Below are 72,089 nucleotides of genomic sequence, written 5' to 3'. Positions count from 1 at the left end.
TGGTAACAGCAGTTAGTGTATTTGGGTTTAAAAAAGGTTTTGACAAGTTCCTGGAAGAAAAGTCCATAGTCTGCTATTGAGACAGACTTAGGGAAGCCACTCTTGCCCTGGGATTGGTAGCATGGAATGTTGCCACGATTTGGGTTTCTGCCAGGTATTTGTGACCTGGATTGGCCACTGTTGGAACCAGGATACTGGGCTAGATGGATTATTGGTGTGACCCACTATGGCTATTTTTATGTTCTTAATGTTGTGGGTACTGTTATGCTTGCAGCAAAAAGAAGAAACAGGCATTAAAATCTCATAGACAGTTCTGTAGAAGATCAGACTAACCTTTCTATGCGTCCTCTGAGGTGGCATTGAAGCTCCTGTCTTAGTCTTCCATGCACCTCTCTGCATTGGAGCCGATTAGCTAATAGTTTCATTCAGGGGTATAGCCAGACTTCGGTGGGAGGGGGGTCCAGAGCCCGAGGCGAGGGGGCACATTTTAGCCCCCCCTCAGTGCCGCTGACCGCCCCCGCCATTGCCGACCCCCCCCATTGCCAATTCGCTGCCACCTTTCACGACCTCCCACCCTCTCGACCCCCCCCCCCCCGCTGCTGCCTACCTTTGCTTTTGCTGGCGGGGGACCCCAATCCCCGCCAGCCGACGTCCTCTTCATCCTGCAGTCAGTGCAAAAAAGTCTTCGTTCTGTTGCATGCCGACGTCCTGCAGGGGGGGGGGGGGTCGGGAGGGTCGTTGGGAGGGGGGTCCAGGACAAAATCTAAGGGGGCTCAGGCCCCCTCAGGCCCCACGTAGCTACGCCACTGGTTTCATTAACATTTACTTTAATATGCTGTGCACTGGTGTCCTATGTGTGGAGTTAAGCAGTTATCAAGCTTTTCTGCACTGTGTAGCCATGAAATTCCATGCAGATGCCATGCTAACTTTGCACTGTCTGTGTACGCTTTCTGCATCGGCCCCAAAATCCTTTAAGGAGCAATTTTGGAAAGTGGCTGAGAAGGCTGGATATCTGCAGGTCGAAACTAGGTCTGTGGGGAGAGTACTTTAAGATTGCCTTATGTATTCCTGAAACCGAAAAGTGGTCCTTGCCTTGTAGATCTAAAAGAGAGAATAAACTAGAACTATGACACACCAACAGAGCTGCGACATCAAGAGTAGAAATATAATGTCGCAGTTGATGGTAAGCTAAGGTGTCAGCCATTTGAGCTAAAGATCCATCCCCCAATACCGAAAGCCATAACAAACCACCAGTCGGATGCAGTACATGCTCCAAATGTGAAATTTCCAAACCTTCCCAACGTCGAAAGGTCCCTTTCTCAATTCCAGGGAGAAAGCTTCCATTCCCTTGAATAGGCAATATCACAGAAGTGTGGGGAGAGACTCCCCAAAGGCCTGCGACATCACGCCACAATTGCCATAAAAGAGTCAGTAAAATGCTGCCCCTCAGGCTAGAGGGGAGGACCCCCCCACCTGCAACAAAATATTAAAATGCCATGGAGCATACAACTCTGCCTCTATGCAAATGGGGTTATAATCTTCTGTTTCTGGAAACCAATCTCCCAAATGCCTGACTAGGCAAGCCTGAATATATTTATAAAGGTCCGGGAGCCCCAAACCCACAGCCTGCCAACTACCCAGAAGCATTTATTTATTTGTTGCATTTGTATCCCACATTTTCCCACCTATTTGCAGGCTCAATGTGGCTTACATAGTACTGTTATGGCGATTGCCAATTCCGGTAAGAGAAATACAGAGTAGTATTGCATGAGTGAAAGAGTAAATTAAGTAGTCAAGGAGAAAGAATTAAGTTTTGTCCAGTTCTGGTATGAGTTTCGCTGTATTGCAAGGTTCAGGTGTTTAGGTTGGATCATTGTGGTATGCCTTTTTGAACAGGTTGGTTTTTAGTGCTTTCCGGAAGTTTATTAGGTCATGCATTGTTTTCATGACGTTTGGTAGTGCGTTCCATAGTTGAGTGCTTATGTAGGAGAAACTGGATGCATATGTTGATTTATATTTTAGTCCTTTGCAGCTAGGGTAGTGAAGATTTAGGTATGTGCGTGCTGACCTTTTTGTGTTCCTGGTTGGTAAGTCTATGAGGTCTGCCATGTAGACTGGGGCCTTGCCGTGGATAATTTTATGAACCAGGGTGCAGATTTTGAACGCAATTTGTTCTTTGATTGGGAGCCAATGTTTTCCAAATATGAGTCTGGCTGCGGTGTTTTGGGCAGTTTGGAGTTGCTTAATGATTTGTTCTTTGCATCCGGCATAGATTGCATTGCAGTAGTCTAGGTGACTTAGCACCATTGATTGTACTTTTAGCATTTTATCACCCTAACAAAAATAGGAAATATGTCTATGAAATTTGCAAATATCCTTCTTCAGAATCTTTAGGGGAAGCATTTGCAGAATGGTAAAGCCATCTAGGGAACGCCATCTTCTTAAATAGGTGAATCCTCCCATGGAGCCCAAGAGGCAAACATTGTCAACTCGATAGATGTTCCACGGTAGCATCCAGTAATTCAATGGTATTGCAGAGCAGAGGTAAAGCCCTAGAAGTCTGAATTCGCAGATCCCCTCTCGGGTGTGATCTGTCTAGGTTGGGGTCACAGACTACGTTAAAATCACCCCTATAATAAGGTCCTCATTAGCAAAGGGCAAAAGCATGTTTATCAAGCTAGTAAAAATGTCTATCATAAGTATTTGGGGCATAGACATTACATAAAACCAAAGGGTGTTTATTTATAGATACTTTTACTAAAACATACCTACCCCCCCCCCCCCCAGCCCCCTAAGGACCAAGTGAATTTGAACATATAATAATTTCTTAAACAAAATAAGAACCCCTTGACTTCCTTTCAGAAGTGGGAGAATCCACTAATGAACCCACCCAACATCTCTGAAATTTTTGGTGTTCCCCTGAGGATAGATGAGTCTTCTGTAACATTGCAATATCCACATTAAGGAGCAGAGGATGTATTGGGGCCAGTTCCCAATAGGAGCAGGAGAGAGACAGACCCCCGGGGAATTAAGGCCGATTATAGCCTATTATTGCTTGCTAACACCAAGTATCAGCTCATTATTAAATTATGTACGTACAATTCTTATTCTATAATTTGTGTGCACGTTTGCAAATTTGAGCATACAATTTTCTAGAATCAGAGGGTTTGTGGTTGCGTGTGAGAGGAATCTGTGTTGCGGTATGTGTGTGGTTATGATTGCATGACAAGGGATATCCAGTGGGCTGTCTCTGCAGGGTACCACTTTCATCCCTTCAGCCTCTCCTCACCCTTCCTTCCTCTTTTCAATACTTACCACCTCTAATCTGTGCAAAGCAATAGGTTGTTCGCCTCTGTGGATCACATCTGGATGGAGGATTGAGCCACTGACTGAAATATTCAGCCCTCATGGGTTTCATGGGGGAGGAAGGGTGAGGGGAGGTGCTGGAGGACTGCAATCTCTCACCTCTGTGGATCACATAGGGGATGGGGGAATGTCACACCTATGGTTGCAATCTTTAGCCCCAAAGGAAGGGATCCCCAGAAGCTTAGCCGGCGGTGGGAGGTGGGGATAGTGCTGGGCAGACTTATACGGTCTGTGCCCTGAAAAAGACAAGTACAAATCAAGGTAAGGTATACACAAAAAATGACACGTGAGTTTAACTTGTTGGGCAGACTGGGTGGACCGTGCAGGTCTTTTTCTGCCGTCATCTACTATGTTACAAAGCCAGATCCAGAGGAGCAATGGCCGCCCAATATTTAAAACCAATTAACTGTCCAGGAACAGCTCATAGCCAGTTAAATGGTGGTTAACCAGCTATCCAGCAATATTCAGCTATCTCCTGCTGAATATTGCCGGTTAGCATTTAGTGGATAACCAGTTATATCGTGCAACATAACCAGCTATCCACTAATATTCAGTGCATCGCCGGCTAAGTTTGGCAGCCAAATTAGGCTGCCATAATAGCAGACCTTTCCTGGCTGGTTTCAACTTAACCAGCCAGTGCTGGATAATGACTTGGCCGGTTAAAGTGAAACTGGCCAGAAGTAAACCGGATCTTCAATGCCGGTCACCGGAAACAGCCTGGCAATGACTATCTGGGCTCAGCACCGACTGCAGGAGGCAGCCTGTCTCCCGTGGACTGAATATCAGCCCCAGTGTGTTTCTGTGCTTCTGCTACAATTCCACACACAATTTTTCCTTGACAGGACAATTGGCTAAATATATAAGATGTTTCACATTTGGAAGATTGCATACAAATCAGAAAGAGAGCGTGGATATGAGGCACGTGTGTCTCCCTCTGGTGCCCACAATCTAGAATTACACCTGCAATTATTGATCACTTGGCACTTAATAAACATGAGGAGGACCTAGAACAGTGGCTGGGAAAGGATGCTTCTCATTTGTCCTGTGCCTTGTTTGCATCTTCCAGCCAGATACCTATCACATCCCTCATCGTCCCCTGAGATTTGTATCTCCCACCCTTATCTCTCTCTCTCTCCCCTGCAGGTCCCTCTTTCCCCGACATTGTCCCCTACTGATGGCAGCTAATAATGGGGGGCAGGATAGGTGAAGAGAAACTTACAGACGTGTCTGGCTAAGTTTGAGTTGAGGCTGGGGAGGGTTTAATGGATGCAACTTGGCATGTGTTCGGAAGGGAGCAGCAAATCACAAAAAGATAAAAACAAAGAGACATGCAGAAGATGTTTCAGCTCTGTGTTCCCTCCTCAGATTCCCTAATGAGCAATGTTTTTCATCTTGACTCAAATTTTTAACAGGTTTGATTTAAATTGGAATTCATCGATCTGGATGACATTTTGACTGCCCCTCCAAAACTGAGACAGAAAAATAAATCTCTATATCAGTGGTTCCCAAACTTTTTCGGTTCACGGCACCCTTTGTGTCTCCCCTGGCCACACGTTTCTCCGCCCCACCCCAGTCACTCCCCCCCCCCCCCCCCCCCCCCCGGCCACACAGGTCTCCATCTTTTTCACTGCACAAATATAACAGTGCTAGGGTGTCCCTATAATCAGCCCCTCCAAATGACACACTGATTACAATTTATAACAAATTACTACTCTACCTATGAAAAGTTATTCTGTTATTATACTTCCTCTGTGTACATCTGTATGCTGCGCAAGCCAACATGTTTGAAAATATAAGTGAGATTAAATAAAAAATGCTACCAACAATAAAGAACGACAACGTGGATGCAGGAGCTCATAGGTTTGCTTGCTTTGTTTTGAATGGGAAGGGGAAACAGACTGACCTATTGGCTTCAACTTTTTGACTTCATCCAACCTCCTTGGCAGCAAAAGTGAGTCCCCAAGTTGTCTGCTCTGTGTCCCCAGTGGCCATGACAAAAAAAGCAAGCATGGGGCTGCAACAGCCTTCAGGCATGCGCTGTTGGCTCTGCTGGTCCTCTGCCCCTGCTAACGTCAACTTCCAGTTCTGAAGACAGAGCACCGGCAGATCTGACAGCACATGCTTGAAGTCTGCTGCAGCCCTGCACTTGCTTTTTTGTTGTTGTTTTGCTACTGCTGCTGTCTGCAGTAACGGTTCAGGTGGTGGCAGGAGGTCGGTCGGAATTTGCCACGGTACCCCAAAGAGCTAGCTGCTTGACACACAGTTTAGGAGCCGCTGCTCTATATGGAAAAAAGATGGATCACAGGTGCTGATCTAAATAGGACTCAGGAATTCAGCAAGGCCAAACTGCACCAGGACCAAGTTTGAAGATTTTTGAGTAACAATGAGTGTGTCATGAATCAGTATTAGAGGCCGTGGAGATTGTGTGGTTAACTTAGGATAAAGCCAATTCTTATAGAATCTCCCTCATTTCTTCCCCTTCCATTCATCATCATTTCCAGTAATGAATCTGAATTTAGGTAGTTCTATGACATCTTTTAATCTACCCTCATCAGCAGATATACTACTAGCACTTGATTCCATTTCAAAAACAATTTCACCATCAGATCCTCTCCCCTCACTCTATCGACTCTTTAATTCATCCGTTGAATTCTATGATTCACAAAAGTCTAGAGGCTGGATTAATTCCCACAAATTGGAAGACTGTTTTATTTTTCCCCCAAAAAAAGATCAAAAACTCAATCCCTGTCTATTATCAAAGTATTGCCCAATATCTCGGCTTCCATTTGTTTCTGAAATTACTGATCACTTGGTTCTTCAACAACTAACTGATTTTCTGGAAAAATCTAACGCGTTCTGAGTCCACTCTCATCAAACTGGTTTCCAGAAGACTCATAACATGAAATTGCACCTACTACACTACCTGGATCAGGATAAAATAATTGGTTGGGAGGGGGGAGAACACGTGGAGGGGAATTTTCGAAAGGGACATTGTAATAGAAGATGTAAAGGATTGCTTTTCAAACCTGCTTTGATTGATAAAGATCTCTGAAATCTTCTGTCTTTGACCAAAAGTAACTTTCCTTGTAAATACAAAAACAAGTTGGAAGATAAGAATTAATTTGGTATGCAAAAGGGAGGATGGTTCTTGATTTCAGAAGTTCAGCCTGGCCACCTAGATTTGGAAAGCATGTGACCACATTCCCACAGTATGGCTTGTTTACCTAAACAGAGAAGCATTCTGTAATTTTCCTTAGCTCTGAACATGAGTTCTGAGCCTAATAAAAAGGGGAGTTTCTTTTAGTGAAATCGGGAGCTCATCTGTGAGTAACGTATGTACTGCGCAGAGGACTTGTTCCTGGTCTAAAAAGCTCCTGGCTTTCGCTGTAATGGGCCCCCCAGCTGATGATAAGAGCCTGGATGATGTAAAGACCAATGATGATTGTATGTATAGTGTATTATTGCTTCTTTTCCTGGTCAAAGAACTCTTAGCATTCCTTAGATGTAGAGACCAGTGATGTAATGATTGTTTATATAGCTAATCAGTGTGGGTATATAGCTAACCATTGTATATATCTTAATCATTGTAGATTTTAGCACCTCTAATAAAGGTTTCATTTATCTAATACGAATCCAAAAGAATCCATGGTATTTATTGAGTAGTCTGTGTCAGTGAGACAGCCTGTAAATCTATGGCAGTACAAAAGTCAAAGTTTCGATGAGGACGGCCTCGCAAAACGTCCTCATCCAGGGGCGGGGAAACCTGTATTTTCGAAACAAGATGGACATCCATCTTTTGTTTTGATAATATGGTCAGGGACGCCCAAATCCTGGAATTTGGTTGTCCTTAGAGATGGCCGTCCCTAGACTTGGTCATTTCTGATTTTCAGCGATAATCGAAACCAAGGACGTCCATCTCAGAAACGACCAAATGCAAGCCATTTGGTTGTGGGAGGAGCCAGCATTTGTAGTGCACTGGTCCCTCTGACATGCCAGGACAGCAACTGGGCACCCTAGGGGGCACTGCAGTGGACTTCATAAATTGCTCCCAGGAACATAGCTCCCTTACCTTGTGTGCTGAGCCCCCCAAAACCCACTACCCCCAACTGTACACCACTAAAATAGCCCTTACGGGTGAAGGGGGCACCTAGATGTGGGAACAGTGGGTTTGTGGTGGGTTTTGGAGGGCTCGCTGTTTTCTCCACAAACGTAACAGGTGTGGGAGGGGGGATGGGTCTGGGTCTGCCTGCCTGAAGTGCATTGCACCCACTAAAACTACTCCAGAGATCTGCATACTGCTGTCGTGGACCTGAGTATGACATCTGAAGCTGGCATAGAGGCTGGCACAAAATATTTTGAAAGATGTTTTTGAGGGTGGGAGGGGGTTAGTGACCACTGGGGGAGTAAGGGGAGGTCATCCCCGATTCTGTCCGGTGGTCATCTGGTCATTTCGGGCACCTTTTTGTGCCTTGGTCGTAAGAAAAACACGACCAGGTAAAGTTGTCCAAGTGTTTGTCAGGGACGTCCTTGTTTCTTTCGATTATGGGGTAGAGGATGTCCAAGTATTAGGCATACCCAAGTCCCGCCTTCGCTATGCCTCCGATACGCCCCATTGAACTTTGGTCGTCTCTGCGACGGAAAGCAGTTGGGGACATCCAAAATTGGCTTTTGATTATACCGATTTGGATGACCCTGTGAGAAGGACGTCCATCTTCCGATTTATGTCGAAAGATGGGCGACCTTCTCTTTCGAAAATGAGCCCATTGGTGTTCACACACTTCTTGACTAGGCCCACCCAAAATCTATTGTTTGGCTATGCCCCTGGGATGAACGTTATGCTGCCTTGATGAAAGATAATATTTTGTTACACCGCAAAGTTGAAATTTGGACAGTATTGTAAAATGCAGAACTCTAAGATTTAATAATTTTCCAAAATTTTCCGCTGATGCTCCCTTGGTTACTTTTAAAAAATACCTTGCTGATATATTCAAGATTCCAGAAAATTGCTACCTGCCAATTTCAAGAATATACATGAACATGAGAGTAGCCATACTGGGCCAGACCAACGGTCCATCCAGCCCAGTGTCCTGCTTCCAACAGTGGCCAAGCCAGGTCACAAGTATCTGGCAGAAACCCAAATTGTGGCAACATTCCATTCCATGCTATCAACCCCAGGGCAAGCAGTTGCTTCCCCATATCTGTCCCAATAGCAGACTATGGACTTTTCCTCCAGGAACTTGTCCAAACCTTTTTTAAACCCAAATATGCTCACTGCAGTTACTATATCTTCTGCCGAAGAGTTCCAGAGCTTAACTATTTGTTGAGTGAAAAAATATTTCCTCCTATTTGTTTTAAAAGTATTTCCATGTAACTTCCTTGAGTGTCCCCTAGTCTTTGTACTTTTGGAATGAGTAAAAAATCGATTTTCATCTACTCATTCTACACCATCCAGGATTTTGTAGACCTCAATCATATCTCCCCTCATCTATCTCTTTTCCAAGCTGAAGGCCCCTAACCTCTTTAGCCTTTCCTCATATGAGAGGACTTCCATCCCTTTTATCATTTTGGTCGCTCTTCTTGGAACCTAACTGCACTATATCTTTTTTGAGATATGGCGACCAGAACTGAACACAATACTCAAGGTGAGGTTTCACCTTGGAGTGATACTAAGGCATTATAGTATTTAGTATTTATGGTCTTATTCACCATCCCTTTACTAATAATTCCTAGCATCCTGTTTGCTTTTTTGTCTGCTGCACATTGAGCAGAAGATTTTAGCATATTATCTGCAATGACACCCAGATCTTTTTCTTGGGTGCTAACCCTCAAGTTGGACTCTAGCATCAGGTAACTATGATTTGGATTATTCTTTCCAATGTGCATCTCCTTGCATTTGTCCACATTAAATTTCATCTGGCATTTGGATGCCCAGTCTTCCAATTTCCTAAGGTCTTCCTGCAGTATTTTACAGTCGGCACGTGTTGTGTCAGCTACAAATTTAATCACCTCACTCTTTGTTCCGATTTTCAAATCAAATATATATTTTCTTCTACCATTTGTTAACAAAGTAACAGATCAACCAGTGGAGGGATCAACCAACTTGGATGCTTCTTTTGATTTATTGAACTTAACTCAGGTCATAGAATACGATACTACTAATCTTATACCAGCTACCTTGATTGTGACTTTTCTTTTGGACCGTGACTGGGTTTTGAGGCTTTTCTTCCACTACTGTGACTCACTTTTTTGTGGATATAAAGTGAGGGCTTTTCCTGATGTGGCAAGGGCAACGCAGAAGTGCCGCCAGCAATTTCTGTCTCTGAGACCATGGGTTCAGCAATTGGAAACGCTGTTTTGGCTTAATTATCCATGTAAATGTGTCATCAAACTTAACTCTGCATAGTATATTTTCTTTGATCCAGAGCATTTGAAAAATCTTTTTTGGAATCCATATTTCCTCTTTGTTACTGTTCCTCCTCTAGCCTTGCCTACATTGACTCTGTATATCTATCTATCTATCTATCTATCTGCGTACAAAACCCCAACCTTGGCTGACTTCTAATATCCGCTACCTACGTTCCTGTACCCGCTCCGCCGAACGCCTCTGGCGGAAATCTCGGGCCCTTGCTGATTTCTTACACTTTAAGTTCATGCTGACCTCCTTCCAATCTGCTCTTTTACGTGCCAAACAGGATTATTATATCCAACTGACCAACTCTCTTGGCTCTAATCCTCGACTTCTCTTCACCACATTGAACTCTCTCCTCAAGGTGCCCCCTCCCCCAACTCCCCCTTCATTATCTCCTCAGACCCTTGCTGAATTCTTTCACAACAAGGTTCAAAAGATAAACCTTGCTTTCTCTACCTCACCACCTCTCCCTCCACTAATCCGTTCCCCTCTCTCTCCTTCCCCTCATTCCCTTTCCTCCTTTCCTGAAGTTACTATTGAGGAAACTACACTTCTCCTTTCTTCCTCAAAATGTACCACCTGTTCCTCTGATCCCATTCCCACCCACCTTCTTAATGCCATCTCTCCTGCTCTTATTCCTTTTATCTGTCATATTCTCAACCTCTCACTTTCCACTGCGACTGTCCCTGCTGCCTTTAAACATGCTGTGGTCACACCTCTCCTTAAGAAGCCTTCACTCGACCCTACTTGTCCCTCTAATTACCGACCCATCTCCCTCCTTCCTTTTCTCTCCAAATTACTTGAGCGTGCTGTTCACCGCCGCTGCCTTGATTTTCTCTCCTCACATGCTATTCTTGACCCACTACAATCTGGTTTTCGCCCTCTCCACTCAACCGAAACTGCGCTTACTAAAGTCTCCAATGACCTATTACTGGCTAAATCCAGAGGTCAATATTCCATCCTCATTCTTCTTGATCTTTCCGCTGCTTTTGACACTGTCGATCACAGCATACTTCTCGATACACTGTCCTCACTTGGATTCCAGGGCTCTGTCCTTTCCTGGTTCTCTTCCTACCTCTCCCTCCGCACCTTTAGTGTTCACTCTGGTGGATCCTCTTCTACTTCTATCTCTCTGCCTGTCGGCGTACCTCAGGGTTCTGTTCTTGGTCCCCTCCTCTTTTCTATCTACACTTCTTCCCTTGGTTCATTAATCTCATCCCATGGCTTTTCCTACCATCTCTATGCTGATGACTCCCAAATCTACCTTTCTACCCCTGATATCTCACCTTGCATCCAAACCAAAGTTTCAGCGTGCTTGTCTGACATTGCTGCCTGGATGTCTCAACGCCACCTGAAATTAAATATGACCAAAACCGAGCTTCTCATTTTCCCCCCCAAACCCACCTCCCCGCTCCCCCCGTTTTCTATTTCTGTTGATGGCTCTCTCATTCTCCCTGTCTCCTCAGCTCGAAACCTTGGGGTCATCTTTGACTCTTCTCTCTCCTTCTCTGCTCATATCCAGCAGATTGTCAAGACCTGTCGTTTCTTTCTTTACAACATCCACAAAATCCGCCCCTTTCTTTCCGAGCACTCTACCAAAACCCTCATCCACACCCTTGTAACCTCTCGTTTAGACTACTGCAATCTGCTTCTTGCTGGCCTCCCACTTAGTCACCTCTCCCCTCTCCAGTCGGTTCAAAACTCTGCTGCCCGTCTCATCTTCCGCCAGGGTCGCTTTACTCATACTACCCCTCTCCTCAAGACCCTTCACTGGCTCCCTATCCGTTTTCGCATTCTGTTCAAACTTCTTCTACTAACCTATAAATGTACTCACTCTGCTGCTCCCCAGTATCTCTCCGCACTCGTCCTTCCCTACACCCCTTCCCGTGCACTCCGCTCCATGGATAAATCCTTCTTATCTGTTCCCTTCTCCACTACTGCCAACTCCAGACTTCGCGCCTTCTGTCTCGCTGCACCCTACGCCTGGAATAAACTTCCTGAGCCCCTACGTCTTGCCCCATCCTTGGCCACCTTTAAATCTAGACTGAAAGCCCACCTCTTTAACATTGCTTTTGACTCATAACCACTTGTAACCACTCGCCTCCACCTACCCTCCTCTCTTCCTTCCCGTTCACATTAATTGATTTGATTACTTTATTTATTTTTTGTCTATTAGATTGTAAGCTCTTTGAGCAGGGACTGTCTTTCTTCTATGTTTGTGCAGCGCTGCGTATGCCTTGTAGCGCTATAGAAATGCTAAATAGTAGTAGTAGTAGTAGTACTATCTATCTATCTATTCCAAAATAGGTCCAATATCTTCAATTAGTTGTAATTAGCATACATGCACATTCTAAAACAACCGTTGTTTATTTAATTATAAATCTTTATTCAAATATTGCACTTACACATTTACATTGTTATCCATTAAATCATCATAAAAAACCACTTTATAAACCAATCACTCTTCAAACTCACTCCAGACACTCTAACCCGTCACTCTAACCTACATACATACCCTCTCAAGTGACACAAAATTTCATAATGTTGCTACCTATGTATTATTCCATTACTCACAAATTGCCATCAAGGATAGCAATGGCCATATAACCAGACATAACCATACTATAGAGCGTTATGCTTTTCAGCTACATATATTTAAATGTTTATATCAAAGTTCTTCAAGTTAGTGGCCAAATATTAGCCAAAAATGCGCCCAGAACAGTCTAGGAGCTCATGTCAAACCAAAGTTCCACTCAATATAGTAAAGACTATATCCTCAAGCACCTGTAATAGAACCAAATTGCTTCACTCGATAAACGATACTTTCTCCTTTTGTGTCCTTAAGCAGGAAAACTTCAATCCATATTTACATTGTCCATAAGAAAATCCTCCGCTGTATATGTATTCCAATCGGCAGGCTATATCAACTAAATACCACTGTTCTTCTCAACTGAAGACGTTACTGGTTTGAAGAAAATGCATCGTTACAAAGTTAAAACCAGTAACATCTTCAGTTGAGAAGAACATTGGTATTTAGTTGATATGGCCTGCTGATTAGAATACATATACAGCGGAGGATTTTCTTATGGACAATGTAAATATGGATTGACGTTTTCCTCCTTAAGGACACAAAAGGAGAAAGTATCGTTTATCAAGTGAAGCAATTTGAATCTATTACAGCTGCTTGAGGATATAGTCTTTACTATATTGAGTGGAACATTGGTTTGACATGAGCTCCTAGACTGTTCTGGGCGCATTTTTGGCTAATATTTGGCCACTAACTGGAAGAACTTTGATATAAACATTTAAATACTAGTAAAAAGGGCTCGTTTCTGACACAAATGAAGCGGGCGCTAGCAAGGTTTTCCTCGGAGTGTGTATGTTTGAGAGAGTGTATGTGAGAGTGACTGTGTGTGAGAGAGAGAGTGAATGTGCGAGTGTGTGTGTGTGTGACAGAGAGAGAGTGAGTCTGGGTGCGAGTATGTCTGTGAGAGAGAGAGTGTGTGTGTGAGAATGAGAGTGTGTGCAAGTGCGTATGTGAGACTTGGAGGGACATAATCGAACGCAAACGCCCATCTCCATGGGCGTTTATCTCAGAGAACGGGTCTGTGAAGGGGCGGACCGAACCGTATTTTCGAAAAAAATAGACGTCCATGTTTTATTCGACAATTTGTGAGCTGGGCGTTTTTGTTTTTCAGTGATAATGGAAAATGAAAGCACCCAGCTCAAAAACGAATAAATCCAAGGCATTTGTTCGTGGGAGGGGCCAGGATTCGTAGTGCACTGGTCCCCCTCACATGCCAGGACACCAACCGGGCACCCTAGGGGGCACTTTTACAAAAACAAAAAAAAGGTAAAAGAGCTCCCAGGTGCATAGCACCCTTCCCTTGTGTGTTGAGCCCCCCAAATCCCCCTCAAAACCCACTGCCCACAAGTCTACACCATTACTATAGCCCTAAGGGGTGAAGGGGGGCACCTACATGTGGGTACAGTGGGTTTGGGGGGGTTGGACGACTAAGCATTAAGCAGCACAATTGTAACAGGTAGGGGGGGATGGGCCTGGGTCCACCTGCCTGAAGTCCACTGCACCCCCTAACAACTGCTCCAGGGACCTGCATACTGTTGCCAGGGAGGTGGGTATGACATTTGAGGGTGAAAATAAAAAGTTGTGAAACATCATTTTTTGTGGTGAGAGGGGGTTAGTGACCACTGGGGGAGTCAGGGGAGGTCATCCCCGATTCTCTCTGGTGGTAATCTGGTCATTTAGGGCACTTTTTGGGGCCTTATTCGTGAAAAAACAGGGTCCAGGAAAAGTGCCCTAAATTCTAGCTACAAACGCATACTTTTTTTCAATTATCGGCGAAAAGCGCCCATCTCTGTTCGGGTGATAACCACGCCCCAGTCCCGCCTTCACCACGCCTCCGACATGCCCCCATCAACTTTGTACGCTTACGCGATGGAGTGCAGTTGAAAACGTCCAAGTTCAGCTTTCGATTATACCGCGTTATTCGTTTTTGGGAGATAAACGCCTATCTCCCAATTTAGGTCGCAATATAGGCGTTTTTGTCTTTCGATTATAAGCTGGACAGTGAGTGTGAGAGAGTGTGTTTCACACAGATACAGTGTGTGCGAGAGAGAGAGTGTATGTGAGACACAGACTCTCTGTGAGACCGAGTGTATGAGACCAAGAGAGTGTGTGAGTGACTGTGTGACACATATAGAGTGAATGTGATACAGTGTGAGACATAGTGTGTGAGAGTGAGAGAGAGAAAGACACTGACTGTGAGAGAGAGTGTGTGATAGAGAGAGTTTGTGTGTGTGACAGAGATACCTCCCCCCCCTCTGGTGTCAGGCTCCCCCCTCCCTCTCTGCCCTCTCTCTCTCTGGTGTCAGGCCCCCCCTCTCTCTCTGGTATCAGAACCCCCTCCCTCCCTCCCTCTCTTTCTGGTGTCAGGCCCCCCTCCCTCTCTCCCTCTCTCTCTGGTGTCAGGCCCCCCCTCTCTCTCCCTCCCTCCCTCCCTCCCTTTCTCTCTCTCTCTGGTGTCAGGCCCCCCTAGCTCCCTCCCTCCCTCTCCCTCTCTCTCTGGTGTCATGACCCCCTCCCTCTCTGGTCTCAGGACCCCCCTCCCCCTCTCCCCCCTGAGGTCTCTGGACCCCCTCCACCCCTCTCTCTAGTCTCAGGACCCCCTCCTCCTCTCTGGTATCAGGAACCCCTCTCCCTCTCCCCCCTCTGGTGTCAGGACCCCCTCCCCCCCCCCCCGGGGGGGTACTGTTGAACTGGGAGGAGACTGAGGCTGAAATCTTACCTGATTTGCGGTCGATTCTTTGATGTGGCCCACATGGTGCTGTGTTTGGCGAGATGCAGGCATATCTGAAAGGGGAAAGGGAACCGTGTGAAGCTAATTTGGTGCGAGGGTGTACTTGGCTCCGCGCGTGTGCATTGTTGTGGTGTCTCGTGTGGGCGTGGCGAGAGAATGAGCGCTGGACCCATGAATAGTGGCGCTGGTGGCAGGAAGAGTCTGCCTCAGTGCTGTGTCGATCAGCTGATCAGCGCCGTGGAGAGTGAGTTGCGAGGGTGTACTTGGCTCCGCGCGTGTGCGTTGTTATGGTGTCTCGCATGGGCGTGGCGAGAGAATGAGCGCTGGACCAGTGGAGAGTGGCGCCAGCGGCAGGAAGAGTCTGCCTCAGTGCTGCATCGATCAGCTGATCAGTGCCATGGAGATGGAGTTGCAGGTGGGCAGCGAAAAAGAAGACCCCACGGAGAAGCAGCTGAGCGTTACTGTGCAGGATGCTGAGCTCTGGCTGTGCTTCAAGGAACTGACCAATCCTATTTAATAGAATGCACCTCCAACATTCTGAAGCCGAGAAACCTCGTGTGGTTGGTCACTTCTGCTTGTGACGAACCCGGAAATACGTGATGTCATTTTCAGGAGATGGATACAGAGAGCAGGAATGCCTCAGCCATGCAGTCAGCTTCAGAATGTTGGAGGTGTGTTTTATTATATAGGATATGTAGCTGAAAAGCATAACGCTCTATAGTATGGTTATGTCTGGTTATATGGCCATTGCTATCCTTGATGGCGATTTGTGAGTAATGGAATAATACATAGGTAGCAACATTATGAAATTTTGTGTCACTTGAGAGGGTATGTATGTAGGTTAGAGTGACGGGTTAGAGTGTCTGGAGTGAGTTTGAAGAGTGATTGGTTTATAAAGTGGTTTTTTATGATGATTTAATGGATAACAATGTAAATGTGTAAGTGCAATATTTGAATAAAGATTTATAATTAAATAAACAATGGTTGTTTTAGAATGTATATATATATATATATATATATATATATATATAAGGTGGAATATTTCCTTCTTTTTCCTGTTATTTTAGATTGCTTTGTATATTTATCTTGTCTTCTCTCCCTTTTGTGGACTGGAAATGGTGGATTTAGGGATTATGGGTTTTTTTTCACTCTTTTTTCTTTATGGTTTAATTGTGTAATTCTACTATACTATTACGGCTTATGCATAAACCTGCCTTGTTTCTGTTACAAGATTATATTATCTTGGAAATTATATATAATACTCCTATAAAAGAAATTGTACAGCAGAGAATTTGAGCTCAAATACAGAGCAATGACAGATATGCCAGATGATCGGGTTACTAAAGGTCGGCTAATCGAGGCTGTACTGTATATGCAGATGACATACAGATTGTTGCCACATTAGAGCAGGGTCATTGACAAGAAATTATTTAGCTAAATAGTAGCAAATTGGGTATCTACATCCAAATTAAAACTTAGCCCTGATAAAACATGCGGCCTCTTACTTATTCCATCTCCCCACTGTCCTATTACTATCTCAGGGTCTGCAGTTTGTTCTGAATCAACTCTGAAAATCTTGGGTGTCATTTTCGATTCAAAGTTTACCTTTCCTTCCCACATTTCTAGTACTGTTCAGCACTGTTTTTGTATGTTTTGTACCTCAGTATGTCAATTATTTTCAAAGCAAGCTCTCCGTATCTTCATTCATTTCTTAGTCATTACCAATCTAGACTATTGTAATAGCCTTTTATGGAATAAACTCATATGAATATAAACACAATTAGTCCAAAATACAGCAATAATAACAGGCTCAAAGAAACTTGACCATGTAATCTCCCTTCTCAGAGATGAACATTGGCTCTCATAGCATTACATTCAAAATTCTTACAGGTTTCGGTTCAAAGTGGCTTACAATTTACATACTGGTTGAAAGTTACAGTGATAGTTTGACAGTTTACATTGTGGTTGAATTTACAAAAGATGGTTTTCAAATGCGAAGTGGAGGACATCAATAGTTAAGTTATTTAATTGTAGAATTTTCTAAAGAGATAGGTTTTCATTTTTTTTTAAAAAATCTGTAGATAGTTGGTGATGCTTCTTGTGATCTTTGGTATTGAGTTCCACCATTTTGAACCCAAGAAACTAAATCCAGCCATGAATATAGATTTATAGATTATGTTTCTGCAGTTGGGTAGGTGAAGTAGGTAGCCTCTGGTTTCTGGGCTTGCGTTTCTTGGGGATAGTTCAATCATATCTAGCATACATTCTGGAGACATGCCAAATAGTATTTTGTAGATGATTAGTCTAGCCTTGATTGGCAGTCAATGTAGTGTTTCTGTAGCATGATATGAGTTTAATTGTCAGAGTTATTGAAATATGTAGCATATGTGTTTAATTGTCAAAGTTATTGATTTTGCTGGATCAGATACAAATGTAAAATATAAGGCTGCAAAGACTTTACTTTCCCCTTCCCCCTGGAAACTACTGATAACAAAAACTAGCTGGGTGGATACCTAAGTCCATCAACACATCTCCAAAGAACAAAACTCTGAAGATGGACAGCAATCACAGAGACTGGAGTTAACCAAAGACAGTGAAACTCTACTTATTCTCAGGCAATGACTCAGACTGAAAAGCCCATCTAGCTATCTAATCTGACAAAAGAAGCCCACCTACTCAAGACTCTTTTAATCCTGTCAGATGCCTTATGGATGTATATCTTCCAGCAGATGTCCAGACAGAAAGTCTTATGATGTCATTAAACATGTGACCAGTTACCATGCTCCATCTCAAAATTAGATGAAACCAGTAAACATTAGAACACCCTAAAAAAAACTACCGCATCTTTGTAAAAGACCCCCAGCATTATTAACAAGATGAACTGCAAAAGGCAACTTTTGTCACATGCAAATAGGGAATGTATATGTGAATAAAAACTGAGCCTTAAGTGCATAACTGACTCCTATTAAGAGGAAGAAAGAAGAGCATACTTACAACAATCATGAAGTGGGTGCAATCAATAACTGATCAACTTCAAACCTATTGAGATCCCATTAACCAGGTGGAAGTTGCATCAACGAACAATTCATGGACTTTCTCAAGCTTATTACGGGTAACTAGAGGAGTTTTCACCTCTGTATGCTTGTATACGCAAGCAAATAGCCTTTTACAAAAAGGTGGTACTTGTGGGTGGAGTACAGGTGGAATTGGGATTTACATACATATTTTATACACTAATAGTTACACCTGCTCCCGAGACACATGGAGCAGCATCTTAGAAAGGACATCCAAACCAGAATTTAGAAGTCCAAGTCAGGATGTCTAAAGTTCCATCAGTATCTTAGAATAGGATCTGCTGACAGAGAGCTTGGTCTAAAATACATGGTGAAATGAACATTCATGTGCCAGTTCTGTGTCGCATGAACATCCATTTTAGAAAAATTAGGGGCCCTTTTACAAAGGTGTGTCAAAAAGTGGCCTGCAGTAGTGTGGGTGCGTGTATTGGACACATGCTGGATCATTTCTCCACCGTGTTTGGAAAAAAGGGGTTTTTGGGGGCTGGGAAATGGATGTGTGGTAAAATGAAAACCAGTGTGTGCCTATTTACGGCCTGAGCCCTTAATGCTACCCATTGACTTAGCAATAAGAGCTCACATGTTACCCACACAGCAACCGTCCAGCGCATGCCAACTGCCGATTACTGCTGGGAATGCCCCCGCGGTAGAAAATGGAAATTTATTTTCTACTGTGGGTTTTCGGCGCACGCCAAACTCAGAATTACCACCAGGCACATGCGCTAGCTGAGTGGTAATGCCAATTTGATGCATGCTGCACATGTGTAGGCCCATGCGTGCTTTGTAAAAGGGTCCCTAGATGTCTAAAATATCAGCGGTCAAACCAACAAAACCAACTTCTAATAAAAAAAATTTTTTTTAGAGCTTTAGCACTAAAAGATTGATTATGTTATATCAAAAAGAATTGTTTATGAAATGTATTTGTAAGGTAAGGGAGAAATCAGTATAGGTTGCACCTGCAGCAGAGCTAAGTTATCAATGAACCACGCCATAATACAGCTTACATGACTGCTCTATACATCATATGTCTCCCTGAAAACCAAACCAATTTTTTGGTTTTTTTTTTCAATGAAACCTTTATATAAATACAACTTATAATAGTCTCTGTGTTCTCATTCATCATGAAGATTGTCTCTGCAATAAAAAAAATGCACAGTCGCTTCAAAGCACCACGATCATATAATAAATTTATCAAAAGGTATAGCAAGAGCCATTTATCTTAATCTCTGCTATACACTAGCGTCCAACAGAGATCCCTGTTTCAGAAACTCCTTCTTCAGGGATGTGGGTGCTAAAAGAATATATATAAAAAATAATTTTAGAGAGTTCTCTTGAGGTCTGACTTATTTAAACCAGTTGTTCCTGCAGGAGGAAAAAGCCTCACGAAGCTCAAAGTTGCATTAAGCAGCAAGAGTCGGGCTGCTTCATCATTGGATCAAAAACTGGCATAAAAATCTCCTGTTAAACTTAACCTGTAATCCTCTACAGTGTGGGAGAGTACTTGGCTACAAAACTATCTAAATCCTTTCCACAAAGTTATACTGCACAGTAGTATGAAAAAGTACTTTGGCGTTAAATTATTTTCCTCAGCAGTATGAAATAAGTACTTAGCTTCAAAGCCAGTCTTCCTTGCACTCCTCTGACTCAAAACTGAGAGACCGTGACCTACGATGGCCAGTTTCGTTGCCTGCTTCAGGGTACAGCAGTCTGAATTTCCGTCAAGAAGAAAGAAAAAATATGGAATGAGCACTCAGAAAATCCTTTTAAGATATATTCTCTGATTTCATACAGCTCATTTACATCGAGAGAGAATCCTGTATCTCTTATCAAAGAGGAAGACAGCTGGTATAAAAAATGGCGTCCTTTTAAAGGGTTGACGTCAGATGCTCCTAAAAGCAGCAGCCAATCGCTGTGTGGTTTTAAAGAGTCACAAGTTTTAAATATCCCATCATGATGCAGTGTCAACAAAAGACAGCAAAAAAAACCTCATGTCTCATTTAGAAAAAGGGCACCATTCCACTTTTACATTGAGACCCTCCGGTATCAGTGAGTTTAATCTAAAAATCCACTGCTGTTCTTTTTGGAGAAGACACCGCTTTCTGTCACAGCCCCCTCTGTTTCTGGGGATTTCTACAATTTGTTGTAATAATACATAGCATTTCAGAGACCCAAAAAGTTGTTGCGCTGCATTGCAGTGTTCCGCCAGCGTAGAAGTAGACTTACGGGTTTTAATGGCACTTTTATGTTCGGTTAATCTAGTGAACAGCTGTCGTGAGGTTTGCCCTATGTACAGTTTGTCGCATGGGCACTGGATACAATACACTATAAAGCTTGATTTGCAGTCTGTGTTTACCTGCAACCCATACTCTCTCTGTGTAGAAGGGTGTACAAACGTATCTGTTTCAATCATCAGAAAACACATCGCACAATCATTACATTTTCTGTGTCCGTTGAACGTCACAGCTGCCTGACCCACAGGAGGCAACAGAGATGGACACAGCAATTCCTTTAAGTTCTGGCCACGGCTATAAGCAAATCTTATTCCGGTGTTTGAGATAACTGGAAGGGTTTTCAAAATATTCCAATGATTCCTCATAATCCTGGAGATAGTGTTTGCCTGTGTAGTGAATCTCAGTACACAAGTCAGAACCTCATCTTCTTCTCCTACTGTTGTGTGTGTGTGGGGTTGCAATAACAAATCTGGGTGATTGTATTTCACTCGGTGGTATGCTCTCGAAACCACCCTCTTCGGGTAGCCATGAGATAGCAGCCTCTGACAGAGGTCTCCCGCCTAATCTCGAAAGTCATCTATGGAAAAGCATAGCCTCCGATACCTGAGTAGTTGTGAGAACGGGAGGCTTTCCTTCAAGGCCCTTGGGTGGCGTGGCAACTCGAAAATTCCAATAGTGTGTTCACATTTGTTTGTTTCCGATACACAATAGTGTAAAACGTGTTAGTGCCTTTCAAGGCCTTCACATCTAGATAAGTGATATTAGAGTCACTGCTCTGCATTGTAAATTTAATCTTAGATTGGCAGGAATTCAAATATTCCACAAACCATAACAGCATAACAGAATCTGCTTGCCATAGGAGAAAAATATCATCAATGAAACGTATCCAGATCGTCACGTCTCTCATATTCGCTTCTATAGACAAATTTCTCCTCGAATTGGGTCATGAATAGATTAGCCACAGAGGGCGCCATCGTAGGTGCTAGAAGAATGAAATTTCATGACTGAACATCAGATTTCTTCTCCAAAACTGCAGCCAAAATCCTTAATACGTGTCCAACAGCTGCCCTATAAATATACAAACTTCCATCAAACACCAACAACTTTATTAGCAATGTTTTTGATATAACATTATCAATCTTTTAGTGTCAAATCACTAAAAAAGATTTTTTTTTATTAGGGATTGGTTTTGTTGATTTGATACTTGAACTATTTATCTCCCCAGTGAGGTTCCTTTTGGTTTTTAAAATATCAATGGGGCATCTCAGGAACATAAACGTCATTGTGGCAGCATATGAACTTCTATGTTATAAAATGACAACATAAACGTTTATGTGCTGGATCATGAATGTTTATGTTAGCCATTTTTGAAGCATAAATTTTTATGTTTCTTGAACTGGTACAGAGCTTTGCAACGTTCTCTCTAAGGACTAAGTTGATATGAGCAAATTTTTTATTTGCAAGCATAGAGCTGAGTTGATGTGAACAAAACTTTTCTGTTACATTATCCTGTGAGCACTTCATACAGATACAAACACAGATGTGCACACATGCACATGCACATGCACACACACATATAAATAAATAAACACTCGCAGGGAGGTTGGAAAGAATTCCATGAGCCATGCTCTGCATGCTTACTCCTCTTATTGACCTATAAGTGCATTCACTCTGCGGCTCCTCAGTACATCTCCACTCTCATCTCTCCCTACATTCCTCCCCGGGAACTCCATTCACTGGGTAAATCTCTCTTATCTGCACCCTTCTCCTCCACTGCTAACTCCAGACTCCGTTCCTTTTATCTTGCTGCACCATATGCCTGGAATAGACTTCCTGAGTCGGTACGTCAAGCTCCATCTCTGGCCGTCTTCAAATCTAAGCTAAAAGCCCACCTTTTTGATGCTGCTTTTAACTCCTAACCCTTATTCACTTGTTCAGAACCCTTATTTTATCATCCTCACTTTAATATTCCCTTATCTCTTATTTGTCCTGTTTGTCTGTCCTAATTAGATTGTAAGCTCTGTCGAGCAGGGACTGTCTCTTCATGTTCAAGTGTACAGCGCTGCATATGTCTAGTAGCGCTTTAGAAATGATAAGTAGTAGTAGTAGTACTTGTTCACCTATACTTTAACTATGGTGGCACTTATATGTTTTTGTGGCTAAAATGTATAAGCCAGAATTTTACAAAAAGGCAGGACAATATGTTTAAGCCACAAAAATGTATAGGCCTGGTGGGGGCATATTGAGGGCAGTGTCAAGGGTAATGCCATGTCAGCAATCTCTATCCACATGATTCTGGATAGCATGCCAACATACATCCAATGCCAGTTGAATATTGGGACTTAGACCACCTTTAAATCACGAATAAATGCCAGGACAGCCATGTCCCTCTCTGTGACTACGTTGGTGCTAATAGCAAGAGAGCTGAGAAAGAGTCTGTAAGCCTGATTGCTGTTTCTGTCCACCCAGGTCTGTCATCTGAAAGCCCTCTGTTTCCATGCCTGCTACTTCTCCCACCTTCAAATACCATGCCAAATATGTCTGGCGCCTCACCTGTCTCTTTCCCCTCTCCCTTCTGTTGCGGGGTCCCTTCTGTGATCCTATCTGGTTCTCAGCATGTTCATCATTCTGCCACTTGTACCGTCTGCGGTGAGGTTTCCCACAAGAACTTCTGCTTTGAAGATAGTACAAACCTTCCCATGCAGCCTCTTGCCAGAGATTGTAAAATTGCAAGCCTGACCTTTAAATATAGGTGGGAGGGCTGTAAACATTGCTATTTGGTATATCCAAGTTTCTGAAATTACTGGCAACAATAAATGTTTAGAGCTGCAAAACATCTTTGCCTGCTGTTTTACAAGGCTAGCAGCTTCTTTCTCAATATTGAAACGTGAGCCAGAGTTGTTTGTTAAAGATTTGGGTGGTAAAACATTCTTTTTATTTCAGTTGATTTTTGTGATTTGATGCCCTTTATATTGCATTTGCTAATGGTGTATGTACCTTGTTCCGTTTCTATGCAGTGCTGAGAAATTAAAGGTTAAAAAAAAAAGCCCACTGCTATGCATTACTCTGAGGGGGATTTGAACCCAAGGATATCAAGCTTGGTATTCTAACTACAAAGCTATTTCTCCACTCAACCACAAGCTGGGAAATGTCTTTCCCTATTCCAAGATGCAAAATGTTTTGCCCTGTTCCCGGTTGCAAAACGTTTTTCTCAGCGCCAAGGTCTAATACACATTGCACCTCAGAGCAGGGCTAAACGTTTTGCCTCACAAGATGAGGTGGAAGGAGTAGTTTAGTAGTTAGAGCACAGAGCTTGATGTCTAAGGGTGCTGAATTCAAATCCCAATGCTGCTCCTTGTGATCATGAGTATGTCACGTAGCCCTCCATTGTCTTAGGTACAGAGTTACACTGTCAGCCTGACAGGGGCTCAGCTACTGCTAAAAAAGATGTAATCAAACTAAATAAGCATTTTGCACCCCAGGGAAATGCAAAACATTTTGAACCTGAGAGCAGCGCAAAACATTTTGCCTTTCAGAAGCTTAGTGGTTAGAGCATTGGCCTTGAGGTCCAGGCGTGCCCACTTCAAATCCCATTGCTGCTTCTTGTGACCTTCGGCATGTCACTAAGGTGTGCTAGTATTTTTAGTGCGTGCTAAAATTTAGCATGCGCTAACGCTAGAGACACCCATATATTCCTATGGATGTCTCTAGTATTAGCGAGCACTACAACCTACTAAACCTAGGGCCCTGTTTACTAAGCCATGCTACAGGCACGTTAGCATTTTTAGTGCGCACTAACCATTAGTGTGCGCTAACTGTGTAGGCTTCCATAATAGTGCACCTTATATATATATATATATATATAAACACACATTTTGCACCCCAGGGCAGTGCAGTGTTAGATGTTTTGCATGCATGATATGTTTTGCACCCTCCATCACAGGCAGCAAGATATGTTTTCCCCTGCAGGCACTGAATAAATACCAGGGACATGGCGGAGACCTTGCAGATACTATGTACTTGTCCTATGGGGGCAGGGATTTACCTATTAATGTTCTTGGTAGGTTGCCAAATGGCCACTAGGCTTCAGCTGTGCTAGCCTTTAATTTACTGTTGAGTTAATAAATATTAGATACAGCTAATATTATTTTCCTAATATTTATAAATTATCTGGAAATCAGAAAGACAAGTGAGGTGATTAAATTTGCAGATAACACAAAACTATTCAAAGTTGTCACATGCGGACTGTGAAAACTTGCAGGAAGACCTTAGGAAACTGGAAAACTGGGCATCCAGATGGCAGATGAAATGTAATGTGGTCAAATGCAAAGTGATGCACATTGGGAAGAATAATCTGAATCATAGTTACCTGATGCTACGGTCCACCTTAGGAGTCAGCATCCAAGAAAAAGAACTAGGTGTCATTGTAGAAAATACGCTGAAATCTTCTGCCCAGTGTGGTGCGGCAGCCAAAAAAGCAAACAGGATGCTAGGATTTATTAGGAAAGGGATGGTTAATAAAAACAAGATTATTATAATGCCTCTGTATCGCTCCATGGTGCGGCCTCACCTTGAATATTGCATTCAGTTCTGGTCACCATATCTCATAAAAGAAATAGTGGAATTAGAAAAGGTTTAAAGAGGAGTGACCAAAATGATAAAGGGGACAAAACTTCTCTCATATGAGGAAAGGCTAAAGAAGATAAGGCTCTTCAACTTGGAAAATAGATGGCTGAGGGGGAATATGATTGAGGTCTACAAAATCCTGAGTGGTGTAGAACGGGTAAGAGTGCTTCAATTTTTTCAAAAAGTACAAAGACCAGGAGACACTCAATGAAATTACATGGAAATACTTTTAAAACAAATAGGAGATATTTATTCACTCAATGAATAGTTAAGCTCTGGAACTCATTGCCAGAGGACGTGGTAACAGTAGTTTGTGTATCTGGGTTTAAAAAAGGTTTGAACAAGTTCCTGGAGGAAAAGTCCATAGTCTGCTATTGAGATAGACATAGGGAAAGCCACTGCTTGTCCTGGGATTTGTAGCATGGAATGTTACTACTATTTGGGTTTCTGCCAGGTACTTGTGATCTAGATTGACCACTGTTGGAAACAGGATACTGGGCTAGATGGACCATTGGTGTGACCAGTATGGCTACTCTTATATTCTAATATGTATTATTTGTATTAGCTGTACTTAATGGTAAGAGCAGCAAGCTGAGAATCAGGGAAGCCAGGATTCAAATCCCACAGCTGCTCCTCTAGATCTTGGACAAGTCACTTAGAGGGGCATAATGGAACAGAAACGCCTATCTCCATGGGCGTTTATCTCCGAGAACGGGTCCGTGAAGGGGCGGGGCGGATCGTATTTTTTAAAAGAAAAAGACGCCCATGTTTTATTCGTCAAGGTGTGAGCTGGGCGTTTTTGCTTTTCAGCGATAATGGAATATGAAATCGCCCAGCTCAAAAACGAATAAATCCAAGGCATTTGTTCGTGGGAGGGGCCAGGATTCATAGTGCACTGGTCCCCCTCACATGCCAGGACACCAACCGGGCACCCTAGGGGGCACTTTTACAAAAACCAAATAAAAGGTAAAAGAGCTCCCAGGTGCATAGCACCCTTCCCTTGGGTGTTGAGCCCCCCAAATCCCCCTCAAAACCCACTGCCCACAAGTCTACATCATTACTATAGCCCTAAGAGGTGAAGGGGGGCACCTACATGTGGGTACAGTGGGTTTGGGGGGGTTGGACGACTAGTAGCATTAAGCAGCACAATTGTAACAGGTAGGGGGGGGATGGGCCTGGGTCCACCTGCCTGACGTCCACTGCACCCCCTAACAACTGCTCCAGGGACCTGCATACTGCTGCTTGGGAGGAGGGTATGACATTTGAGGGTGAAAGTAAAAAGTTGTGAAACATCATTTGTTGTGGTGGGAGGGGGTTACTGACCACTGGGGGAGTCAGGGGAGGTCATCCCCGATTCCCTCTGGGGGTCATCTGGTCATTTAGGGCACTTTTGGGGGCCTTATTCGTGAAAAAACAGGGTCCAGGAAAAGTGTCCTAAATTCTAGCTCAAAACTGTTCCATTATCGGCGAAGGGCGCCCATCTCTGTTCGCCCGATAACCACGCCCCAGTTCCGCCTTCGACACGCCTTCGATACGCCCCCGTCAACTTTGTCCGCATCCGCGACGGAGTGCAGTTGAAAGCGTCCAAAGTTCGGCTTTCGATTATACCGCTTTATTTGTTTTTGTGAGAAGAACGCCCATCTCCCGATTTAGGTCGGAACTTGGGCGTTATTCTCGTTCGATTATAAGCTGGATAGTCCTCCACTACTTCAAATACAAAACGTAAATTGTAAGACCTCCAAGGACAGGTAAATAACCACTGTACCTGAATGTACTTTGCCTTGAACTACTATTGAGCAGGGGCGTACCCAGACAACAGATGTTGGGTGGGCCTAGATAAGAAGTGGGTGGGTACCAAATGTTCTACCCCCCCCCCCCAACCAAAAAAATATCTCAGCTGGCAGGAAAATGCTTCTTTCCACCTTGGCAGTCTGCAGCAGGCATGCGCTGAAAACTGAGCATGCGCAGGTGCCAGTATTGTGGAGAGTAGAATTTTGTTACTATCAAGGGAAAGTCTTCAGCTGGTAGAGCTTGGGATCTCCACCAGCTACCACTAAACATGTGCTACTGTTGGGTGGGCCTGAGCCCTAAGTGGGTGGGCCCTGGCTCACCCAGGCCCACCTGTGGCTACGCCACTGCTATTGAGAAAGGCATGATCTAAATCCAAATCCAAAATCCAGTACCTGGCATACTTTGAAGTAATACAAAACACTATGAATTTCACAGAGCAATTCTACCATATCATATTAATAGTAACACAACGAGGGCCTACCTAGGAAAAGGCAGCACCATAAACATTGCAGTGGGCCTAGAATATCAGTATACCTATTGAAAAACTATGCAAGCTAGATTAGTACAGATCAATCCTGCACAGTCAATGGTAACAGAAAACCATGTCTCTTTCACACATGCACAGGACAGAAACCATCAACCAGTATAGAACCACAAATTACAAATAGAAATATGTAGAGAAAAATTAAACTGAACCCCCAAGAAGCCAGATTCTGCATACACCACAACACCAGAGAAAGAGAAACAGTAATGCATTTCTCCTTGTACTGTACAAATTATAAAGATAGCAGACATACATTTCAAAAACTGACATATTCCAATTATTACAATAGAAATTAACAAATACAAATAAAAGAAAACATGGAAAAAAAGATGATACCATTTTATTACACTGAATATATTTTTCAAGTAGCATTTAGAGGCCAAAACCTCCTTCCTCAAGTCAGGACAATAAGCTGCTGTTATGGTATCCTGTCCTGACCTAAGAAGGAAGGAGGTTTTAGTAAAAAATGTATTAAAATTACTCCAATAAAAAATATCACCATATTTCCATTTTCTGTTTGTATTATTAGCATTTATTAATAAAGCTACCACACTACTTTATCCTACACTAAAAATAAACGGGCCAGTCGGCGGTGGTCAGCATTTTTTAAAAATGCTGACCGTCGCCAACTAAATTAAGCCCAGATATTCACTGCCGTGCCATGTGTGGGTAACAGCCAATTGCAATGGTACTAGCTGCCACAGCTTATGCCAGCCCTTGCCAATATACAGCCAGCGCCTGTATAAGAAAGTTATGTGGACCTCAGTTAAATATTGGCCAGGACTGGACCCACATTAAAAAAAAGATTCCCTGTGCTCCTCTTTGAAAGGCTAGCGACCCTGATCCCAACCCCCAACAGCGCCTGACCCCCACCCCCCCATACCCTTCTACTACTCAGGATAGGCTACCCTGGGCCTATCTGAGGTTTCTGGTGGTCCAGTGGAGAGACAGGGGCAGGATTAAAACTTACTTGCTCCTGTCCCTAGTGGTTGTGACTCCAAATTGGCTGCCACTAAAGGCAGGAAAAAGTGGGCTTCACTCCTGCCCCGTCATCCTACTAGATCACCAGGAATTTCAGGTAGGTCTCTGGGGACTGTCCTGAGAAGCAGGAGGATTTGGGGTTCAGGCATTGTGGGGGCTATGCTTGCATAGGGGGTGTCGGGGATGCACAGGGGTATTGGCAGGAGCACATGGCACTTTTTTAAATACAGGTCCCGGCCGATATTCAGCCAGGGCCCACATAGCTAACTGGCCAAATTTAGGACAGCTTTTGAGTTGTCCTAAGTTAATCCACTAGGCCATGCGGGTGCCGGCAGTGACATAACTGCCGGCTCTTCCCCAACATCATTTCCTGAACTGCCCTTGACCTGACCACTTTTTGTTTGCCAGTCAGAGCTGATATTCAATGGCTCTGCCTGGTTAAGTGGTGCTGAATATCAGCAGTTGGGCGGCCCTGAGCCTAAGTGGTCTGGAGCCTTTCCTGCAGGATTAAATCACTTTGAATATCGGTCCGAAAAGTCTTTTTTCTGTCTTTGTTGTCTGGCCATTTATGTTTTCTAATTGTGTTGGTCTCATCTGATTTCTGCTTTCCTCATCTTCTCTTAACTCTCTTGCCAGGATTTCCTGTCCATTTATCATCTATCTCGCTCCTCCTTTTCCTTTCAATTTATTGTTCTGCCTCTTTCCAGATTTAATTCTTTCTTACTATTCAGTCTTCATTTTCCTTCTTTTTACTATGTTTACCTAGAGCTTCCATCTCTTTCCCTCACCCCAGCTCTCCTGTTCAACCTCCTCTTATTCCCTAGTCTCTCACTAACTCTATGCTTTCTCCCCCCCCCCCCCCACACCGAACCATCTGCCCTATTTCTTCCCCCTTCCATACATCTGCCCTGTTTCTTTCCCCCTTCCATCCAGCATCTGCCCTCATTCACTCCCCCTTCCATCCATCATCTGCCCTCTCTCTCTCCACCCTCTGCCCTCTCTCTTCCTTCTTCCTTCTTTCTCTGTCCCCTTCCATTCAGCAACTGTTCTCTCTCTATCTCCCCCTTCCATTCAGCATGTGTCCACTCTCTCTTCCCGTTCCTTCCACCGTCTCCCCCCTCTTCCTCCTTCTAATGGTATCTCCCTGTTCTGTATAGTTCTATGTACTAACATGCATATTTTGCAAAATACATGCAAATGTTGCAACTCTATACCCACTCTTTACAAATTATGATCTTGTTGGCACATGTACTTGTATACAATTATTTGGTCATGTGATTTTAAAAGAATCACTTTTCCTATTGAAAATATGCTTTACAAGCACAAAATGCTTTATAAATTTATTCCAATAAACCTATTGTCATAGGCCTCCAGGCACCAACAGGCCCAAATGCTTACAAGTATGAAGTATGAAAATGGATGAATACAGTTAGTTTCTTTCCTTAAATGTGGACAAGTATTTCAAAGAACAGAAGGAATGATTAAACTACAGAATAAGCAAAACAAGAGAAAAAAAATTCTTTAGAGAAAGAGACCAGCAAATAAGGAAAAACAATTAGCAAAACCACAAATATAGCAGGAACAGAGAGTTACGTTAGTAACCACAAGTAGATTAAAAGCTGAGACAGGAGTAGTTAAGGAGAGCTGAACCTAAACCTAAAGATGAAAGGTTGACAGCACAAGATGGTGGTCTACAGGAAGATGGCTCACAGCCAGCATAGAAAAAATGGTAAAGCAGACAAATGCAGATTCAGTAGAGCAGCACTAGAAATGGTCACATGTCTCATCATTGGATGTGATGCATAGAAAGATATAATCAATAGGGAAAAAGAACCAGAAAATGTGCATTTCTTGTCATTTTGCTCGTCGTTTGGCCACTTTGTTTCAAAGGGGTAAAGCTGTTGAGTGTGCACTCTTTTGAAAGACTGCACATTGCAAAGAGGGCGCACTCTTTTCCTAGTGGTTTGCATATTTGCAGTGGTTCATACATGTGGAATGGTTTGAATGGGCACACTACAAGGAAAAGAGAGCACATACTATTTCAGAACACAGTGTGCACTCTTGAAAGGTGTGTGCTATCATCGGCAAATGAAAAACAAAACACTAACTGCCTGATATTCAAAGTGATTTAAATGGCCTGGAAAGGCTCCCAGCCATTTAAATTGCTTGTCCGGGGCGAATATTCATCAGCACTTAACCGGTTAGCAATGCTAAATATCCACAATTTCCTCCTAAACTGAAAGTGGCTAACTAGTGGACATTCCAGGGGCACAGTCAGCACTATGCAGTTAAGGGCCATGTGAGACCCCAAGCGAGGGTTGGGGAGTAGGCCGGTAAATTGCCACTCTGTGCAAGTTACACTCCATCATGATCCATCTAGTCTGCCCAAAATGGCGGCCAGAGCAACTCCTGCCACTCTGTGCAAGTTACACTCCATCATGATCAAATACTGCATCACCAATAGGGCAGTCATATAGTCATGGAAGAAATAGGAGCCAATGCTGTGGGTGCTTGAGCACCCCCAATATTGAGAAAATTCCTTGTATGTGTCCAGGGAGGGGTTATTTCCATTGGACTTAGCAACCCCAATAATTTTGAAAATTGGTTCCTATGATGGAAGAGTAGTTTTATAAATTTTGATGCAGCATGATCTCATTTATTGTCAATACTTGACTTAACTAGCAATCCTACAATGTTGCAATCTGATAAAATTTTACTTGCTATCAACCTTAAGGTGTTTCCCCTTCCCCTCTGAGATACATTCATAGCATATGAATATGACATAAAACACACAGGCTTGTTCTTTATCTGTTTCTCCTATTCTTAGGTCACAGACTGTAGGAGTCTTTACTGGCATTGGTCCTATTTCCCAATCATTGGAGTTGTCTCCAAAGCTCAAGCCAGCCCATCTAAATCTGATTTTCCATAATTTGGACACAGATCATAAAAATATGCTCTGTTGCTTTCGGCACCTAACCTTTATACCTTTCAGGACATCTAGACTGCCCCTATTTGACTGACTGTACATTTGTCCTTTAGATTGTAAGCTCCTTTGAGCAGGGACTGTCCTTCTATGTTAAATTGTACAGCGCTACGTAACCCTAGTAGCGCTTTGGAAATGTCAAGTAGTAGTAGTAGTTTTGCCATATTTGGGACACAGACAGTGGAAGTCCATCCTGCTGAACCAACAAGTTTTGTTTGATTCCATCCTTTTTCCATTTAAGGATCCTGTGTTTATCCCATGCACGTTTGAATTTTGTCACCATTTTCATCTCCATCACCTTCCCCAGGAGGGCATTTCTAGCATCCACCACCCTCTCTGTGAAAAAAGTACTTTCTGACATTACTCCTAAGTCTATCACCCTGTAATTTCAAAATGTCCTCTAGTTCTACCAGTTCCCCATCTCTGGAAAAGATTTGTATGTATATTCATTCCTTTCAAGTATTTAAACATCTGTATCATATCTCTCCTATTTCTCCTTTCCTCTAGGGCACAGCTTCCCAAACTGTGGGTCAGGATCACAAATGGTCATAAAACCCAAAATTGGGTCACAATCTAGGTGGGTTCTCCATAGGTGCACCACGTTCCTTTTTCATGCATATTATTTTATTTGTTTTTCCTTCTTTTGTTTATATATGATGTTGGTCTTACATTTTCTCCTGTATACATGATGTTGGTTGTATGATTTTTACTTGGTTTTTTATTCAAAGTCTTTTATATTTGCATTTTGAAGACAGGATGTTTTACTTCTGTATGTCTTCCTTGTTTCAACATAAGCTGTGCGCGTATTTGTATGATACTGCTTTTATGATATGCTTTAGTATATATAGGTTTCCATATAATGCCTCATGGATATTTTATCTATTGTCCTTCATATATGCATGTATTTTAAGATAGTATGATCTATTTTTACATGTTTTGAATGTTTAGTCCTTCCTATAATTAGTCCCTCTTACAATTATTTATTTACACGACCATTTTGTGTAATTTTTTGGTGATATTATAACATCCCACATATGCATAATCTGTGCATACGTCACTTAGAGACTTTACGTTCATCATTATTTATTATCATTATTTTTATTGTTGTATTTTATTATATGTTGACCTCTTATTGTACATTTATTACTTATTTGAATGTTTTATTTGATTACTAGTAAAAAAGGCCCGTTTCTGACACAAATGAAACGGGCGCTAGCAAGGTTTTCCTCGGAGTGTGTATGTTTGGGAGAGTGTATGTGAGAGTGACTGTTTGAGAGTCAGAGTGAAAGTGTGAGTGTGTGAGAGAGAGAGTGTGTTTGTGAGAGAGTGTGTGTGTGAGAATGAGAGTGTGTGCAAGTGTGTATGTGAGACACAGTGTGATAGAGAGTGTGTGTGTGTGGCCATCCATGCTCCTCTGTCCCCTGCCCCCTCCATTCATCCCTATCCAGCATTTTCCCTCTCTGCCTGAGGCCTGCCCTGCAATCCATATCCATCCATGCCCATCTGTCCCCTCCATTCATCCCTATCCAGCAATTCCCCTCTCCCTGAGTCCTGCCCTTCCAATCCATGCCCATCCATGCTCATCTGTCACCTGGCCCCTCCATTTTTCCCTATCCAGCATTTCCCCTCTCTGCCTGAGGCCTGCTCTGCAATCCATATCCATCCATGCCCATCTGTCCCCTCCATTCAGCCCTATCCAGCAATTCCCTTCTCCCTGAGTCCTGCCCTTCCAATCCATGCCCATCCATGCTCATCTGTCACCTGGCCCCTCCATTTTTCCGTATCCAGCATTTCCCCTCTCTGCCTGAGGCCTGTCCTGCAATCCATATCCATCCATGGCCATCTGTCTCCTCCATTCATCCCTATCCAGCAATTCCCCTCTCCCTGAGTCCTGCCCTTCCAATCCATGCTCCTCTGTCACCTGGCCCCTCCATTTTTCCCTATCCAGCATTTCCCCTCTCTGCCTGAGGCCTGCTCTGCAATCCATATCCATCCATGCCCATCTGTCCCCTCCATTCAGCCCTATCCAGCAATTCCCTTCTCCCTGAGTCCTGCCCTTCCAATCCATGCCCATCCATGCTCATCTGTCACCTGGCCCCTCCATTTTTCCGTATCCAGCATTTCCCCTCTCTGCCTGAGGCCTGTCCTGCAATCCATATCCATCCATGGCCATCTGTCTCCTCCATTCATCCCTATCCAGCAATTCCCCTCTCCCTGAGTCCTGCCCTTCCAATCCATGCTCCTCTGTCACCTGGCCCCTCCATTCATCCCTATCCAGCAATTCCCCTCTCTGCCTGAGGCCTGCCCTGCAATCCATATGCATCCATGGCCATCTGTGCCCTCCATTCATCCCTATCCAGCAATTCCCCTGTCCCTGAGTCCTGCCCTTCCAATCCATGCCCATCCATGCTCATCTGTCACCTGGCCCCTCCATTTTTCCCTATCCAGCATTTCCCCTCTCTGCCTGAGGCCTGCCCTGCAATCCATATCCATCCATGCCCATCTGTCCCCTCTATTCATCCCTATCCAGCAATTTCCCTCTCTCCCTGAGTCCTGCCCTCCCAATCCATGCCCATCCATGCTCCTCTGTCCCCTGCCCCCTCCATTCATCCCTTTCCAGCAATTTCCCTCTCTCCCTGAGTCCTGCCCTCCCAATCCATGCCCATCCATGCTCCTCTGTCTCCTGCCGCCTCCATTCATCCTTTTGCAGCAAGTCCCCTGTCTCCCTTTCATGACCCCCCTTGCATCCATGCTCCTCTCTCTCCCATGTTCCAGCCTGGGCCGCCCTCTTCTCCCCCCCCCCTTCGCATCCATGCTGTCGTTTCTCCCCTGCCCTGCCGCTCCCATTGTTGTTCTTTAGTGGCCACCCTCTTCTCTCCCCCCAACATGGTTGTTTTTTTTTTTTTTTTCTTGTTTTTAAATTTACCTCCGTGCCGGTTCCGGCAGCGAAGCGTCAGGGAAGGAGGCGGCGCTCCCGACGTCTAGGTTTCCCTTCGCTGTGTTCCGCCTTCTTTTGACGTCATCCTTGACGTCAGAAGAAGGCGGAACACAGCGAAGGGAAGGCTAGACGTCGAGAGCGCCGCCTCCTTCCCTGACGCTTCGCTGCCGAGCGTTGCGATTGGTTGAGTGTCATTGCTCCGCCCTCGACGTCATCACGTTTGACGCGTGGGCGGGGCAGACACAATGCGATCTCACCCCCTTCACTTTAGAATGTTGGCTAACAGAGGCTTCATTAGAACGTTGGAGGTGCGTTTTATATAGAGAGATTTGATTCTGTATATGTATTTGTTTGAAAGATTTATTTGATTTATGTTTTTATAGACTTCTGATGCAGGCCTGTAGGCTGAAATACAACAGTTGTGTCAAGTCTTTTCTTCAATAAAGAAGTTTTTATGATATTGTCTCCAGGATTTGTATTTCCGTGGTCAAACATCCCACTTTTTACCTATTTCTCCATAGGTGCATCATTATTCTGCATGTCTGAGGAGGTCACACAATTTTATTTGTCCACAATTAAGAGGTCACAGCCAAAAAAAAAAAAAAATTGGGAAGCACAGCTCTAAGGTGTACATATTCAGGTCCTCAAGTCTCTTCTTATACGTCTTTTGACACAAACCCCATACCAGTTTTGTCACTTTTCTCTGGACCGCTTCAAGACTTTTTATGTACTCCAAGTAGAGCCTCACCAACAACCTGTGTAGGGCCATTATACCTCTGCTGGTTATACCTCTCTCTCTCTATGCAGCCCAGCATCCTCCTAGCTACAGCTAATGCCTTAAGATCCTCAAACACTATCACCCCAAGATCTCTCTCCTAAACCATGTTTATCAGTCTCTCAACCCCTATCTTGTACTTCTCTTAGTACACCTTGAGGGGCACTTTCAATATGACGTCTAAGTCCGACTTTGGACATTTTGCAAAAAACGTCCAAAAACGAATAGGAAAGAAGGTCATTTTCAAAAAAGAAAAACATCTATCTTTTGTTTTTGAAAATACTGTTCCGAACAATGTTTTGTGATTTGGACGTTTTGTTTTTTGGTCCATTTTCAAAAAAACCCAAACGTCCAAGTGCAAAATGCACAAAATCAAGCCATTGGGATGTAGGAGGAGCCAGCATTTTTAGTAGACTGGTCCCCCTGACATTCCAGGACAGCAATAGGGCACCCTAGGAGGCACTGCAGTGAACTTCATAAACTGCTCCCAGGTACACATCTCACCATTGCTCCCTTTCCTTATGTGCTGAGCCCCCCAAAACCCACTACTCCCGACTGTACACCACTACCATAGCCCTTACAGGTGAAGGGGGCACCTCTATGTGGGTACAGTGGGTTTCTGGTGAGTTTTGGAGGGCTCACAGTTTCCTCCACAAGTGTAACAGGTAGGGGAAGATAGGAGCCTGTGTCCACCTGTCTGCAGTGCACTGCACCCAACACTAGACTACTCCAGGGACCTGCATGCTGTTCTAATTGACCTGAGTATAACATCTGAGGCTGGCAGAGAGGTTGGTAAGTAATGTTTTTCATTACATTTTTGGGGGGTGGAAGGGGGTTAAGTGACTACTAGGGGAATAAGGGGAGGTCATTCCTGATTCCCTCCAGTGGTCATCTGGTTATTTAGGGCACCTTCTTGTGCTTTATTTAGTCCTGGATGGTTTTATTTTGTTCCATTATGGTTGAAAAACGTCTAAGTCTTAGGAACGCCCAAGTTCCACCCTGAACACATCTCTGGCACTCCCCCTTGAGATTTGGTTGCACTTCTGGCAGACTTCAGAGAAAAACATCTAAAAATAGGTTTTGAAAATACTGATGTGTATGTTCTTGTGAGAAAAACGTCGAAATGCAGACTTATGCCACTTTTTGGATGTTTTTCTCTTTTGAAAATGAGCCCGCTTATTACTCAAGAATGCACGCTATTTATTAACAGATGCCTTATTGTGCAATAGTGCAATAGGGTGCAGTATGTGAATAATATCTCACACTATTTATGATATTGACCCCCAAAATAAAATCTTTAAAAAAAAAAAACCCTGTGAAGCGAAAGAGTTTATAAATGATGCTGGAAACAAAACAAAACAAACTTTTTGGGCCTACACCCCTAGTAGGCACCGTATTGAGAGGGTGAATTTCCAGATCTTGCAGACCAAAAATGTTATAATGCTTCTGCATCATTCTATGGTGCGACTTCACCTCGAGTACCGCATTCAGTTCTGATCGCCGTATCTCAGAAAAGATATAGCGGAATTAAAAAAGGTTCAAAGAAGAACAAAGCAAAATGATAAAGGGGACGGAACTCCTCTCATATGAGGAAAGGCTAAAGAGGATAGAGCTCTTCAGCTTACAAAAGAGACGGCTTGAAGGGAGGTATGATTGAGGTCTACAAAATCCTGAGTGGTGTAGAAGTAAATTGATTTTTTACTCATTCCAAAAGTACAAAGCCTAGGGGACACTCAAGGAAGTTACATGGAAATACTTTTAAAACAGATAGGAGGAAATATTTTTTCTGTCAATGGATAGTTAAGCTCTGGAACTCTTTGGCAGAGGATTTAGTAACAGCGGTTAGCATATCTGGGTTTTAAAAAGGTTTGAACAAGTTTCTGGAGGAAAAGTCCATAGTCTGCTATTGAGACAGATATGGGGAAGCAAATGCTTGCCCTGGGATTGGTAGCATGAAATGGAATGTTGTCATGATTTGGGTTTTTGCCAGATGTTTGTGACCTGGCTTGGCCACAGTTGGAAGCAGGATACTGGGCTGGATGGTCCGTTGGTCTGACCCAGTATGGCTACTCTTATGTTCTTATGTATATTCTTGAAATTGGTGGATAGCAATTTTCTGGAATCTTGAATATATCAGCAAGGTATTTTTTAAAAGTAACCAAGGGAGCATCAGCGGAATGTTTTGGAAAATTAATAAATCTTAGAGTTCTTCATCTTATAATATTGTCCAAATTTTCAACTTTGTGATGTAAAAAATATTATCTTTCATCAAGGCAGAATACAGACATGGGGAAGCAAATGCTTGCCCTGGGATTGGTAGCATGGAATGTTGCTACTATATGGGTTTCTGTCAGGTACTTGTGACCTGGCTTGGCCAATGTTGGAAACAGGATACTAGGCTAGATGGACCATTGGCCCATTGGTCTGACCCAGTATGGCTACTCTTTTGTTCTTATGTTCTGAAGAGTTTGAGGGAGCCCGTAGTTACTCAGTTTCTGCTCTCTGCAACACCCACCTGTCCATTTCTCTACACCATCCACCCAAAGGCATGGACTGAGTATCCAATTCTCTGCACCATCCACCTGAAGGTATGGAGTGCGTATCCAATAATCTAGCAACACGAGAATTCAGAGTAAGAAGTAGGTCCACAAATCCTGAGCCCAAAATAAGAAGGTGGATCTCAAACAAGGTAAGAATCCCAGAAAAGGTCCACCCATGAGTCAGATCCATGCTGCTAATCCTTTGCTTGATCTCCAATCTCTTTGATTATTGGCTCATACCTTGGTAATTTCTAGGCTCGATTACTGTAACCCCTTACTCTAGGGCTTACCCCTAAATCAATTGTACAGATAGCAAATAATCCAAAATATGACAGTTAAATTGATCTATGGTGCTAAGAAATATGATAGTGCACCTAGATTTCTGATTTTAGAAAATTAGCTCCCGGATAATGTTCAAACTCCTGATTCTTGTTCATCAGATCCTACATTCTGGGATCCCATCTTTTCTCCATAATTTGCTTATACTATATGCCCCCACTCGAGCCCTTTGTTCTGCATATCAATCCTGCTCACTGTTCCAACTTAAAAATATGTTCTCATCAGGCTAAGACTACTTGTTTCAATAGAATTGCCTCTACATTGTGGATCTCTCTACCTTTGAGTGGAGCTCTCCTTCAAGAAATTTAAAACCTTAGTCAAGACATTATTTTACTTAGGCTTTTCCATCACTTGGACATGGACCCCTATATTCTATAAACTTTCACTTGTGAATTCTATAAATTGCGCCTACAAAATTGACACGGAAAAAACACCGCTTAAGCGCTATTCTATAAACCACGCCTAAAGTTAGGCATAGTTTATAGAACAGTGCTTAAACACAGGGGTCATGGGTAATTTTAGGTGTGTCCATTTACACCAATGAAAACATGGTGCAAATGCCCCCACCTAAATTTACATGCCGAACCCTCTTTTTCTGTAACTGCACATGTAACTTGAATCCACGCCCATGATCCGCCCTGAAATGCCCATGACCCTCCAATTACCACACCCCCTTTTCTGGAACATGCGTAAAATATTTTAGGTGCATATCACACACCTAAATTTACGTGAATAGATATTAATTGATTTCTTGTTAAAAAAACAATTATTTGCACTAATTGGCTTGTTCAGTTAAATTGCATACACAATTTTTGGCAACTTTTACAGAATTTGGGGGCTAATGTGCAAAGTTGCATGCACAAAGTATAGAACAGCTTAAGTTTTGCACGTAACTTAATATAATAATAAGCTGGTAATTGATGATACCTAGCAATAATTGACACTAGGTACTGTTAATTGGTGCTAATTGGTATCTGCACCACCACAGTCCCTGCTGGATGAAGCTGGTGCAGTTTGTTCTAATGATAACTTCATTATCTTCATCAGAGGCATAGCCAGCCCTCCAATTTTGGGGGGCCCAGGGGTGGATGGCGGGGGCAATGCATTCCTTCTCTCTGCCTCCTCCCCTGCAATTGTGTACGTTAAATATACCTTTGCTGGCGGGAATGCTGAAGCCCTGCCAGCCAAAGAAATGCAGTGCCCGAGCTGCTCCCCACCTCCTTGCGCAGCTCCTGTAATGCAGAACTCAGCGACATTAGCAGATATATTCACAATTAACCTTAGCCAGTAGTCTAAAAAATGTGCATCCAGAGTAGAGAGTTGCATGGGGACAGAAATTTTACCCATCCCTTCCCTTCTCCACTGGAATCTCTTCCATCCCTGTCCATCCCCACAAGTAATCTCCATCCCTGCCCACCCCTGTGCTAAAATAATTCAACAGTAGCCCATGTTGATAACTTCTTCTCTCAGTGCTTCTGGGGATTTCAATGCTTTCAAACTGTCATGGTCTTACTGTGACTCCAGGACTGGTGCTGTTCGCTGGTGTCAGATGCCAGGAGAAGCGTGCTCTGTCTGATGCTTTTGGAAGTGGTTCAGGGTCCACACAGGTACATCTTTGGCATGTCCCAACCGTACTCATGTCAGATGCTGAAATTGACGTTGTCTTGGTCAGGCGGGGCATTTAATCTCACTGGACTGAGGCTTTGGTGCTTTTGCATCGTTGGCCACCTATAGTCATTGCCTTGCCTTCTGTGGGTTCCTGAAACATTTCCAGCTTCCAGCCTGTGTGAACAGGTTCCTGAGACACTTCCAGCTTCTGTGTGTGAGTGGGTTCCTGAGATGCTTAAGCTTCTGTGGGCTTGGGCCCCTGTTAAACCTGCAGCAGCCCCTTAAACAGTTGGTGGGGATGCTGAAGTCCCGCCAGCCAAAGAAATGCAGTGGCTGAGCCACTCTCTGTCTCCTTGCACTGCTTCTGTAATGCAGACGTCCCTGGTGTGCATCCTATTGCATCCTGCTGGGACTTCTTGGGCATGCTCAGTTCGTGCAAGAACTGAGCATGCCTGAGAAGTCCTGGAGTTGGCGGCTGGAGACATGTCACAGACCTCTGCATTACAGGAGCAGAATAAGGAGGTGAGGAGCAACTTGAGCACTGCATTTCTTTGGCTGGCAGGGCTTCAGCATTCCTGCCAGCAAAAATATAATTAATGCTTGTGCACATGCAGGGGAGAGGGCAGACAGGAGGAATGCATTGCCCCTCCCCCCCAGTCCACCCTGGGTCCCCAAAAATTGGAGGGCTGGCTATGCTTCTGATGAAGACAGTGAAGCTGTCGTCAGAACAAAACGCACCAGCTTCATCTAGTAGGGATTGTGGTGGTTAAGATGACTTCCTCTGTTTTCCGAATGTTGATGGCAGTGACAGAAGTGATGTTGCTGGCTGAATTGGACCTATTTCTAAATGACAATTCTCATGAAGTAATCATTGTATTACAGTTTCGTCATATCAAGGCACTGTTTTTGAGGTATAACATGGGTTTAAGTGCTCCTGTTGAAAGGCGTTTCAGCATGAGCAGAGAAATTATGATTCCAAGTAGATGCAGAATGACAGAGAAACATTTTGAAATACAATTGCTCCTTTGTTGTAATAGAAACTGTTTTTTAGTTAAAGCATTAGCAGGTGTTATACTTCAAAAACAGTGGCTTGATACGAGGAAACTGTCAGTGGACCTTTTTCTAAATGACACTTCAAAAACTGGAACCCTATGGTCAACCATTCTGATGGAACGTTTTTTTTGCTTTGCTGGCATTGACACCAGAAGAAGGCTCTGCCTGGTGCTGCCACCCTGAGGACTGCTGAATATAAATGTTTGATTGATTTCTGCACTGCTTATATGCTAGTTATTTTCATGTTTTTTTTCCTTATTTGATTTAAATCTCTTTATTTGTATTGGGTCCCTATATTTGAGTACTTGAAGCACTTTCTGTTTAGAAGTTTTCTTTGATAATAGATGGATTTCCAATTACTAGAATTAATTTTACATGATGTTGAATCAACTGTTTATATCCAAGAATTAAAAAATAGCTAAAAGTAACATATTACTTTCATAGTAACTTAGCATATTACTTTCATTAAGCAAGTAATATATTACTTTATCCTTGCAGTAACTAGTAACTTTAATATATTATTTTTACAAAGTAACTTGCCTAACACTGATCATGCCTCAGATACTTCTTTGTCTTGTTATGTCTGTGAGTTTTAACTACATTGTAAGTGCCCAGGAGCAGGGATGGTCACTTCTGTGTCTCTGTACAGTGCTGTGTACTTCTGGTACTGCTATGCAATAAAATCAGAAAAATCACAGGAGTAATGTTAACTCTTCTCCTGTAGATCCATGTTAAGAGATCCATTCTGGAGACCACGCCTTTGGAAGGAGATCGAGAGGATCATTTTATAACAGGGCACCAGGACTGAAGGGTAAACAGGTGCCTATGGGGCTCATTTTCAAAGACTTACAAAGTTCCATAGGTTACTATGGAGTTCATTTTCGAAAGAAAAAGACATCTAAAAAGTGGCATGTTAAAAAGTGGATGTTTTTCTCACAAAAACGTCCAAACCAGTATTTTTGAAACCTAAGTTTCAGACATTTTTCTATGCTATTCATCTGTGGTGCATCCAAATCTCAAGGGGGCATGTCGGAGCATGTTAAAGGCCATAATGGAACAAAACAAAACTAAAAGTAAGACATTTTGAGAGAGACCTGTTTTTTTTTTTAAATGAATAAGGCACAAAAAGGTGTCCTAAATGGCCACTGAAGGGAATCAGGGATGACCCCCCCCCCCCAATACCCCCCCCCCCAGTGGTTCCCTCCCACCCCCAAAAATGTGAATAAAAATATGACTTACCAGCCTCTATGACAGCCTCAGATGTTGCAGCCAGGTCTACTAGAGCAGCGTGCAGGTCCCTGGAGTAGTGTAATGGTCAGTGTAGTGCACTATGAGTGGGGGACCCAGGTCCCTATCTCCCTCTACCTGTCACACTTGTGGTAGAAACTGTGACCCCTCCCAAAGTCACCAAAACTCTACTGTACCCACATATAGTTTCCCCCTTCACCCATAAGGGCTATTATAGTGATGTACAGTGGGGGGCAGTAGGTTTTGGGTGGGTTTCGGAGAGCTCAGGAGACAAGATAAGGGAGCAAAGGTGAGATGTGCACCTGGGAGCATTTTTATGAAGTGCACAGAAGTGCCCTCTAGGGTGCCTCATTGCTCTCTGGAGATGTCTTGGGGACCAGTCTGCTAAAAATGCTGGCTCCTCCCACATCTCAATGGCTTAATTTTCTACATTTTGCACTTATTTATTCGTTTTTGTTTTTTTTTAAATAGACCAAAAAACAAAATATCCAAAACACAAAACCTTGTTTGGAAACAGTATTTTTGAAAATAAAAAAGATAGATGTTTTTTCTTTTTTGAAAATGACCTTCTTTCCTATCCTATTCAGATTTTGGATTTTTTTTACAAAATATCCAAAGTCGGACTTAGACGTCATATCGAAAATGCCCCTCCACGTAACTTGGTAAGTCTAAGTGCTTTGAAAATATGCCTCTATGTGTCTTTATAAAATAGTCGCACACATCCTGCAGACATCATGGCTATATTAAAAATGTGCAATGCGAAGCAGACCAACCAGTATAGGAGTATGCAATTTATTAAATCAAGCACCCAAGGTGGCCACTTTCACCTTAAGGCTATGTCAGGGGTTGAAGCTAAGAAAAGATCGAGACAAATTTTTCCCTAAAAGCTGAATTCAATTGATTCACTGCTCCTACCTGAGGAGAGGAAGTGCTGCTGCTTTTTAGGAGAGTCTGCTGTTCTGCTGTATTGGATTGAATTCAGCTCTTAGGGAGACATTTGTCTCAATCCCCTTTTAGCTCTAATCCCTAACGCAGCCTTAGGGCGAAACATGACCACTTCAGGTTCTTGATTTAATAAATTGCTTACTCCTATACTGGTCAGTCTACTTTGTGTTGTGCTGCTGTTCCTTTTGCAGATCATTGCCTCTTGTCTAGACTGAAAGCGTGGACATTGTGTTTGCTCGAGAGTGGGCATAAATGTTAGTACATACTTTATTCACGTACACACAGAGATGATAAAGTCAGGGCTTTTTTTGAAGGGGTACTTGGGAGTACTGAGTACCGGCACCTTTTCCATTGTTTCCTAAAATTGACCCATGGAACCCAAATTTTAATGATAGAGCTCAGGCTCTACACATCAATTCTGCCTTGTCATAGATTCTGTGACTGGCTGCAGGGGGCCTGGCTATTGTGGGGTGGATCCCTCAGTGATCACCCCACCCCTGAACGGTGGCCTAGCATTTGAGTACCGGCACTTTTTTTACTAGAAAAAACACACTGGATAAAGTACACATATAAATCACGACCCCACTCATACTCCTCTCCTGAACACATCTACTGTACAAGTACATGCCGGTTTGCACCGTGTGTACTTTTAGGTGCAACCTAATTGTATAAGCACCCATTTATAATTCTATATGAGTCCAGCTACACATGTAATTCTAGAACAGGTCACCTGGTTTTTGAGAGTAAGCAGAAGCATATTTCAAGACCTAGGGCCCTGTTTACTAAGGTGCGTTAGTGTTTTTAGCACGCCTACACTTAGAGGCGCGCTAACCATGTAGGTGCCTAGAGGGATCTTGTAGGCATGTACATGGTTAATGCACCTATAACGCTGCTTAGTAAACAGGGCCCTTATTTTATTAAAAGGCTAATAAAAGGGCAAATCTACAATTTGGGCACTAGCATTTATCCAACTATTGTGTACGTAAATGTTTAGAATACTAGCAGATGAAACCACTGAAAAGCAATAAGTATATTAGTGGGCACCAGTCAAATAATTAATCCAGTTAAAGCACCCACAAGCAAATGCAGTTTTCACAAATATCAATTAATTAAATATTTTTTGAGCTCAGCAATGCAACTTAATGATCTTATCTTTACCAATGAGCGTTATGCATCATAATCATCACAGGTCAGTTGTTTAACTTTTTAATCTTCATATTTTAATCTTCATATTAAAAAAGCTCTTCAAATTGTAAAAATGTACACTCATCTGTCTTTCAGCAAGAAGTCGCCTAAAGGTCTTGCTGAAAGACAGATGAAAATACACCGGGACTTTCTGTATGAACTGTCCCACCACTTCTGACGCAACTTCCCCTTAACAAAATTATCATGCATTCTATATCCCTCAATTACTTATGGCTTCTCATACCAACATGAATAATACTTTAAACATAATAACATGAAACGTTAATGGCCTTAGACATCCTGTCAAAAGGAAAAAAGCTTTCTCCCATCTTAAAAAGCTACAAAAATCCATAATTTTTCTCCAAGAAACACATTTGCCCAACCTCCAAACCTACCTCTCCTCTGTTTCCTGGATGTCACAATCAGTACACGCACCATCAATTGGCAGGAAACATGGTGTGTCCATATTATTTCACAAAGATCTTCAGACTACCATCATGGAACAACACAAGGATGAAGAGGGCAGGTGGCTCATATGTAAAGTACAGATCCAGTCCCAACAGTTTTTATTAGTAAATGTCTATGCTCCAAATTCAGACTCACTTGGAGTCTTCACAAAGCTTTTTCAGAAACTTGCAGACTTAGATCCACTCCACATCTATATGGCAGGTGATTGAACATGCCTGTAGAGAGTTGGCTTGATAAACAATTTACATCACCTTCTACGCCCTCTAAAGCAAACACCACTTTAAGATCACTCAAGACCCAATTTAATTAAATCAATCCTTGGAGGTCATTGCACCCAGATCTTAGAGACTTCGCCTTCATTTCTTCTCTGTATCATTCCTTCTCTAGGATAGACTTCTTTTTAATCTCCTCCACTCAAATTGCTTCTGTTCTAAACTAAAAAAAAATACACTCAATAGTAATCTCTCACCATGCTCCTGCTACCTTGACCTTAAATTCAGTGTCATTCACCTACCAAAATCTCTAGTCTGGAGACTTAATATGAAGCTCTTAGCTGAGGAAGCTATACAGAAGTGAATACAGAGCTTCATACAGGAGTTCTTCCACCTGAACCTCCAACCAGAATCAGATCCCTTTAATGTGTGGCAAACTTTCAAGACATCCTTGTGTGGTGAACTGATCTCAATCTCAGCTCACAAAAACAAAGAAAACAAATCACAACTTAACAATTTAGAAAAACAAATCAAGGAATGTGAACAACAGTTTTTTCAACACAATGATCAAGTGCTACAAAATACTCTTTATCAATTAAAATATACACACAACAAATTAGTCAGCGATATGGCTCACCAGAAACAATTTGTTTCAAAATCTAAATACTGTGCAGAAGGTAATAAGAGTAGCAAGTTACTTGCAAACTATCTCAAAAGAAAAAGATCCAAAAGTGTACATTCCTACAATAAAAAACAAAACAACATAAAGAGAGTTTCTTATACCTCTGAAATTTCAAAGGTTTTTCACCAATTTTATTCAACTATCTACCAATCTGAAATGGAAGAAGACAATAGAGCTATGGAAAGCTTCCTTATCCCTCTATCCCAGCCTACCTGGGCAGAGCTAGATAACTTAATCCATGCCAAAACAATTGACAACAAAGACCTCCTTCTGGCCCTAAAAGAACTTCCTACTGGAAAATCATCCAGTCCAGACGGAATTCCAGTGGAATTCTATAAGCTTTTCAAACAGCCTTTGATACCCCAACTTAAAAATTTATTCACTCATTTATCTCCTAACACAGTTATCAAGGGTAGATTCACTGATGCTATCATAACAGTCATTGCACTCTCACTAGGTGCGGAGAAAGTCTTTGACAGGGTGGAATGGCAATACTGTATTTATTCCATATTCTAAAATGGTTTGGTGCTCACGTAGATTTTATCGAAAATGTCCAGGTCCTTTATACAAACCCTACTGCCAGAATACAATCTAACAATCATCTCTCTGAATTTATACACCTTCATAGGGGAACCAGACAAGTCTGACCTCTATCCCCATATCTCTTCAACATTGCACTTGAGCCCCTCATTTTAGCCATTACTGCTCACTCTAATATCACTGGACTGACATAAAACTTCAGAACGTATAAGGTCATTATATACGTAGATGACATACTACTCTGTATCTCTAATCCAACCTCGTCCCTCCCCTCTCTGTTTGACCTCTTTGTTTCTGGATATAAAATAAATCAGTCCAAAACTGAAGTTTTACCCTTAAAATACATGCCAACTCTGAGTCTATTCGATTATTTGATTTATTATGGACCCCCACCAAACTCAAATATTTAGGTATTGATCTATATAACACTCTTCCTGAAACTATCCAACATAATGGAGACAAACTACTACAATCCGTCAAACAATTACTATCCACATGGCACACACTACACCTGTCCTGGTGGGGCAGACTAGAGACCCTCAAAATGATGGTCACTCCCAAAATCAACTGCATATTAAGTATGATACGTACTTTGTTCCCCAAAACGTTCTATACTCAGGTTGAAAAAACAACTGACCTCCTTCCTTTGGAAACTGAAGCCTCCTAAGATATCCTTCATCAAATTAAAAGCCTCCAAAGACAAATTTGGAGTACTTTTATCTGATTTTCTATTATACCACAAATCTTTCATTTTTCACCAGGGATGTAATTGGCTTTCTCAAAATTTAACACATATTCCTTAATGGTTTCAGCTAGAATGTTCCATGTTCGATTCTGTTCCCACATACTTACTCACTACTGCAGCCTTAACAGCTCTACAGAAGACTAACCCAATTTTAGTTAGCACACAGTCCTGTTTACTTGACCTAGACAGTCTTCTTGAGCATCCAACTTGTAAATCTACACATAGCTCACTATGGTATAATCCCAAGCTTAAAATAAATAAAAGTCCTTGTCATTGGAAACTTTGGTCAAAGTACAGGCATTTGAATTTTAAAGGACATGTGTACAATCAATAGCACAAAACTCCTTACATTTCTGCAGCTACAAAATATCTACAACTTACCTTCTACACAATATTTAAAATGGTTGCAACTCTCATGTCATCAATGCTTCCAAAATCCTATGTTCTTGTACTTATGTGGAACCTACTATAAGCAAGACTGCTCGTCTCTTACTGCCTATAGGACATATGGCCTCTTCTATATATAAAATTATGTTGACAAGTTGCTACAGATTGGTTTCCACAACAAGATCCTCTTGGGAATATGAAACCAATACTCTGCACTTGAATCAGAACAAAATACATAGTAACATAGTAACATAGTAGATGACGGCAGAAAAAGACCTGCACGGTCCATCTAGTCTGCCCACGATAAACACATGTGTATACCTTACCTTGATTTGTACCTGTCTTTTTCAGGGCACAGACCATATAAGTCTGTGCAGCAGTATTTCCCGCCTCCCAACCACCAGTCCCGCCTCCCATCACCGGCTCCGGCACAGACCCCGTATAAGTCTGCCCTCCCCCATCCTAGCCTCTCAACCGCCAACCCCTCTTCCCCCCGCCACCCAATTTCAGCTAAGCTTCTGTGGATCCATTCCTTCTGCACAGGATTCCTTTATGCCTGTCCCACGCATGCTTGAATTCCGTTACCGTTTTCATCTCCACCACCTCCCGCGGGAGGGCATTCCAAGCGTTCACCACCCTCTCCGTGAAGAAATACTTCCTGATATCTTTCCTGAGTCTGCCCCCCTTCAATCTCATTTCATGTCCTCTCGTACTACCGCCTTCCCCTCTCCGGAAAAGATTCATTTGCGGATTAATACCTTTCAAATATTTGAACGTCTGTATCATATCACCCCTGTTCCTCCTTTCCTCCAGAGTATACATGTTCAGGTCAGCAAGTCTCTCTTCATACGTCTTGGAACGCAACTCCCATACCATCCTTGTAGCTTTTCTTTGTACCGCTTCCATTTTTTTAACATCCTTCGCAAGGTATGGCCTCCAAAACTGAACACAATACTCCAGGTGGGGCCTCACCAACGTCTTATACAGGGGCATTAAAACCTCCTTTTTTCTGCTGGTCACACCTCTCTCTATACAGCCTAGCAACCTTCTCGCTACGGCCACCGCCTTGTTGCACTGTTTCATAGGCTTTAGGTCCTCAGATACTATCACCCCAAGATCCCTCTCCCCGTCCGTGACTATCAGGTTCTCCCCACCTAACACATACGCCTCCCTTGGATTTCTACTCCCTAAGTGCATCACTTTGCATTTCTTCGCATTGAATTTTAATTGCCAAACGTTAGACCATTGTTCCAGCTTCTTCAGATCTTTTTTCATGTTTTCCACTCCCTCCGGGGTGTCCACTGTTGCAAATCTTGGTGTCATCCGCAAAAAGGCAAACTTTACCTTGTAACCCTTCGGCAATGTCACTCACAAATATATTGAACAGAATGGGCCCCAGCACCGATCCCTGAGGCACTCCACTACTCACCTTTCCCTCCTCCGAGCGAACTCCATTCACTACCACCCTCTGGCGTCTGCCCGTCAACCAGTTCCTAATCCAGTTCACCACTTCGGGTCCTATCTTCAGCCCTTCTAGTTTATTCAAGAGCCTCCTGTGGGGAACCGTGTCAAAAGCCTTGCTGAAATACGATGTGTCTCAACCTGTTAAGACCTTTATCTGCAGCCAATTTCCTACCAATCATATTATTTTTATACCACAAAGCATTATGGACACCAAGAAAACTTCATGCTGCTGGCCTCACCAACAACAATCACTGTTGGCACTGCAACTCCCAAAATGGAACATTATCCCACATGTTATATGAGTGTTCACACCTCCAATCTTTCTGAACTGAATTACAGACTACAGTGTCCAAAATTCTTAGTCTCCACACTAACATGTCCCCTCAAATTATTGTCTTCAAATCATGTGTGTTTTCTCATTGCCTATCAGACCACTAAAGGACACTCTTGGATATTCTACTAACCATTGGTCAACAAACAATACTCAGAAACTGGAAGGACTCCACCAAGCTTAATATCCATTTTTTGGTAGCACTCGGTTTAAGAATTGGCATCGTCACACTCAGTTGGTTCCCTCCTTAAAAAGCGTAAAATATAGTCTCCACTAGAGGACTATATACGAGATTATGCTCTCAACACTGCTCATTCTAAGTCAAATATATATTTCACACTTACGTACATGTTAATCATCATTTACTAGAAGTCTTACCTGATGCTGGGCATCATTATTGCTTAACATTTATTGTTAACTTTTTCCTTGTTATTTTCTTGTTAACTGTACTATTGTACTTATTGTTATTTTATATGAAAATTCAATAAAATTTCATAGGAAGAAAACAAAATGTGTTCACTGAGGTGAAGAAAGGAGAGGGAGGATATGAGGGAAACAGTCAAATATTTGAAAGGCTTAAATTACAGGAAGGTGAAATTTTTCCATTTAAAAAGAATTTCTAGGACAAGGAGTCATGAGCTTAGGAAGAGGGATCAGAAGATACATGAGAAAGAGATTTTTTACTGAGAGGGTGGTCTGAAATAAAGGAGGTGGTAGAAACCAGACTGTGTCTATGTATTTACTCTAGTATGTGTATGGGGTGAATGAGCTTTTGAAAACTGCCCACCCTTCCTCTGGGTAAGAATATGTTCTGATGCTTCTTTCAGTTTCTCTGGCTGTCAGAATCTAAAGCCATGCTGAGTCAGATCAAGGTGATAAGGTAAAGCAAAGGGCAGATGACCTGAGCACAACCTAGCGACACTGCAAACCATAAGGTAGCTAGGTTGACAGAGGTGCCATGAAAGGATTTAGGGGAGATGCACAGAACTCTGGCGCTGTCCTCTACAGTACTGTGCTGGAAAATACTCGCTGGAACACTGATTTTTTTTTTTTTTTTTTAGCAACTAATGCTCAACACTAACAGCATGCATTATATGCATGCTGTTAGTGTTGAGCATTGCTTGGTAAAGGGGTCTGAATGTTCCTGGTAGACACAGCTCTACAGTTCGCATGTCCAGTGAACAGGGGGGGGGGGGGGGGGGGGGGGGATTCCCAATGCACTTAAGTACATAAGTATTGCCACACTGGTCCATCAAGCTCAGCATCCTGTTTCCATACCTGGCAAGATCCCAGAAAAGCTCTATACATTTTGTGATGCTTATCCCAGAAATAAGCAGTGGATTTTCCCAAGTCAATTTAATAATGGTCTATGGACTTTTCCTTTAGGAAGCCATCCAGACCCTTTTTAAACCCTGCTAAGCTAACCGCCTTTACCGCATTCTCTGGCAACAAATTCTACAGTTTAATTACACTTTGAGTGAAGAAACATTTTGTCCGAGTCGTATTAAATTTACTACTTTGTAGCTTCATCGCATGCCTCCTAGTCCTAGTATTTTTGGAAAGAGTAAACAAACGATTCACGTCTACCCGTTCCACTCCACTCATTATTTTATAGACCTCTATCATATCTCCCCTCAGCCATCTCTTCTCCAAGCTGAAGAGCCCTAGATGCTTCAGCCTTTCCTCATCCCCTTTATCATTTTCGTTGCCCTTCTCTGTACCTTTTCTAATTCCACTATATCTTTTTTGAGATGTGGCGACCAGAACTGAACACAATATTCGAGGTGCAGTCACACCATGGACCAATACAAAGGCATTATAATGTCCTCACTTTTGTTTTCCATTCCTTTCCTAATAATGCCTAACATTCTATTTGCTTTCTTAGCCGCTGCAGCACACTGAACCAAGCATTTCAACGTATCATCAACAACAATGCCGAGCTCCCTTTCTTGGTCGGTGACTCCTAGGAACTGGGCAACATTCTGGGGAAGGGGGAGCCTATTCCGAAAGGATGGGCTCCACCTTAACCAGGGTGGGACTAGGCTGCTGGCACTGGCATTTAAGAAGGAGATAGAGCAGCTTTTAAACTAGAAATGGGGAGAAGGCCGACAGTAGCTCAAAAGCGCATGGTTCGGGATAAGGTATCTTTCAAAGATATCACCAAAACAGGGAAGATAGGGTAACCTGATACTGAGGTTGCAAAAGACCATAGTAGATCAGGTTTCCTTAAATAAAAATAAAAATCAGACAAAAGATTGCAAATTAATACTGTCAAGTACTAAGCATGATGTAAATAGGAACAACAAACATAGTTTGAAATGTCTATATGTGAATGCCAGGAGCCTAAGAAATAAGATGGGAGAGTTAGAATATATTGCACTAAATGAAAAATTAGATATAATAGGCATCTCTGAGACCTGGTGGAAGGAGGATAACCAGTGGGACACTGTCATACCGGGGTACAAATTATATCGTAGTGATAGGGTGGATTGAATTGGTGGAGGGGTAGCATTGCACATTAAGAAGAGCCTTGAATCAAATAGATTGAAAATTCTGCAGGAAACAGAACACTTCTTGGAATCACTATGGATTGAAATTCCACGTGTAAAGGGGAAAAGGATAGTGACAGGAGTGTATTACTGTCCGCCTGGCCAGGATGAACAGACGGATGCAGAAATGTTAAAGGAAATTAGTGACACAAACAAACTGGGCAACACAATAATAATGGGTGATTTCAATTACCCCGATATTAACTGGGTAAATGTAACATCGGGGCACGCTAAGGAGGTAAACTTCCTTGATGAAATCAAGGACAGCTTTATGGAACAGCTGGTACAGGAGCTGACGAGACAGTCCATAATAACGCCAAAGATTTTCAGGCTGTCTGATACAGGGAGGGTGTAATCTGGGGTATCGATACTTGTGGGGTAGTCCATGCTGTGTTGGGATGATAGGATGAGACAGTGTATTTTCTCTTTGTTGAGTTTTAGTTGAAATGCATTTGCCCATGATTCCATGATGTTTAAGCTTAGCTTGATTTCGTTGCTGATTTCTGCCAGTTTAGAGAATTCATTAAGTTTCTCTGACTCGTCAGCTCTGAATACCATTTCTGGCACCAGTATCCCACCCAAATCTTCCTCGGTGAAGACTGAAGCAAAGAATGAATTTAATCTCTCCACTATGGCTTTGTCTTCCCTGACCGCACCTTTTACCCCTTGGTCATCTAGCGGTCCAACCGATTCTTTTGCCGGCTTCTTGCTTTTAATATACCTTAAAAAAATTCTGTGTGTTTTTGCCTCCAATGCAATCTTTTTTTCAAAGTCCCTCTTTGCCTTACTTATCAGCGCTTTGCATGTGACTTGACATTCCTTATGCTGTTTCTTATTATTTTCAGTTGGTTCCTTCTTCCATTTTCTGAAGGATTTTCTTTTAGCTCTAATAGCTTCCTTCACCTCACTTTTTAACCACGCTGGCTGTCGTTTGGTCTTCATCCCTCCTTTTTTAATACATGGAATATATTTGGCCTGGGCTTCCAGGATGGTATTTTTGAACAGCATCCACGCCTGATGTAAATTTTTGACCCTCGCAGCCGCTCCTCTAAGTTTTTTTTTTAACCGTTCTTCTCATTCTATCATAGTTTCCTTTTTGAAAGTTAAATGCTAACGTATTGGATATCCTGTGTATACTTACTCCAAAGCTAATATCAAATCTGATCACATTATGATCACTGTTATCAAGCGGCCCCCTTACCATTATCTCCTGCACCAGATCATGCACTCCACTAAAGACTAGGTCTAGAATTTTTCCTTCTCTGGTCAGCTCCTGTACCAGCTGCTCCATAAAGCAATCCTTGATTTTGTCAAGGAATTTTATCTCCTTAACATGCCCCTATGTTACATTTACCCAGTCAATATCGGGGTAATTGAAATCACCTATTATTATGGTGTTGCCCAGTTTGTTAGCCTCTCTAATTTCCGATATCATTTCTACATCCGTCTGTTCATCCTTTTTTATGCTGCTTTTAACTCCTAACCCTTATTCACTTGTTCAGAACCCTTATTTTATCATCCTCACTTTAATATTCCCTTATCTCTTGTTTGTCCTAATTAGATTGTAAGCTCTGTCGAGCAGGGACTGTCTCTTCATGTTCAAGTGTACAGCGCTGCGTACGTCTAGTAGCGCTATAGAAATGATAAGTAGTAGTAGTAGTACTGGCCAGGAGGACGGTAGTACACTCCTATCACTATCCTTTTCCCTAGTGGTCCATTAGACCCCCCCTAACCCCCTCCCCAATACCCTGGTGATCCAGCAGGCCCACCAACCTGATCCAGCAGGCCCCAGGCTAGGCAGAGCCTGACCCTCTAGTCACCAATGACCCTGGTGGTCTAGTGGAATCCCACCCTACCTCACCCTAGACCCCTCCACATACTAAGGAGGGGCTAAGTACCATATAAGGGGAAAAAAACTCCTTATGTGGTACTTAGACCTTTCCCAGTGCATCTCAGGATGCACCGGGCAGGGATGGTACGCTGCCATTTTGAAAAGGATGGGCACAGAGGCAGGAGGGAGTAGGCATCCTTCCTGCCTCCTAACAAAGGAATGTGGAGGGGACTTGGGGTGAGGTGGGAGTGGGATTCCACTAGACCACTAGAACCAATGATGACTAGGGAGTTGGGCTTGGCCCGATATGGCCTGGCCGGGGGCCTGCTGGATCGAGTCGATTGGCCTGCTGGACCACCAGGCTATTTTGGGGCGGGAGGGGTCCACCAGACCACCAGGGATTTTTTTTAGGTGAGGGGGGGTTTCAAGAGAGATCCACTGAAACACTAAGGATTTTTTTTTGGTTGGGGAGGAGGCTCGGGCTCGGGGAAGGGTTTGCAGGTAAGGGGCTGCAGTGTGCTGCCATTTGACTTTCCTCTCAGTGCCTGAACCAATCAGTACTCAGGCACTAACAGGAAAGTTAGCAGGGGACCTTAACGACAGCTCAAGAGCAGTCGGTAGTTTCCAGTTGTTGGGGCAGGTTTTCTTTGCATTGTACAGAATCACTAATGAGCTCATTTTAATACTAGCGAGCTCATTAGCATAGGATATTCTATCATTGCTTCCATGTGTGTGCGCATTAGCCATAAAATAACATTTCATTTATTCTGGTTAAAACTAGTCTAAATGAAACGTTAGAAGCTCAGTTTGCTTTGAGCATCTCCTCCTTAGTTCCTTCTCTTAAGATGTGGGAGCAAGGCAGGGGTCCCCCTATACGAGATCTCTCTCCCTCTCTCTCTCTAGATATGGATGTATTAGTGGTCAACAACAGCGGTATTCAGAGCCCTGACAAATGGAGTTGAGTTTTGGGCCCCATGTATCCACACCTAACAATGCCCTTGAGTTTGGAAGCTACAACTCTCCAGATATCGGCCTTATCAATGCCAGCAGATAAAGAGAAAAAAAAAAGAGACAAGCTAACAAGAGGGCTGGAACCAAGACACTGCTCAAGAACTCAACCGGCTAGATGCCAGCTGATTGGTTGTGGCCATGATTCATCTAGCAGGACCACAGATATCCAGGCAGACAGATGTTCAGGCAGCTGTTTAGACTCTAAGCTTTAGAGTATTAGAAGTTTGGTGAAGAGCCAATGAAGAAGACAAGAAGAACTGACCTGCAGAATTTCCATGGCTTGCAGCTCAGATGTCCCCTTAGCAGTGTAGACAGAATAATGGGGCAGAATGGATGGTCTTATAATCTTTATCTGTCATCATCTACTATGTTATTTTGGGGCCATTGTACTAAACTGTGTTCAATTGACTGTTATCACATATTAAAGGCAAGTTTTAACCCATTCATTGTTACTTGCAAAACAACCACTTTAGTGTCCAATGTACTAAAGGGCACTAAAGGTAGTTTGCAGGAAATCATTGATACATTGTTGCCACTGGTAAAGTGCAGCCTGATGTGGGTCTCAATCTCCTGTACCCTCCTCCAGCACCAATGTATTGATCCATCCTGGTCCACTGAAACTGAGATTCTCTACCCACCTCTGTCTCCCCATCATCCTTCATGTCTTTCCCTTCTCCATTGGACCTACCCCATCTCAAGTCACAGGTGATGGCATACAGAGGGAAGGATACCTCTCTGTTGCCCTGCTGGCGTTCAAATCTGAAATAGTACAGGCTATACTTATGTAGCCCTTTGCTCCCATGTATACATGTGCAAAGGCCACGTAAAGAAACTGGTACCAGTGTAACAAAAGGAGGCATCCTCACTCTTGTGGTATCTATGCCATAATTTTAGATGGGGTAGGCTAAAACATGGGGAGAGGAGCAGGGGACTGAGGGGACTTCAACTTTGATGTGCAAGGGTGAGTGAGGATCAGGAATGGGGAGGGTCTACATTTTGGTGCAAGGAGGACATATTTCTCCCTAATTTTATATTGCATGCCATAGTAGTGTACCAACGGTGGGGTGGTGGGGGTGGTTCACCCTGGGTGCAGGCAGCAAGGGGGTGCTCTGAGCAGTCACATAGCTCTGCCTGTCTCCTGCACCCTCTGACATCAACTTTGTGCTCTGGGGCAGGGGACCGGCAGAGCCGAGAGCTGCGCAACTGCTCAGCGCATTCCCTTGCTTGGAGGGGGGAATGCTGTGCCCCGGGTGGCAACCAAGGTAGGTAAGCCACTGGTGTACCACAAGTTAGGCACCAATTAGGCACCTAGCTTAGGCACTCAAATGGAAGATAGGGGCTCAAATGGGGGTAAACGGCAGTTAGAGGCCTAACTGCACTTAGGTGCTATTCTATAAGTGAGCACCGAAGTGTTTTAGCTCATAACTGCAAAGGGGATGTGCATGTGAGTGGATCACACATCTAGGTGCTAAACTGATACAATACTGTAAGTTGATCGCCTAGGTACCAATATTTAGGTGTTAACATTTACACCTGCCTTTCATGTAGTGTAGTGGTTAGTGCAGCGGACTTTGATCCTGGTGAAAGGGGTTTGATCCCACTGCAGCTCCTTGTGACTCTGGGCAAGTCACTTAACCCTCCATTTCCCCAGGTACAAATAAGTACCTGTATATACTATGGAGTGGAGTAGTAGCCTAAGGTTAGTGCAGTGGGCTTTGATCCTGGCAACCTGCGTTCAATTCCCACTGCAGCTCCTTGTGACCTTGGGCAAGTCACTTAACCCTCCATTACCCCAGGTACAAAAACTTAGATTGTGAGCCCCCTAGGGACAGAGAAAGTACCTGTATATAATGTGTACAGTGCTGCGTACATCTAGTAGTGCTATAGAAATGATTAGTAGCAGTAGTAGTGACCATCTGGGCACACAGATGCCATTATGAAGTACAGTCTTTGCCCACAGATTTAGGGTACCAAATATTTAGTGCCCTTTATAGAACTGGCCCCATCATGACTCACACTGGGCAATTTGTTAGCCCCTGGGTCTAGCACAAAAATGTAACCATGCCTTGGGCAAGTCAGCACGAATGTATTGCATTACATTATCTGCAGTGCAGCTCAACATTTGATCATGTTAGTTTTTTAAACTCTGCATTAACAATAACACAGACAAAAAGACAATAGCATTAAGACTAACCACATTAATGTGAAATAAACATGGTTTAGAATGTGCATATCACAGGATAATGCTGTGGGAACCTTAGCACACTTTGGTACATTGCCAGTACTGATCCAGTGTCCCTGTATGATGTTAGAGGACACTCTTCCTTCTGAGCCAGAGGTCTCCCTTTTCTGCTTTCTCAGAAAGGGAAAAAGAGATGGGGGGGGGGGGGGGGGGGGGGGAGGACGGAAAGCATGAAAAAAACTGGTGGAGGAAGGAGAAGAGAAGATTTGAAAGACTGACTTAGGGGAGCCAGCTGTCAGAGCCCCACTGAAACTCTTTGGATTAGTAAATTCATTTTACACATTAGTGTTATAAAAAAATAAATAAATACAGTTTGTTGAAGCAAAATGGAGAGATGCAGGACAAAACAGGGACCTGCTAAAGATATGCAGAGAGGGCAGAGATTATAAGCTTCATGACACAAGAAGAGAAAGAAACAATCAAGGTTGAAAGGGACAGAGATCCAGAGACAGAGAGAGGGAGAGAGAGAAAGATGCTTAAAGGTGTGGGGTGAAAGACAAAATGCAAAATGAAAGAAGTGGAAAGAGTGTGTTAATCCTGCCCTTATCCCATGGTGCCTAAACCCAAGGGATGCAAAGTGGTGATCCTCAGAGATCTGAAGATTAGGGGAGATGCCACCCTAGAGCACCGGAGCAACACCCTATTCAAGCAGCAGTGGTTCTCCTGTGTGGCTGCACAGGCTGCATGGTCCTAAGGTCAACCCTGGGAGGTGAAGATGAGGGAGAGAAGGAAAGAGAGAGGGAGAGGGAAAGCCCTGTTTGTTTTAATCATTCCCACAATAAGCAATTTTCTAATCTCTTGTATGTCAGGTTTGTCTTGAATAGGTTGTAAGCTCTGCTGAGCAGGGAAGGTCTCATATGTGTTTAGTGTACAGTGTTGTGTACGTTTAGGAGCACTATAGAAATGATAAGTAGAAGTAGTAGTAATAGGAAAGCGTCTCTTTAAGTCTCTGGTGAGATCCCATTTAGAGTACTGTGTATAATTCTGAAGACTGCACCTTCAAAAAGATATAAACAGAATGGCGTTGGTCCAGAGGACTGCTACTAAAATGGTAGCTGTTCTTTGTCATAAAGCATATGGAAGCAGACTTAATATATGTACTTTGGAAGAAAGATGGGAGAGAAACAGTTACCTCTGGGCATAGATGCACAGGAGGCGAGTCTCTTACAACTGAAAGGAAGCTCTGGAATGAGGGGGATAGGAAGAAGGTGAAAGGGGACAGACTCAGGAGTAATCTAAGGAAATAGTTCTTTATGGAAAGGGTAGTGGATGTGTGGAATGGCTCTTCTTTGAGCACCTCCTGGTCCCAATGTAATCTTTCCCCTTCAGTGCATTTCCCTTGATTGGCCAGCAAGTGGTGTTTGACCTCTACATTATAGCTGTAGCAGATGTCTGTTTTCTTTTTAGCTTACCCTCCCCCACAGGAAAAGAGGAAAACCCATGGGGGAGAGTAACCTGCAGTGCCATTTGCCAGAAACTCCTTAGTGTTAGTGCTCTGGGCCCTGATTGGCCCTGAAGCCTAGCCAGAATGTGCTGGAATTTCTCCAGTCTCAGCTTGGAGTGGAGAGAGAGAGAGAGAGAGAGAGGGGGAGGGAGGGAGGGAGAGAGAGAGAGAGACCTCTGCACTGAGACCCTGTTCTAGTCCTGTGAGCAGTTATTTTACTGACCTCCCCAGGTACTACTTACGTAGTAAAAAATAGTGTTTAGTTAGCTTTTATACTGAATCCTTGTTATTTTACCTGTTTGCTGTTTACAACTTTTACCGTTCACTGTTCTACTTTTTTATGGTAATAAACCTATTAGTTTATTAGCTCTGTTGTACTGGACTGACTAAGACTCCTGGTAGTTTGTCTGTGAGTGTTTTCTAGGCACTGTCGGACCCCTGGGATTATGACTCCAGTGTCCTTAGAAACTACCAGGAAATTTGCAGGTGGGAGATTCGCCTAGAGACAAGCAGGACCCAGTCAGTGGGTGGAGGGTATACCAGTATAGAATAATGAATGCAGGTGTGAGTGGGCCTGGGCAGTGCTAGGACAGACTCTCTAGGTGGATGCAGGGTTAACCCCAGGTGGGTGCTAGGGGTAGTGCTTAGGCATTATATGACACTCTCCTTTGATCTAACTGCCGCATTTGACCTTGTAAAACCATGACCTATTGCGATTCAGGCTGTCTTCTATTGGAATCCTTACAGCCCAAGATCTGTCTGTCCATCAGTTATGCCTCATTTCTGTTGAAATCTGGTTGCCCTCAGCTCACCTTCCCCTCAATTCTTCTAAATGTATTGCTTCATAGATCACTGGTCAACCCTTGCAACCAACTCTCTTGTTCCTGCCCCGCAATGCACAACACTGACTTTAGTGGACTCCTTCAGATATTTGGGGGTTAGTCTTGATTTCTAGTTGGCTTTTGATACCCAAGTCACTTCTGTATTAAGTATAGTTTCTTGGCCCTATGTCATATACATTCAGTTTGTAGCTATCTCAATGATACTTCTTGTGCAACCCTTTTGTATGCTCTTGTCTAGACTATTAAAAAGTTATTTACACTGGTCTCTCTTTTATTCTGCTTAAGAGATTACAGTTAGTCCAAAACACTTCAGCCAGACTCCTTTCTCATTTTCATGCCTGCTGTTTTGACCATGTTATCCCATTCCTAATTCAGCTTCACTGGTTCCCTATCTCCTTCAGAATTCAAAATAAAATCTTAATACCGCATAAATGTCTTCATACTGGGTCCCCCTCCTAGTTGGCCTCTGCTTGTCCCCTATACTCCTTCTCAGCCCTCCGGTTTGCATCCAAGCATCATCTTTTGATCCCATTGGTCTTTCATTTCTGACTCAAAATAACACCTTCCTCTGCATTGCCTCTTAGCTTTGGAACTCCCTCCCACTTTTGCTGACTCCTCCTACTTGAGATTTTGTGCAACCTTGAAAGCCCATCTCTTTTTGCAAGCTTTCCAGGGTTTGTTGGTGCAATATGCAATGGACAGGTGATGGTCTCTCTGCCCCTCCTCTTCTCTCTTTCCCTTGCTCCCTATCTTTACTCTCCTATTTAACATTGTAGTTCCTTTTCCAAACTTATTTTAAATTGTTAACCATTTTGATTGTTCCCACTGAAAGGTAGTGTACCAAGTGCCTAATAAATATTAACATAATTTAAGAAAGCATGGCAAAAACACATAGGATCTCTGAGGGACAGGAAGGGACAGCAAAGCTTAGTAGTTGGTATAAATAGGCAGACTAGGTAGACTGTATGGTCTTTATCTGCTGTTATTTTCCATGTTTATATGTTCCTATGAGAATGCAAAGGGGAAAGGAGAAGGGTGGGAACATGGAAAGATAAGACAAAGGAACAGATATTGAGACAGTAAAGAAAACAAACAAAATAAAGAGAAGGTGGAAGGAGATAATGGAACAATGGAGAGATGGACAGTCTTGATCAGTGAAACAAATCTGTAGCTACATTACAGTACACCAGTCCTATCTATAAAGAAGTTTGTCAGTTCCAACTTCTGAAAGATCTTTCTTCACAGCATAGTAGTCTTGGTAGTGCAGGTCCCATTGCGGTACACCATTTCAGAACCCAAGCAATCATGATGCCGATAATCTATTGGCCTGCATGACCTTGTCTTTAGTGCTATTGCACAGTAGTCCACTGGCTCCTCCAGTCCACCCTCCATCCATTTGAAGCAGATGATCCTTTGAAAGGAACGACGGAAGTTATCTGAGACAAATCCATAGAGAATGGGGTTGGCTCCACTATTGGCATAGCTAAGAATTACAAAGAACTGAGTGACCAAGGGGTCTGGTGGACTAAGGAAGACACTCAACAACTGGATGATGTAGAAGGGCATCCAACAGACAACAAAGACAGCAACCACCAGCATCACCATGCATGTGATTCTCCTCTCAGACTTTCGCCGCTGGAGCCAGCCTGCCTTGAGGGCTACAGCCCTCATCTTGACCACAATTAGGCAGTAACAAAGGCAGATGGCTACCACAGGAATCAAGAAGCCAAGGAGAAATGTGTAGACCACAAAAGCTTTCAGCCACAAGAAGCTGGATTTTTCTGGCCACAAGAAATTGCAATCTACAAATCCACCACCAGCAGGCACTGTGTCTGCAAAGATGATGATAGGCAAGATAACCACCAGTGACAAAACCCAGATGCAGGTATTGATGACCTTGGCAACAGTTGGCCTGCGGTACTTGGCTGCCTTGATGGGATGTACAACAGCGATGTACCTGTCAATGCTCAACACGGTCAAGCAGAAGATGCTGGTGAACATGTTAATACCATCGACACTCAAGACCAGCCGGCACATGAAAGAGCCAAAGGGCCAGTGCTGAAGAACTGTGGCTGTGGCCAGGAAGGGCACACTCAGCATGAAAAGCTCATCTGCAATTGCCAAGTTCAAGATGTAGATGTTGGTAGCAGTCTTCATCTTGGCATACTTCAGGATAACATAGATAACCATGGCATTGCCGGTCAGGCCCACACAGCACACAATGGCATAAATGGATGGAATGACAATCTGACTGGTGTGGTAATAGTGCCCTGAAACATTATGGTCAAACCTGTCAAACTGGTCACTTGTACTGTTCAGCTCTGCCATTGGACTTGGTCTATTACAAACAGGGATTTATTTTGGGGGTCTCTTTTGTCCAGCAGGAGCTACTCTGTTGTCAGGAATAACGTTGCTTGTCTTTAGAATACCAACATCCTAGGTTCTGTTCCACAGCAGGAATTTAGCAAGTTCATGGCAAAGATGTAGATGTGATTCTGGCCCTTTAGCCATTCCAAATGCATAATCAGTAAAAGCCATGCGAGATGCCTTAGTTCCACATCTTCCTCCTGCCCTCACTCAGAGACTACGAGAGTTTCCTGGGCACTGGTTGATGTGCAGTGTCCATGGAAGCCATGAGTTATAAATGCAGTATCTATCAGCAGGCTACAGAAAGCAGGGGGTGTGCCATGCCTTAGGAAGACCTCATGGTTCTAGGAACATCGAAAGATGGTTACCTGGCTGGATTGTACAGCAAGCGAGGACAGAAAGTCTCCATCTGGGGTTTATCCTGTGAAATATCCCCGGTATCCTCCATGTAACCACCTGTGCAGGAATAAGATACAATGTGTGAGAGGGACTGTGGAGGTAACATGAAGGGTTTATCAGTCCAAAGTGTGTCATTAATTTGGGAGGAGAGATTGGATTGATTGAGAAGGGGACTGTAGAAAATAAATTACATTGAGACCATTCAGAGATCATTTTAATTTTCAAACTTCATGCATACCTCGAAGGCAGATTCCAAACTCAGTCTTCCCCCTCCTATTCAGTTCCCAACATATTTATCCACCCTTTCCCCTTCACAGACACCAGAAATCTCTCTCCCCATCCCTTTCTACACCCTTCACACATTCCTCTTCCTATCCTCTCACACGCCAGTCCTTCTCACACCCTCACACATATCTCCCCTATCTCCCATACACATTCTTCCTTTATCCTCCTTCACACACCCTACACAGCTTCCTGCCCATCCCCCTCACATCCCTACATGCCCCTCCATCATCCTCTCTCAAACACATACATATTCTTCCTCCCATCACTCTGACACACCCCGTATGCTTCCCTCCTAATCCTCATTCACACACACCACACACTCCTCTTCTTATCTCCCTATCCACTCCTACACCCCCTTATATCCTTCCACATACTCCTCATATCCCAAACACATCCTTCCTACCATCATTCTCATACAGCCATACTCCACTCTCTCTCTCATCCTTTCCTCCATCTCCATCTTCTTTCACACCCCACACTCCTCTCTCCCCATCCTCGCTCACATACTCCAAACATGCTTCTCAAATCCACTCCTACAGCCCCACACTCACATGCCTCCCTCCCATCCTCTCTCACACACTCTACAAACATCCCTTTCTATCCTCCTCACATGCTCCACATACCTCCCTCCCCATCCTCCCTCACACACCTCCTTCCTCCATCTTTCTTTACATAATCCACACACCTCCCTCCCCCATCTTCCCTCACACACACCCTCCCCATCCCCTCACACTCTCTCATCTCCCTCCTCCATTCTCTCTCACACACTTCCGTCCTCCATTCTTCCTCATACACCCCACATACATTCCTGTGCATTCCATCTCTCTGCACCCTAACATTTCACTCCAACCCCTTACAAATCCCCCACACATTCCTTTCCATCCTCTCCTTGTACTCCCCCCCCCCCCCATATCCATTTTCTATCCCCCTTGCAAACTCTGACACACAACTTTTCCTATTGCTCTTTCCAACCCCCAGACACATCTATCCCCATTACCTGCTTGCTCTACCTGCATACATTCAGAATCCCCATGCTCTCCTTTCACACTTGACATCTCCCCCCCCCCCATCTCATTGCACCCTTCCCAACATTTCTTCTTTGTAATTCCTTCCTTGCACACCCCATATAGATCTCTCTCCTATCCCTCAGCCCATTCCCTCTTCGCACACCCCCACACATATCCCTTCCCATTCTCTTCTAGAACTCCCTCCCCCACACATCCTTCCCTGTCCTTTCACACCCCCATTTACATAGCTCTCCAGTTTTCGCCCTCATCCCCTACTTATACATATCTACAAATAACCTTCTGCCTGTCTCCTCCACGCACAGCTCACCACACAAATCCATCCCCCTCTTCACCAAGTAAACAGAGAAATAATGCAGCACTTACATATGAGAGTTAATGGGGAAGGGGCACAAGCCGTTCCTGGTGTTTTCATCCTGAAGCACTGTCTGGATCCTGAAGCAAGCCTGTGCCCCAGGTGAAGTCTCTGTGTACCTGCAGCCTGACTATCCATACTGCAGTTAAACAAGCTCAGTCACCCCCTCCCCCATCCATTGTAAGCAGCCCCCCCCCCCCCCCCCCCCCCCCCCGCCTTGCCTCCGATGACTGGGGAGGCTGAAAGCAGTCAGGGTACCTGTGCCGTTTGCAACTACTGTTCACCCCTGGGGCTCAGCTGCATCCTTCACATTATCTCCGGAGAAGAGACCAGACGTTTGTCCTCCTCCTCTAGGGTTGCCGGGGAAAAGGGGAAAGGAAGGAAGAAAGGACAGAAGGAAGGTGCAAGGTAGCACCAGGTCACGGTCTGTCCCTGGTGCAGGGGAGGGCTGTAGCTCCCCGGTCCCCCTGGTCTCTCGCCTCTCTCCAGCAGGTGGTCCAGCCTTTAGCAGCAAGTCACCTGCCAGAGACAAGCGCCAATGGCTGCTCTCCCTGTATTTAACTCTTTGCACTCTCAGGACAGGCAAAGATTTCTGGCTCTTCTTCTTTATGTCTACCAAATTTTAGTATTGCTGGCTACACTCTCAAACTGCCTCAGCACAGGACGTTTACACACACATAAATACACTGCTCCATCCCAGAACACACACACACTGCTTTGCCACAGAAACACACGCTGCTCTGTCATAGGAAAACATACACACACACATATGCACGAGCACATGTGGCTCCATCACAGGAAACACACACACACACTGCTCCATCCCAGAACACACACATACACACACACACTGCTCTGTCACAGAAACACACGCTGCTCTGTCATAGGAAAACATACACACACACATATGCACGCGCACATGTGGCTCCATCACAGGAAACACACACTGCTCCATCCCAGAACACACACACACACACACACAGAGCTCTGTCACAGAAAAACATACACACACACAGAGCTCTGACATAGAAAAATATACACACACACACAGCTCTGTCACAGAAAAACATACACACACACAGAGCTCTGACATAGAAAAATATACACACACACACAGCTCTGTCACAGAAAAACATACACACACACAGAGCTCTGACATAGAAAAATATACACACACACACAGCTCTGTCACAGAAAAACATACACACACACAGAGCTCTGACATAGAAAAATATACACACACACACGGCTTCATCACAACATACTCACAGAATGTCTCCCTATGAGTAAAGCAGTTAGGATTGTTCAGCTTGGAGAAGAGACAGCTGAGGAGAGATATGATAGAGGTTTATAAAATACTGATGGGCCAATGCTCAGAAATTCTGCACAATAAGCCGACAGTGCGAAAACCTAGCTCACTAATGTTCAACGGAAATGGTATTCAAATTTTATGCGCACTCTAAAAATGAAAGCAGGGGGGAGCATGTGTAGAAGAGTTTCGCAGTAAGCTCCGCTTCTGTGCATGCCCCTTAGCAAACCCGAAAGCGAAGTACACATTCGCATCTGTTTTCTGCACCTTTATAAGCATTTCAATTTTCTTTTTACTTGGAAGGCTTATATTAAAACACAGGAAATGGGTGCCAATGTGTGCTTTCACTTTTGGGTTTGCTCTGACTCGCACACATTCATCTCTCACTATCAGCACTTAGGGGCTTGCATGAGCTTCTTTCTGCTTCCAAATTATATAAAAGCTGACAGTTTTTTTCCAAAAAATCTTGAGAAATCTTCACTTCAAACACCCTAACGCCTGCTCTGAGCTGACTTCATTTTGTCAGCAGTAAGACAACTTTGTTTTGTGCACTGTTCTCTGAGCATTAGGAGGAAATATGAAATAACCTCATTAATATCCATTTGACTATGTTAGAGTGCTATTTGCACTAATCTTTGGTGCGCACGTTGTGCCTGTGCTAGAGCCTCAGAGCATTCTGTGCTCACTAATGCGGACGCTAGTCTGACACTAACTGCCTCTAGTGCCTGTGTTTGGTTCTGTGCACTGACCCATGAGTGGAGTGCAACGGGTAGACATGAATCTCTTGTTTACTCTTTCCAAAAAATACTAGGGGGAACCAATGAAGCTACTAAGTAGTAAATTTAAAACAAACCAGAGAAAATATTTCTTCACTTAACATGTAATTAAACTCTGGAATCTGTTGCCAGAGAATGTGGTAAAAACAGTTAGTTTAGCAGGGGTTAAAAAAGGTTCAGATAATTTCCTAAAATAAAGGTCCTTAGGCCATTATTAAGATGGGCTTGGGAAAACCCACTTGTTAATATCTAGGATAAGCAGCATAGAATCTGTTTTACTGTTTTGGTATCTTGCCAGGTACTTGTGAACTGGATTGGCCACTGTTGGAAATAGGATACTGGGTTTGATGGACCTTCAGTCTGTCCCATTATGGCAACGCTTATGTTCATCAAAGAGCACAAACATACATACCTCCATCCCAGAACACACACATACTGCTACTTCACTGCATGCAAACATACACATACATATACCCTTTTATCACAGAACACTTCCCTTCCCCACAAACACACTGCTACTTCATGGGGCACAAACAGACACAATGTGCTTTCACAGGACACAAATATACATACACATACACCACACGCACACACCAGTGACATCTTTAGAGAGAAATATTTGGGGTGGCAACAGAGGGACAAACCAAAGTGACATTTCTGCACATCATGCCCTTCATATAACACCCCCTCCTCTCTCCACCCCCATTTTTATGTTTAAATCTTGTTTATTAAGAATATAGCAGACACAGTACAAGAAGATATAAATCTTTCATTAGAATAAGCTGAATAAACAAGCTTCCAAACAGATAGTCAAACAAAGAAAAAACAATAACAACCCCCCTACTCCCTCCCATCTCCCTTCCTCTTCCCTCTCAGTCAACTGCTACACAGTCCAAGAGTCTGATGCGGGCTGCAGAATGGAGTGTTGCATAAAAGCGTTTCTAAATTCTCTGAAAACTTTCACCTTTTGCTGAAGAAATGTTGGCAATGGCAAGACGTTCCATAGAAAACAAAGATATTCTTCACCCCCATTTTTAAATTAGCAAAATAGGACACCATGGTCTTCAATGCATAAAGAAACTCTCTCTCTCTCCAGTTCATTTCAGCTACCAGGTAAAACCACCATTATAAATGATAGCATCATTCAATAAAATAAATAAATTGTGCTTTCTTAGTAAACCTCTATGTATCAGCGTCCAACATATATGGCAATATATTTTTTTTGCATATGCTTTCAGTGCATTTTTGAATCTGTAATATTTTGACTATTATTGTAGTTATTAGTTATTTTTAATGTTTGTTGTCATGGTATCCAAATTCCCCCTTTTCCCTTCCAAGTATCATATCTATTTATTTAATTAACATAATATGTTTCTATGTATATTATTTGTTGTTTTATCAGGATTTATGCATGATCATGGTTTTATATATGTTTTTAATTTGGTTTATTATTATTTGTTATTTTAGAGCCCCTGACGCAGCCCTTGTGCGCGAAACACAGTCTATGTCGGGTGATTATTTTATAATAAAAGTTTGAACCATACTACTGATTGATCTGCTCTGTTTGTATCCATGTTGGATTTTGCGAATCATCTGCCTTCTTGTTTTTTGGGACCACTAATCTTGAGCATTTTTATTTTGGGTGCCAAGGGCCTGCTTTCAGAGAGGGCCAGGTATTTTTCAAAATAACACAAAACCCTGCACAGACATAGTCAGAATCTACATAGCAAACTTACCAAACCATAAGAGCCCTAATCCACCTATTAAATGACAGTGCTATAAAAATTACACTGGGCCCTAGAGCACCAATATACCTACTACTGGGAAACTAGAACAGGCTGTACTGTTACATTACATTACAGGTCATTTATATCACATACCTACCTATCAAGTTCAGTGTGGTTTACGTATTCAAGAAGGATGGACATTCCCAGGAAATCTTACATCAAACAGATTAAATTTACAAATAAATCAGAAAAATCAGAAAAGATAAAAATAAGATCTCACAACCACGGGTCCTAATGTACAAACCTAGCAACCACAAGCCAACACCAGACAGTTATATCAAATATTTCCTGAATAAAAAAGTTTTCAGCAATTTCTGGAAATTGCCATAGTTAGCCTGACTTCTAATATTACATGAAGTCTGTTCCCATGAGAAGAAGCGTAACATACAAAAGTACTAGCAAAATGTTTTTTTATATTTAATCTTTTTAGGGTTAGGAAAAAGAAGCAATAAGGACTCTCTAGAATCAAAATAAAAATTTCTCAATGATAAAAATTAAGGGGTCCTTTTACTAAGGTGTGCTAATGGATTTAGCATGCACTAATGATTAGCATGTGCTAAATGATAAGACACCCATTATATTCTTATGGGCATCTTATCATTTAGCCCATGCTAAATCTATTAGCACAGCTAAATAAAAGGACACATAAGAGAGCTCAAAGGAGCTAACCCATGCAGTATGAAGAAAGCCAGAGAGCACAATTTAAACACTACCTGCGCATGCATTGGTAACCAATATACTTGCACAAGCAATAGTGTAACCCTTTCAAAGTTGGGTACTTGAAAAATCAAACAAGCAATAGTGTTTAACAAAGACTGCACTTTCCTGATTAACAACTCACTACATCCCATGTTGACTATATTGCAATAGTCGACATGGGATAAAACCATGGTCTAAACCAGTGGTGTACCAAAGGCGAGGCGGTGGGGGTGGTCTGTCCCAGGTGCACGCTGCAGGAGGGGTGCTGGGAGCAGCCACATGGTTGTCAGCTCCGCTGGTTCCCTGCTCCCTCTGCTGTTACTTCCTGTTTCGGGACAGAGGGAGCAGGGAACCAGTGGAGCCGACAGCCACGCAGCTGCTCCCAACATCCCAGCAGGTAAGAAGAATGCACCCGGGGGGGGGGGGGTTGATGCGCCGGGGAGGGGACGCTGCACCTGGGGGGAGGGGTGTCACTACACCCAGGGGGGACGGACAATGCTGCACCTGGGGGGGGGGGTGCGTAGCGGTGAGGAACGCCACTGTTCTAAACGATCAGTTTAAACACTTTTGGCTAAACATTGGACCTTATCCAGGGGGATTCTACATATTGCGCTGAGATTTCTGCATGGAAATTGAAGCGTATTCATAACAATGTGCATAACTTAATTAGTTAACAAGCTAATCTGTGCTGATAAATGGATGTTAACGTGGCATTAATTAGAATTTACGCACACTACTTGTTAAGTATTCTGTAACGTGATGCGATTAAATTCTCATAGTTGAAAAGTGGGCATGATTATGGGCGTGGAATAGTCGGGTCGTGGGAGTTTCTAGAATCTATGCGCATTGTAATAGAATACACCTGCTCCATGCCTAATTTAGGCATCGGGATTTACACCAGGTTTTAGTTGGTGTAATTGACCATGACTAAATTTAGTTGTGTTTTCTATCCTTTAACCAGTTTTTAATCCACAATAGGACACTACCTCCTATCCCATGACTCTCCAATTTCTTCTGGAGTCTTTCATGAGATATTTTGTCAAATGCCTTTTGAAAATCCAGATACCCAATATCGTCCAGCTCATCTTTATCCACTTATTTGTTCATCCCTTCAAAGAAATGTAATAGATTGGTGATGCAAGATTTCCCTTAACTAAATCCATGTTGGCTTTATCTCATTAAACCATGCTTTTGAATATGCTCTGTAATTTTGTTCTTTATAATAGTCTCTACTATTTTGCCCGGCACCGACACAAGGCTCACAGGTCTATAATTTCCTGGATCACCTCTGAAACCTTTTTTAATAATCGGCGTTACATTGGCTACCCTCCAATCTTCTGGTACCATGCTTGATTTTAAAGATAAATTGCTTATTACTAACAATGGTTCTGCAAGTTCATTTTTCAATTCTATCAGTACTCTGGGATGAATACCATCCGGTCTAGCCGATTTGCTACTGTCCAATTGTTAAATTGTGCCATTACATCCTCCAGGTTTATATAGACTTCATTCAGTTTCTCTGACTCATCAGCTTTGAATACCATTTCTGGCACTGTTATCTCTCCTAAATCTTCCTTGGTGAAGACTGAAGCAAAGAAGTCATTTAATGTCTCCACTGTGGCTTTGTCTTCCCTGAATGCCCCTTTTACCCCTCAGTCATCTAGTGGTTCAACCGATTCTTTTGCTGGCTTCTTGCTTTTAATATACCTAAAAAAAACTTTTACTATGTGTTTTTGCCTCCAACGCAATCTTTTTTCCAAAGTCCCTCTTTGCCTTCCTTATCAGTACTTTGCAATTGACTTGCCATTCTTTATTCCTTTTTTAATTTTAACCCAGGCACTGCAGAGACCATCCCCACTCAAAAACCCACCAACGCACCATGACAAATAATATGCAACCTTTTAAAAGTTTTAACCTGGGTACTATTAAAATTTATTGATGGTGGGTCTGGTGGGGTAGGTGGGCTCTTCACTGCCTAGGGGGAAAAAGTATATTTAATGATTAAATATACCATTTTTAGCCCTAGGCAGTGAAGAGCACACCCAGAACACACCACCAGCCAGCATTACACTGACTGGTCACTGTATATGTTAAAATAAAAATACATATATTCATTTTACCTGGGCAGAGGGCTTTGGTGGTGGCAGGTGATGAACTCACTGTGCTCTGCTCCTTGTGTGCTCAGTTGTTGTGGGGCCATGGGGGAGTGCTGAGGCCTGGGTGGGGGGTGGGGGGGGGGGGGGGGGGGGGAAAGGCTAAGCTTGATCCAGCAGGGCACATAGTGAAAGAACCATGAGGCTGCAACATTGATGGCAGCCAGCAGGGCAGATTTTCCCATGCAGCACCGCAGCGCCGTTGTACACATTGGGTGAAGTAGAGGAGCAAGCAAGGCATAGCAGCAGAGTGAATCTAGATGGGGAATGAGTGCCAGCGTGCAGTGCTATAATGGCAGAGCTGCCAGCTGCCTGGGCGGGCCTGAACCGAGATTGGATGGGCCTGGGCCCACCCAAGTCCACCTGTAGCTATGCCCCAGAGATCACACACAGGCATGCCTACACATATACTGCTCCTTCACAACACATACACACTAGATAGCAGGGATGGGCACCAGAAATATTTCAATTTTCTGTCCTTTTGTTTTGTTTTTCAAATGAATGTTGTTCAGAGCACGCACTATGTACATGGAGTGCACACTCTTCTTAAAATGGATGCACTATTTGCAATAGTAGGCACTCTTTTCCAAGGGGTGAGCATGCGAGAACCATCACGTGCATGTACCCTCTCAGGAAGGAGCATGCAGTATATGTCGAGCACCCACGTTAAAAAGATCACACATTATGTGCACATAATTTGTGACCTTATCAACAAACTATAGTTATTTACAATGACAGCCAATCCTATTAGAGAACACACACTTTGCTCTGTCACAGGACATAAGCTCACACACGCACAGAGCTTACTCACACAGGATATACACACACATTAACACATTCACTGCTCCTTCACATCCCCTTACTTTTTGTTCTATCCCATTCGCTATTCTATCTTTATTGTAGTTCTACCCCCTTTCTCTCTCTATTCTTGTCTGTCATTCAACTCCTGGAACTTCAATCACTTTTTGTATTAGATTGTAAACTGCCCTGAAGGCTCCTAAAGGATGGGATAGTAAGTACTAAGTAAACTTAGAAACTTAGAAACATCAAAAATGCATGCACACATACTGCTGCATCACAGGATATTTATAAGAACATAAGTGTATGCCATATTGGGACAGACCGAAGATCCATCAAGCCCAGTATCCTGTTTCCAACAGTGGTCAACCCAGGTCACAAGTATCTAGCAAGATCCCAAAACAGCAGAATACATTTTATGGTGCTTATCCTACAAATAACCAGTGGATTTTCCCCAAGGCCATGTTAATAATGGCTTGTGGACTTTTCTTTTAGGAAGTTATCCAAACCTTTTTTAAGGCCTGCTAAGCTAACTGCTTTTACAACATTCTCTGGCAATGAATTCCAGAGTTTAATTACGCGATGAGTGAATAAATATTTTCTCCGATTTGTTGTAAAATTACTACTTTGTAGCTTCATTGCATGCTCCCTAGTCCTAGTATTTTTGGAAAGAGTAAACAAGCGATTCACATCTACAGACAGACAGACAGACACACACACAAATGTGTGCACATGTATGCACAGCATCACAGAAACTCCCCTCCCCCTCCAGGACAGAATATACACGGCAGGGGAGATCTGCTATATGTGACTGTGCCAAGGCTGTGTCTCCTGATGCCCCACCAGCTGCTTTCTTCTTATTCAGGGGCAACTCTGCACACCCCAGGCTGCACCCTTGCACTTGTGATTCCTTCCCTGCTACTCCTTTCTTCCCTCTGCATTCCTGTGTCTGGGAATCCACCTTGTATGTCCACATTCCAGCAAAGTCTCTATCAGTGGGCTTGTGGGAGAAAGGGTTGCTCTATCTTGCGATTGTTGCCATGGTGATGATGAGTTCTGTTTGCAGACACAGCCTGGGAATGATGCTGGGGGCTCCTCAGGTGTGTGCGCAGACAGACACTGCTCCATATGCAGTCCGACCGCTGTTGCGGATGGATGCGCAGCACGGTATTAGTGCAACAGGTGTTTCTAGATAATTCAGCAGTTATGACATTCAAGATTATGTAGAGTTCTGCCCCTCCACACACACAGGCTTGAGCTCATTAGAAGTGGAAAGGCCCCTGCTTTGCTGATTGTCATTAAAATCTCCTCTCCTCCCATTCCTTGTGGTTAACACACTGATATAAAAGATGAATACAGCATGGAGCAGTTGACCAGGGGCTTCTCATCACAGCCCCAGGCTGGTCTCACACTTTCTGTTTATTTGTCTTTTTA

At 43.2% G+C, this 72,089-nt stretch overlaps 1 protein-coding gene across 1 annotated transcript; it reads right to left on the bottom strand.

Annotated features, from left to right (window-relative positions):
* Window positions 1–59,941: 59,941 nt before the first annotated feature.
* LOC115480581 (somatostatin receptor type 1-like) lies at window positions 59,942–61,195 on the bottom strand. Its single transcript, XM_030219364.1, has one exon. The coding sequence runs from the start codon at window positions 61,028–61,030 to the stop codon at window positions 59,942–59,944; it is 1,089 nt and encodes a 362-aa protein (XP_030075224.1). The 5' UTR covers window positions 61,031–61,195.
* Window positions 61,196–72,089: the final 10,894 nt, after the last annotated feature.

This window comes from Microcaecilia unicolor, chromosome 11, assembly GCF_901765095.1.
Source record: "Microcaecilia unicolor chromosome 11, aMicUni1.1, whole genome shotgun sequence".
In the NCBI taxonomy this organism is placed as follows: domain Eukaryota; kingdom Metazoa; phylum Chordata; class Amphibia; order Gymnophiona; family Siphonopidae; genus Microcaecilia; species Microcaecilia unicolor.
Note: the sequence above shows the minus strand (reverse complement) of the source record. Positions and strands in the feature narration are given on the sequence as shown.

Bases quoted from the DNA above. Each gene is read 5' to 3' on its own strand.
- LOC115480581 (XM_030219364.1), bottom strand. From the start codon at position 61,030: ATGGCAGAGCTGAACAGTACAAGTGACCAGTTTGACAGGTTTGACCAT.